The sequence below is a fragment of the Eucalyptus grandis genome, chromosome 8 (genome assembly GCF_016545825.1).
Source record: "Eucalyptus grandis isolate ANBG69807.140 chromosome 8, ASM1654582v1, whole genome shotgun sequence".
Taxonomy (NCBI): domain Eukaryota; kingdom Viridiplantae; phylum Streptophyta; class Magnoliopsida; order Myrtales; family Myrtaceae; genus Eucalyptus; species Eucalyptus grandis.
In genome coordinates, this window is record NC_052619.1 from 23,032,972 (window position 1) to 23,102,265 (window position 69,294).

The following is a 69,294-nucleotide window of genomic DNA, read 5'->3' on the forward strand; positions in this document are numbered from 1 at the left end:
TTCACTGATTGAGACTTATCATGCAATAGATAAATATAACCATAACGTGAAAAATCATCAATAAATGTTATGAAATAGCTTTCCTTACCAAAAGATGGAACATCAAAAGGACCACATATGTCAGTATGTATAATTTCAAGAAGCTCTGTGCTTATTGTGGCACCTTTCTTAGTGTGCTTTGTTTGTTTACCTTTAATACAATCAATACACACTCCAAGGTCAGTAAAATCCAAATTTGGAAGAATTTCATTCTTCACTAATCTTTGCATTCTTTCTTTGGATATATGACCCAACCGTTTATGCCACAAGTAAGCAGAATTTTCATTAACCAAACTTCGTTTAGTGCCAACTTTATGATGCAGGGTCATTAATGTCTCAACAAAAGTATTATCAAGTCTAAATTTATAAAGACCATCACATAAAATTCCAGTTCCAATAAGAGTATCACTCTTAAATAGACTGAAAGATTCAGATCCAAACTTACAATAAAATCCCGCCACATCAAGTCTTGGCAAAGAAACTAAATTGCGAGAAAATGTAGGTACATAAAGGGTTCGAAACAAATCCAAATAATGCCCAGTATTTAAGATCAAACGATAAGTGCCAATGCCTTCAACTAGAGCTTTGTCTCTGTTCCCCGTAATCACATAACTTTCATTTAGCTTTATAGTTTGGATCGTAAGAAATCCCCGCATCGTATTTGACACATGAGTGGTGGCACTGTAATCAATCCACCAAGTATTATAAGGAACTTCAGAAAGTTTGATTCAAAACATACCAAAGCACAAGGCTTACATTTCTTTTCGAACCAAGCCTTACATTTCAGACAATCTTTCTTCAAGTGTCCAATTTTGTTGCAAAAATGACACTTAATAAGATTGCGTTCCTTCTTGTGGATTTGAGAAGCCTTTGAAGAGTCATTCAGACGTGTAGTCCTTTCTTCTTGCTCCTTCCACCTTTCCTCTTAAAATTCTTTCGAACTTCTTGATGACTTGAGAGATAAACAGAATGAGCCTTTTGATTCTTTATCCTTGTTTCCTCTTGAACTAGCATACTGGCCAATTCGTTTACATTCCACTTGTCCTTTATAGAGTTGTAATTCATTTGAAATGACCCATATTGCTCATGAGGTAAGGAATTAAGTATAAATTGTACTAAAAAGTACTCATCCACATTCATTCCCAAAGTCCTTAACTTTGCTGCTAAATTGGTCATCTCAAGTATATGTCCATGCATGGTACGCAAACCATCATATTTCATGGTGGTCAGTGTACTCATCAATGTACCAGCAAGTGACTTATCAGCAGTTTGAGAACGCTCTTCCACAAATTTCATAAATTCCTTAGCATTGTTAGTCTTAGGAAGAGAAGTCTTTAAATTGTTTGCAACTGTCATTCGCATAAACATTAAGCTCACTGTTCGATCTTTCCCAAGCTTTATGGAAAGACTTTTCATCATTGCTACTTTCATCGTAATAGCAGCTGGTTTTTCAGCTTGAAGTGCTAAATCAAGATCCAGGACACCTAAGTGAAACGGACTTGTTCACTCCAATCAGGAAAATTTATCCCATTGAATAAGGGAACAGATGAGGCGTGCGAATAGAGTGAAACAGGTACGAATACTGCAAATGTGCAAGAAAATACTCATACATTAATGCTTTGAGAATATCACCTAATCGATTCAAACTAAACTACACATGCACATCATAGTTCTCCTTTGGGCGATCCTATGATATACAAATATATATAAACCATAATGATGCTAATAACTTTTATTTGATAATTGTAAATATATCTTATTAAAATTTATTTGTTATCTTTGGATATACAAACAAATTTAACAAATCATATTAATTATCAACCATCATGTTCATGAATTATAAGAAAATAATTAACCTTTGGGTTAATCCCTAAGTTCTTATAATAAATGAACTTCAATATACCCATAAGTCCAAAACATATCAATTTCATACATAGCATCAATTAATCATGGGTAATTGAATAAAATAATTTACAATATTAAAAAATTCAAAAGACTTCAAGGTTCGGCCACTTTGGTGACTAACAAACCTTTCATAATATGAATTTTTAATATTGTAAAATACAAATATTTACCAAATTGCACACAAGGAAAAAAAACTTAATCAAAGCATAAGGGTAAAATTGTAAAATCCTAATTCCATAAGGGCAGAATCATAAAGTTATAATCCAGGGGCAAAATGGTAAATAATCAGCAATGGCAGAACTGTAATTATTAATTAAACAACGGCAGATCAGTAAATATATTGTGAGAAGGACAAAATTGGAATTTTTAAAAAATGGCTAGAGGTAAAAACGTAAATAAGGCCGCGCGGGGACGTCGGCGCGTGCCTCGCACGCGCGTCCAACGCGCGGGCGCGTGCGTTGCACGCGCGCCGCAACCGCGCGGGAAGCCCGCGCGCGTGAAGGCGCGTGGCACGTGGGTTCCACGCGCCTGCAACCGCAGCGCGCGTGGAGCCCACGCGCTTCTTCCTCGCGCACGACGCGATTCTTCGCCGTTTTCTGCCGTTCCGCCGCGGTTTCGCCGGCCGTTTCTTCTCCGGCAGCCCATCCCAGACACAAATAATTAATGGGTTTTGAAGAGCATGCCGGCACGACCACATGGGTCCAAGTTTCGGAGAAAATGACCAAAATTTGGCCCCAAATCAAACCAAAGTTTCCCCAAAACGCAAACCTTCCACCACCGCCGCTTCCGCCGCTCGATTAGCCTTCGGCGAACACCGATATGCCGGAAAAACTCATGGCTAATGTTCCTCATGGCAGTGCGACGGTTTGGGTCCGAAATCAAGCGGTGGGTCGCCGGATTTTACCCGGAACCGGCGAGTTTCTTCATTGCCCTCAAAATTCCGAATTCCTCCATTTTTGTCCTTAAAATTCCAGATTACTCCATTTTTGTCCTTTTCCACTCGTGCACAGTAACTTTTCTTCACAATTTTCATCCATGAAGAACGTCCATCATTCGGATTTTCTTTAACAGAAACTTCCAAAACATTTCAACAACAACAAATGCTACGAACAGGATCATTCAACAAATCATCATACATAAACTATAATATTTCTTTAAACGGAAAAATCATGAGATCATAAACCAAACGCTCTGATACCAACTGTTAGATTATAATTCATATAATACTTTGATGCGGAAATTCAAAGTAAAAACAAGGATCTTTGATCTTCATGATTCTCACAATTAGATGAAGACATACCTTTATCCATAGCGCTACGCTTGATGATGATCGTTGTAGAAAACCCAATGATCTTGAATCAAAAGGAGAAATCCGATTTCTCTCCCTTAACCCACTAAACCTTAATGTATTCAATTGATGGAGGAGAGAATACGTTCTTTTTCTTGTTGTTCGTATGTGGGTGGAGAGAGGACCGGACTCTATTTATACGTTCGTTGAAAAGGTGCCTTCCATCAAAGCGATATACCCTTTGGTTTTATTAGAGTCGTACCTTCTCATAACCAATATTATTTATAGCATTTCAATCATTATTAAACCATATAATAAATCACATAATATGGGCCACAATAATTCTTACAGCTAGAACTTGTTGAGGGTTGCTTTCGCCAAAGGTTGATCCAAAGTTGAAAGTCCGGGGGACGGGGCCTCGTTGCGACGAAAGGATCAGATTGATTTTAAGCCTTTCCTTCGCCGCCTTCAAGTCCTGGTAATCTGAAATTCCACCGTTATGGCTTCACTAAAATCATTTGCTTAGTTCTCCGAGATTGGATTCTCTTATGCGCTTCACTGGTGCTGGGAGTAATACCAGTTTTGTAGGTTACGACTTTGTGTATACATTGTTTTTTTGTCTTTTAACATCGTAAATATGAGTGACCGTGACTTTGTATTTGTTGAAAAGTTCCGATAATATGGGTTTACATTAATTAATTAATTTTTTATTTTTAAATAATCGAGTTAATAGATATTCCAATCTTTATTAAACCTTAAAGTTCCTATAATATGGGTTTACATTAATTAATTAATTTTCTATTTTTAAATAATCGAGTTAATAGATATTCCAATCTTTATTAAACCTTAGAGTGATCTTATTGAATTGGGTATTGGCATCTAGAGTTCCATTAAGAACGTTTTATCATATGATCTCTATAATAATAAAAATATAACCTCATTTAGTAAAATTTCAAATCCCTTGTATTTTAAGAATAATTTTTGTAAGAATATTTAATAAGATATTAATTTATTCATAGATTTCTTGTACTCATAGTAATCTAAATCTTGTTCCAAAATTTTGAGACAGATACAATTTTCAAATTTTCATATTTCATTTTTTTCTTAATTAAATTTAGTTCAAATTGTAAATTAGGAAATCAAAATAGCAGGAATATCAACCAATACGATTCTAAATGAGGTTCAACTTTTACTATTATAAGATCATAAGCAAAAATATGCTCAAATTATAGAATAATTATCTAATAAGTCATAAACATATTGTATGGATATCAATTCAATAAAAAACTTTTTTATGTTGCTAATTTAGTCCTAAAATTTTGTACAAAATTGCAATATAATCTTTTCGATCAATTTTTCACCGACTAAGGTCATGTGACTAGGCCTTGCCTAAGGTCACCAATTGCTAGGTTTGGCCTCACCGATGCAAATCGTGCTTGCCAACAATTAGTCTAGCCTCACTGACGGCTAGTCAGGCCTTGCCGGCGATGTCAAGTGACAATGGCATTTCCGCAATTTTGAAATTTTAGCGATGACGAAGTGGAAAGGATAAAAAAAAAATGCATTAGCATTTTGGAAATATTCAAAATCCAAAGCACCTGCAATCTTGTGTTAAGCTAAAGGCCATTAAAAACTTTCGGAATGAATCAATCCTAATCAAGCGAGATCGATCATGGTCGAGAGCCTCGGCCGTGTGGATCGATCCCATGCATTGTACAGATCCATCGTGGATCGATCTATGTACCGTGCGAAACGATCTCAATCGAGTCGGGATCGATCCCTACATAGTCCATGCACCATGTGGATCGATCCCATGCACCATGCAGATCGATCCCAATCGAGCGAGGATCGATCCTTGCACAGTGCGAATCGATTATGTTTGAGGCCCTCGGCCATGTGGATCAATCCATGCATCGTGCTGATTGATCGTGGATCAATCCATACACCATGTGCATTAATCATGGATCGATCTCGGTCGAGTGGGATTGATAGTGGTCGAGGGCCTCGATCATGTAGATCGATCCCATGCACCGTGCAAATTTGAAGGTTTTATCGAGATCATGACATTAAAGTATTCAGAAAAATTGATTTGTGGATGAGTTTTGGTCACTTTATTGGATTAATTACCTTTTCTATGAAAGATATAATTATATTTCTTATCACTAAAAAGACTAATTAGCAATCTCTTAACATCATAGGGCATCTGGGGGCTCTTTTAGGACCCGTTTGGTAATACTCTCAGGGAACAACCGATTTTGTTCTTTTATTTCGGGAGTAAACACGTAACAAAAATCCATTTGGTAAATTTTTTATTCTCGGGAAAAAAAAATCACTTTTTTTTTTTCTGTTCTCAAGAATAAATTTGGAATAAAATCAAGAAAAAAAAAAAAAAAAAAATTTGCTTCTTACTCTCAGAACAATTTAGAATCAATTTTAATTTCTCTTTTATTCTCTTTCATTTTCTTCTTCTTCCTTTGGGCCAGTTGTTAGCCTTGGCCATGGTTGACCATTGGCTAGATGAGGGCCGACAACCTCACTAGAGCATCGCCAACCCGAGTCTCACCATGGTTGGGCAAGGTCGGCATCACCCAGCCAAGCGAGGCCAAGCCTCGCACAACCACAGCAAGGCTTGGCCTCACCAGGTCAGGGCAAGGCCAACCTCTCGCCATCTGGATGAGGTCGCATCTCACCGGTGGCCATAGCGGTGGCCAACAACCGGCTACAAAGAAGGAGGAAGAAGAAGAGAAAAAGAAAAAGAGAAAAATTAGAAAATATGATAAAAGTATTAAAAATTAAAAGAAACAAAAAAAAAAAATTAAGAATCCTAACAAATGCAATAGAAATTTTAGATAGTTACTAAACGCATTCTTTTTCTCAGAAATTGTTCTAAAAAATAGAATAAAAAAATTATTTCTGATAAAAAATTATTTCCGATAATATAATCATTACTAAACACACCTTTAGCATCCAACGAAGATAAAATTGTAAATTGAATATATATATATACATATATATATATATATTATGTTAGTCTATTACCCACATATAAAACATTATTATATAAAGTAGACCTCTAATCAAGTGTACTTTGCGTCGATTTAAGTGTTGAGCGTCTACTATGTCCAAGGGTTTTACACTGTCTCATATGGACTCGGAATCTAATTCTTGAACTCGTTGATTGGGTTGCTTTCGCTAAAGGTTGATCCGAGGTTCAAAGTCCAGGACGGGGCTTTGTTGTGACGAAAGGATCGGGTTGATTTTAAGCCTTTCATTCGCCACCTTCCTGAATTCAAGTCCCAGTAGTCTGAAATTCCGCTGTTATGGCTTACGAAAATCATTTGCTTAGTTCTTGAGAGATTAAAGTCTTTTCTGCACTTCACTGGTGCTGAGAGTGATACTAGTTTTGTAGCTTATGACTTTGTGTATGGATTGTCTTTTTGTATTTCATCATCATCGTACATATGAGCGACCGTGATTTCGTATTCATCCTTTGTAAGGGATTGTTTTGGGGATTAAGGAGCAAGATCAAATATCTGTGACTGTTAGGTAATCAGATTGGCTATTGCATTCAGCAGATAATTGTAAAGTCTCATTGCTTACCATTTACCACTATTCATTGTCAGACAACACGTTAGCCACATGTACTTGACTGTTCATATGGTTTGATTATAACTCGATGGGATGGGAAGGCGCCCTAATCCGTAGCGACAGCAAATTGTGGTGCATCTCCCTTTCCCCAAAAAGTAGGTACTAAACTTGTATTTGTTTAATGGCTTTCCTTTCAGCTTAAGCTACAAGCGGTTGACCTAAGGAAAATCCAACCGTGAAAAGGATTGCAATTATTTCTGTTTATCGTTCATTGACATTTCCGATCCATCACGTTCGTGGGTGATTGTTCAAGAGTCAAACTCCACCATAGGAAACAGATAATAAATCAGATGTACTTGGGATGTAGTAAAATTGTTAAATGCGTCTCTTCGAACTAACTTAATCTAATAACAGAAACTCTCGAGATAAAAAAGCGATTCATCAACTTAGTTAGGTGCAAACAATTCTTGAACTTTGGCCCTTGTTAGCAGAGGAAAAAGAAATAATAAAAACAAGACAGTCAATTAAAATTCAAGGATTCATTAGAAAGATAAGGGCATATACATGTTGTCTTTCAATTTCTTATGGCAAATGGTTATGTAAATTGTCCAACTGATGGTCCCTAATCAAAAGTAGAAAGGGCGATACTCGTGAGATCGTCCATTAATGTTTAAACTATTATCTAAATTACATATGGACGAGCATGGTAGATCTGCGCAATATTCTGAGATTGATAAAACGACAAAATAATCACTAACCCAACCACTGCTAATTGACCGGAACTGCTTCAGGACAAAATGCACCTTCATTCCTTTAGACGTGATTTCATCTATATGAACGTCCCACCAATTGAATGCCTTTTTTGGGGCCGAGAAATGTGCCTCGCAGTAGCTGGACTCAACTGGGTAGCGACTGGGCATATAATATAAAATTAATCAATAAGCAGACAACACCTTATCAAGATACCAATGTCAATTGAATGTACTCCTCAAATTATATGAAATTATTTAATATTATATTTAAATTTAAATTAATGAAATGATAACATTGAACATTTTCATATAATTTAAGAAGTACTTTCACCAAAAAAAAAAAAAAAAACTTGAACATAAACCAAAAATTTATGGGCTATATTGAATAAATTAAAAATTTAAGAACTGTATTGAACAAATTAAAAATTTACGGATCACATTATATGTTAAATCAAAGTCCATGGATTATTTGCGTTATTATCCCGAATTAAATATTAGCCAAATTCATCCATCAACAGCAGAGGCTTCCAAGAATTAAACCATCCACATGAATCGCTATGAATTTGGTTGCGAATTTGTTCTGGGCATTTCATTACCATCCAGATCGATCAACTTCACCGCCCGCTCTCTCCCCCCCGCCGGTAGGGGTGTAGCCGCGGCTGGGAGCTCTTGCTGCTACGTCGAGTGAGGGGTTGAGGGTCTACTATGTTCGAGGGTTTTACGCTGTCTCATATGGACTTGGAATCCAAATCTTGAACTTGTTGATTTGGTTCCTTTCGCCTATGGTTGATTCATGGTTGAAAGTCCAGGACGGGGCTTCGTTGCGGCAAAAGGATCAGATTGATTTTAAGCCTTTCATTGGTGGCCTTCCTGAATTCAAGTCCTGGTAATCTGAATATCCACTGTTATGGCTTTACTAAATCATTTGCTTAGTTCTCAGAGATTAAATTCTCTTCTGCACTTCACTGGTGCTGGGAGTAGTACTAGTTTTTGTAGGTTACAACTTTGTGTATACATTGTTTTTTTGTCTTTTAACATCGTACATCTGAGTGACCGTGACTTTAAGGGACTGTTCGGGGATAAAGGATCAAGATCAAAGCTTAAGTCTGTGATTATTAAATAATCAGATCGGCTACTTCATTCAGCAGATAGGTATGAAGCCTCATTGCTCATCGCTGTCGGACAAAACAAAAATACTCGTGGTTTTAAGCTGTGTTCACAATATGTAGGTCCTAGATGTCTCACAATTTGTTCTCATCTCAATTTCTGAATTAAATGAGCCATGGAAACTGATGCAGGTAAATTCCGAACTTAATATATGTATCTTAGGATGTGTTTGTTTGGAAGAAAATTTCATAAAAATAAGAAAATGCTTTTTGGGAAATTACTTTGTAAGGAAAATGATTAAATTTCCTTTGTTTAGTAGTATGTGATCAAAAATGTTATTTTGGTGTTTTGATCATATTTAGAAAAGCAATTCAATAGGATGACTATATCTCAAGTAAAAAAGAAATCTTTTTTTTTTTTAATTCTTTTTTCTATCTTTTGTTTTCTTTTTCCTTTTCATTCTTCCTCCTCACCGGCCGTTGTCGAGGCCAACCTCTCTAAGCAAGCTTGACCTCTGCAATGCGGTGGCTCTTGTCGCCTATCGTGATTGAAGATAGATGATTTAAAAAGAGACATTGTACGTGCAATCGGATCTCCTTATGATCGTGATAATTGACCATGTCATACTTAAAGCCAAAAAGAGAAAAAAAGTGCGCCAACTTTATAAGTACTCGTCATGTCTATCTAAGGGGGCAGTCCCGGGGTGGGTGGGGACAAAACACCTCGACAACTAGCGCTATCCCTTAATTCAATCAACAAAAACCGTGGAATTTGTGGTGGTTGAGAATTTCGAGGCGCGCACGGCAATTTGACTACCCACGACCAACAGGAATCAATCAGAATCGCTCGGGTCGCTGTCTTGCCGATCTATTGAAGGTACCGAACATTAATGGGTTGCAACGACTACTAGCACTATCCCTTAATCAAAATTTTCTGTGAGAAACTTTTCCATTCTTGCAACGCACCCAAGGTATATATTTCTTCTTATTCCTGGAGAAGTGTTAGTTCATTCATTGATTAAAATCAACTTACAGCATCAAAGAAACCATAATTATCAAGACTGATATCTCCAATTTATCACTTAATTTGCAGCTTCGTATTGGGCCAATAAATCAGGAAGTCCTTCTAACCCGATTGGATCTAATCATGGATACCTTTGTGTGCTAGAGTTTTATGTCTTTTTTTTATGTCTTTGATGATACTACCTACCTTCTAGCTGCCAACTTTTGTACCATCAATGGTATCTATAATCATCTTCAACACAATTTCTCTCCAATACAGTAGCAAAACCATGAGAGCAGCAACATCAGGTGATCATGGTTGAATTAGCTTAGTTCCTTTCTTCAATGGCTTCCCTGTGTTGTCTCTGTCCACAAAAGCCTGTACAAGTTTGTCTCAATGGTTCTCAAGGATAACATGTAATCTGATGAAGGACAAGCAGATACTAATTTGATCTCACAATTGTGAACGTGATTGTGTGGCAAGAAATCATATATGCTTGCAACTTACTGCGAGTAAAATTAAAACCCTGATATATGAGCATCTAATGAGACCTATTATTGGGAACGGTCTTGATGATCTCCAATTATGATTGTGAAAAGATTGTAATACAGAAATAATTCTCTCTCTCTAATGTTCCGAATAGTGTAATCTTGTCTACCCCACTCTTGTTGTTGTTGCTTTTTTTTTTTTTTTTTGGTTGCATTCTCAAAGGTATTTTAGGGTAGAGGTGAGTGGTTTTAGGTTCCGTCAGATTCAACCTTGAACTTGAAACCTACCAATCATAACAAGTTTTCTAATATTTGGAAGTTGGAATTTATCATGCATATCGAGGAACCTAGAACTTACCAACTTGAGTTTGAATAGTGTCCAACGGTTGAGACTCAGCGAATGAGGTGGCATCCGACAATTGTTCATGGCGAAATTGTCATAATTAGCTAGTTTGAGACCGACAAGCCTAATGGTGGTCTTGCCTCTTGAAATGACATGCAAAACGTCGAGAATTGGAGGGACAACAACAAACGGCTGATGCGGTTGGCCTGTAAAATAGTAACTGAGTGAACAGCCTATATGGTTGGCATTATAGTGTCAAGTGGCCTATGCGACTGGTTTGAGAAAATAGTTATTGAGTGATGCGGCTTACAATACTAGGTGATGCAATCGTTGTGATTGGCACCGAAACACAACTATGATGAAATGGATTTGACTAAGCGTTTCCTCATATGAGAGGGCTCTAGAGACTATGCGACATAAGTTTGTTGGCTATCAGATGAGATGAAAAATGTTAAATCAATGTTGATTGACGAATATTAAGACTTATTGGAAAAAAAAAGAAGACGCAAAATTAACTCTGGATGGGTACTTGGGTGTGCACCAAGTGCGAGCACATCCAGTGCACTCAGGATGACTAGCTTAGATACCAAGTTTAGAAAATAAGAAAAATATGCAAAAGAAAGTAATTATATATATATTTCGATATGTTATAATGAAGATTACATCAGCCTATTGATGGACTTCATGTAATGAATCAATAAGATAATATATTAATAAAGATATATACAATTAAGTAGAGATATTTACGTAATCATGAGAGATATAGAAAACTATCAGAATTATACTAAAAATCTCTAACATATACACTAGAGGCTCATTATCTATCATGTATTAACCTCTCGAAATACATTTAAGCGAGTCATGACTTATTTATATGTTTAACTAAGCATGTCTAAAGTCTGCAATGATAGTAACTTGTGTAATACACGCTGGTAGATTCCTAGTAGTGCCGGCAACTTTGTGCCAATAACTCCGACTATTGAATTAGGAAGTTTCCGTGTTCAAAAAAAAATAAAAAAAAAAATTAGGAAGTTTCCAAAAGCATAGAAGCCAAGCGCCTGATGTTGTCCGAGATGGATTCCTTCCATGCGCTGGGCTCATTAGGACCATCAATCACAGACCTCAGGATGTGCTGGAACTTGCGATGAGGATTGCTTTACTTTAATCATGTGGGGGCTCGATGTAAACAAAGATTTATCTTCGTCGACGTTCCATTGATGTCAAATTCAACGATATCAAGTCAAAAGATGTTTTACAGCGAAAATGATATTTTACGCAACATACAGCATAAATGATATTTTACGCAACATACAGCGTAAATGATATTTTACGCAACCCATCTCGAAAATGTTGTTTATTCATGCAAGCATCAAGTTTCTCCAATTTGTATGAATATCCAAAATACTAAGATACATTGGCAAAAATACTTGTCAAGAAACCGCGTTCTTCTTTTACTCTCCAGAGTATTCTTATTTTTGTTTTTATGTGAGATAACTTCAGGTTTAGCGATAATAGTATTAAGATATACGACTTTTGAAAATAAATTCAAAATCATGAGATAATACTGATACATTACTTTCTTGCCAATTCATGTTGATCTTTTGACTATTCAAATTCGTTTTGTTCCTCTTAATAAGAGGTTCTTTTTTCTTTTTTCTTTTTTCGTGAGGTGAAAGTGCGGATAGGTCTCACACGTCATTCATTTTGATAACAAGTATTGGACATTCATGTAACTTTTTTGCTAAAGACTTAGATTTTGATCATGTTTATGTTTTTTTTTTTTTTCTCGTAATTGAATTTCAGGAAGACTTCAAGCCATTTATTTAGAAATGCGTAGCTGTCCATGGCTAAGATCGGAACAAAGGGGACATCAATCAAATCAATCAATCTTTTGAAAGAAATGTACGAGCAAGACACACATGTAAATGGTGAAAACAATAAGAAGAGATAAAGCGCGTCAAAGATCCTGACCGGTGCTATTATCTCCATCTGGCTGAACAACACTTGTGAATAGAGATTCTAACACCAAAAGGGGAATCGAGGAAGAGCAAATTTACCTCTTACGACGAAACAACAAGATGATACGAGTGAACTGTCGTTTAAAACACGACCTCCTAGTGACCCCGTGGTGCCCAAGAGTTTGAAAGAAGTAACATTCACTACGATTTTCATTGGTTCAAATAAGATGCCTAACTTGCATGAAAATATTCATTACTCTGGAGTCTAATGACCGTATTGGGAATGTCATTTCCTATCACAAATTAACATTACAAGCCTATGCCCTGGAGATACTCTAGTATATATTCTGGTTATACCATTACTTAACGATTAGTCCGCATCCTTTTCTTTTCTTCTTCTTTTTTTGTCATTTTCCTGGAAAATGACTTCTCGAAAAATATGACATATTTTGCTGACATGTTATATTTTTCGAGACATGTCATATTTTTCGAGAAATAAATGGAGCTTTAGCTTCGAGAAATGATTAAAATGACAATAACTAGGGTGGGTGATTAAACGGCGAGCCATGGAGACGGAATTCTAAACAAGAAAGCAATTTGTTTGAACCGACATGAGGCTCATAGGGTTAACGGAAGAGTCTGAAAACAAGAAGAGACAGGAGATATTGTAATGAATGGTTGATAGGACTCCTTAGAACTTAGCTGTAACTATGTAGGTATTAGACTTTTCTTGGGAAGCAATGTTTTGCATATGAGTATTCATCTCTCGGCACCTAATGGTCCGATCAACTTTCACTTTTGTCCGTTTCTCACCCCGAGATAAGAGCTCTATGATTAAATTGTAGCTTTTTAATCACAGGTAAGAAGCAAATGCAAGATCAAGCAAAATGGTCCTAATTGTTCATAGTTCGACCCTACCGTAGTCTCATTTTGTAATTGAATCTTTATGTTTTTCACGCAATTATCATATCTTGCAACGTGAAATACCAAGCTAAAGGTGCGCCATTTTTTCAATACGGGAAGACAACGGGCCAATTCCTTTTATCAAATGTCCAATCTGTTACCTGGGTTCACTCATATGTGGAGGAGGCCCAATGAGTTGTAAGCCTAAAAAGGGCTTGAGCCCATATGATAAGTTATATGAGGAAATAGGGTTTCTCATTATCTATATAAAGTGATAGCCGCAAAAGGAAATAGTAATAAGAGAAAAAGAGAAAGCAGAAAATTTGGGATTTTTGGCAATATCTGATTTACATCAAGCTGGCATCGAAGGTCGATTCGTGGTCTAATTGAGCTGAAATTTCGTCAGCATGTTCGTGGTGCAATTTTTTCGAATTTGAACGGTTTGATTTTTTGTTTGAAACTGCCTCCATCATGTTTTTGGTGGATTGATCAAAACTTGCGTTTTTTGTCAGATTTATCATTGATCTCTTGTGAAGTTTATGTGTATTGTCAAGAATTATATTCTTGAGGTGTTTGCTATTATGTACCTCTAGTATTTGCTAGAGAAGAACATTGTTCACCCAATTTTGTTGATAGTGAAGATTTTCGGATGGACTCCGGTCCCGTGGTTTTTGATCTCCTCACATCGATGAGGTTTTCCACGTAAAAAAATTGTCTTGTGTTCGCGTGCTTAGTATTTATTTTACTCTATTATATCGATTCCTATTAGGTTTACACAAGAGGGGAGATTATTTTATTCCGCTGCGTTAATTCGATATTGTTCGAATTGTTACTGTTCTCCCATCAGAGTGATATCAGAGCATCTAGTTATTGCTTGATTTTTCTGCCTTGTGTTAAACAATGGAAACGAATACGAGTAGAATAGTTATACTAAATGGTTCGAATTATCATATTTGGAAAGGGAAGATAGAAGATCTTTTATATGTGAAGGAAGACACAAGGATCGTCCTCTTCACATTCTGATGCATTGGTTGTCGAGAAAAGGGGGAGAAGTGAGTCTCGAGGTCCGAGAAATAGAGATAAAAGTCGAGATAAAAGCAGAGATAAGTATAATAAATTTGCTAATGTTGAGTGTCATTATTGTCATCAGAAGGGACATATTCAGAGGTTTTGTCGCCAGTTAAAAAGGGAAAAACAAAAGGAGAAAGGTAAAGAAATGAAAAGTGATAATGACATTAATGACAATCGTATTACTGCACTTAAAGAAGACTTTCTCACTATTTTTTATGGTGATGTGGTGAATTTTGTATCTCATGAGACCAGTTGGGTAATTGATAATGGTGCATCCGTTCATGTTACATCTCGTAGGGATTTCTTTACATCATACAGGTCAGGTAACTTCGGATCTGTGAAGATGAGAAACAATGGACTAGCTCAAGCTATAGGCATCGATGATGTGTGCCTAGAAACCAGCAATGGCACAAGGTTAGTATTAAATAATGTTAAACATATACTTGATATCCGCTTGAATTTGATTTCTACAGGCAAGTTGGATGATGAGGGGATATTGCAGCACCTTCAGTAATGGTCAATGGAAGCTCGCCAAAGGTTCTCTTGTTGTGGCTAGAGGTGAAAAATATTCTTCGTTGTACATTATGCAGGCAAAGTTGTCCACGGACAAAATTAATGCATTAGACAGCGAAGATGCAGCTGAATTATGGCATAAGAGGCTCAGTCACATCAATGAGAAGGGTTTGTCAATATTGGCCAAGAAGAAGCTCATTTCAGGATTGAAAAGTTCAGCGCTAAAGAAGTGTGCTCACTGTTTAGCAGAAAACAGAACGAGTTGCATTTAAAAGCTCCCTCCTTCAAGAAAGTCAAGTATACTAGATTTAGTGCATTCTGATGTTTGCGGTCTTATGAAAACAAAATCACTTGGTGGCTCTCTTTACTTTGTTACCTTCATAGATGATTTTTCAAGGAAAATTTGGATTGATACCTTGAAAACAAAAGATCAAGTGTTAAATGCTTTTAAGCAATTTCAGGCTTCAGTTGAGAGACAAACTGGAAAGAAATTGAAATGCATCAGAACTGATAATGGGGGAGAGTATATTGGACCTTTTGATGAATAATTGCAGACAACAAGGTATTCGACATCAAAAGACACCTCCCAAGACGCCTCAGTTAAATGGCTTAGCTAAGAGAATGAAAAAAACACTAGTTGAAAGGGTAAAATGCTTACTTTCACAGTCAAAGCTACCTGGATCCTTTTGGAGTGAGGCTTTAAGTACAGTTATGCATGTATTAAATCTCACTCCATGCGTTCCTTTAGAGTTTGATGTTCCTAATAGAGTTTGGACAGGTAAAGATGTTTCTTATGATTATTTGCGTGTCTTTGGATGTAAAGCATTTGTGCATATTCTCAAAGATGAGAGGTCTAAACTTGATGTGAAAACACGACAGTGCATATTTATTGGTTATGGACAGGATATGCTTGGCTACAAATTTTATGATCGGGTTGAAAAGAAAATTGTAAGAAGTAGAGACGTTGTGTTTATGGAAGATCAAACTATAGAGGATATTGAGAAATTGAAGATGATTTCAGCACCACAGGTTAGTGATAATTTGGTTGATTTGGATCCAGTTTCTCTTACAAATATTCCTACACAGGTTGATGAAGAGCAGCAGTAAATCAATGTTCCAAATAACGCACATGTTCCTGAACATGTTGAAATAGATAATACTATTCCTAAACCAGAGGCTCAATTAGATGTTCCACTGGATGTTCTAGTCCGGAGATCCGTTAGAGGCCGACGACCTTCCACTGGTGAACCAGAGTGCTATGCAGAAACAATAGAAGATAAGTACAAAAGCAATTGGTTCGATGCTATGCGAGATGAGATGCAATCACTTTATGATAATCATACTTTTGAGTTGGTGAAGTTACCTAAAGGTAAAAGAGCTTTGAAGAACAAGTGGGTATATAGGTTGAAGCAAGATGAACATACTTCACAATCGCAGTACAAAGCTAGATTGGTTGTTAAGGGATTCGGTTAGAAAAAGAGTATTGATTTTGATGATATATTTTCTCCGGTAGTGAAAATGTCTTCTATCCATGTGATACTAGGCTTAGCAGCTACCCTAGATTTGGAAATTGAACAAATGGATGTTAAAACAGCATTCCTACATGGTGACTTGGAAGAAGAGATATAATAGAACAACCTGAGGATTTCAAAGTGAAAGGGAAAGAGGATTATGTGTGCAAATTGAAGAAAAGTCTCTATGGCCTAAAACAAGCACCGAGGCAGTGGTACAAAAAGTTTGCGTCAGTTATGATAGAACAGGGCTATAGGAAGACTTCCTCGGATAACTGTGTGTTTGTTCAAAAAATTTATGATTGTGACTTTATTATTCTCTTGCTTTTTGTTGATGATATGTTGATTGTTGGCAAGAATGCTTCAAGAATTGAGTTATTGAAGAAACAGTTGAGTAAGTCTTTTGCCATGAAAGACTTGGGCTCGGCAAAGCAAATTCTTAGCATTAGAATTACCCGAAATAGAGATGCTAAGAAGTTATTTTTGTCGCAAAAGAAATATATCGAGAAGGTCTTTCAGAAATTTTACATGGACAAGGCTAAAGTGGTTAGTACTCCTCTTGCTGCCCACTTTAAATTAAATATGAAGCAAAGTCCTACGACTGATAAAGAGAAGAAAGATATGGAAAGTGTTCCATATGCCTCAGCTATAGGAAGCTTAATGTATGCGATGGTATGTATACGCCCAGACTTGGCACACGCAGTTGGCGTTGTTAGTCGCTATTTATCAAATCCAGGCAGAGAGCACTGGAATGCAATGAAGTGGATTATGAGGTATCTTTGGGGAACTTCAAATTTGAAACTCAGTTTCGGGACCGGGAAACTTGAGTTAGTAAGATACACAGATTCTGACTTAGCAGGAGATATTGATACTTATGCGTAAGACACCACAAGTGCCATAACAAGACGCGACACTTAAGTGCCATAACTTCAAAACGGACACTTAAGTCGCCACTTTTTTTTTCGAATGGGACACTTATGCCACCTCCTGGGCGACCCTTGCCGGAAATCCTACGCAATATTTTATTATTATTATTTGCCTACGTGGCTCGTGAGCCCAAATCGCATAAAAATTAAAAAAAAATTAAAAAAATTAAAAAAAAAAATTAAAAAGTTTTAATTTTAAAAATTTCAATTTCAAAAATTTTAAAAATTAAAAAAAAAGAAAATTTTAAAAATTTTAATTTTAAAAAATTTTAAAAATTTTAAAAAAGAAATTTTAAAAATTTTAATTTTAAAAATTTTAAAAATTATAAAAAAAAAAAAGAAAATTATAAAATTTTAATTTTAAAAATTTAAAAAAATTAAAAAATAAGAAAATTTTAAAAATTTTAATTTAAAAAATTTTAAAAATTAAAAAAAAATAAAATTATGAAAATTTTAATTTTAAAAATTAAAAAAATTTAAGAAAATAAGAAAATTTTAAAAAATTTTAAAAAAAAAAAAAAATTAATTTTAAAAATTTAAAAAAAAATTTAAAAATTTAATTTAAAAAAATTTTAAAAAAATAAAAATAAGAAAATTTTAAAAATTTTAATTTTAAAAACTTTAATTTTAAAAATTAAAAAAATTAAAATAAGAAAATTTTAAAATTTTAATTTTTTTAAAAATTAAAAATTTAAAAAAATTAAAAAATTTTAAAAATTAAAAAATTTAAAAAAAATTAAAAAATTTTAAAAAATTAAAAAATTAAAAAAAGGGGGGGGAGGCAGGCGGCGGTGGAGGTGGTGGCGATGGCGGCGGTGAGGGAGCGCCGGCGGCGCAAGGGAGCCGCCCGTTCGGCCTCCCACCCCCCCCTTTTTATAACTTTTTTATAATTTTATTTTTTTTATTTTTCTTAATTTTTAAAAAATTTAAAATTTTCTTAATTTAAAAAAATTAAAATGTTCTTAATTTTTTTAAATTTTTTTAAAATTTTTCTTAATTTTTCTTAATTTTTCTTAATTTTTTTAAATTTTCTTAATTTTTAAAATTTTCTTAATTTTTAAATTTTTTTTTTAAATTTTCTTATTTTTTAAATTTTTTAAATTTTCTAATTTTTAATAATTTTAAAAATTTTTAAATTTTTCTTAATTTTAAAAAATTTTTAAATTTTCTTAATTTTTTAAATTTTTCTTAATTTTTAAAAATTTTTAAAAATTTTTCTTATTTTTTTAAAATTTTTGAATATTTTAAATCTAATTTAATTAATTTATATACTATTATTTACACGTAGACGCGAAACGGCGTCGTTTTTGCATTTTCTCCGCCATGTCAAAGCATGCAAAACGACGCCGTTTTGGACCTTTCGCCGGAAAGTCGCCACGTCAGCCATTTGGCCGGATTTTCGGAGTGGCACTTAAGTGTCCCATTTTACTCCGATGATGGCACTTAAGTGTACCATTTTAAAGTTATAAGACTTAAGTGTCATTCCGCTGCAAAGTTATGGCACCTGGGTGTCCCGCACTCCTTGTAAATCTACTTCTGGTTAGTTGATTTCTTTTGCGGGTGGAGTTGTGTCATGGAAGTCAAGATTGCAGAAGTGTGTTGCACTCTCTACAACCGAAGCTGAATTTATTGCAGTGACTGAAGCTAGTAAAGAGATGTTATGGATGAAGAAGTTCTTAGAAGAACTTGGGTTCAAGCAAAAGAGGTATGTGCTATTTTGTGATAATCAAAGCGCAATTCATCTTGGTAAGAATTCATCTTTTCATTCTAGATCGAAACATATTAATGTTAAATATCACTGGATAAGATATGTTCTAGATGAAAAGTTGTTGGAACTTAAGAAAATTCATACGAATCATAATGGCTCCGATATGATGACGAAGACTCTACCAAGAGAGAAGCTTGAACATTGCCAATTGATAGCAGTGATGATGAATCCCTCCACATTGTCGTGATGTGGAGATTTGTTAGTTGGGTTCACTCTTATGTGGAGGAGGCCCAATGAGTTGCAAGCCGAAAAAGGGCTTAAGCCCATATGATAAGTTATATGAGGAAATAGGATTTCTCACTATCTATATAAAGTGATAGCCACAAAAGGAAATAGTAACAAGAGAAAAAGAGAAAGTAAAAAATCTAGGGTTTTGGGCAATATCTGATTTACATCAAGCTGGCATCGGAGGTCGATTCGTGGTCCGATTAAGCTGAAATTTTGTCAGCATGTTCATGGCGCAATTTTCTCAAATCTGAATGGTTTGATTTTCATTTGAAGCTGTCTCCATCAAGTTTTTCGTGGATTGATCAAAACCTGCATTTTTTGTCAGATTTATCCTTGATCTCTTGTGAAGTTTATGTGTATTGAAAAGAATTATGTTCTTGAGGTGTTTGCTGCTATGTAACTCTAGTATTTGCTAGAGAAGAACATTGTTCACCCAATTTTTTTGATAGTGAAGATTTTCGGGTGGACTCCGGTCCCGTGGTTTTTTATCTCCTCACATCAAGGAGGTTTTCCACATAAAAAAATCATCTTGTGTTCGCATGCTTGGTATTTATTTTACTCTACTATATCGATTCCTATTAGGTTTACACAAGAGGGAAGATAATTTTATTCTGCTGCGTTGATTCGATATTGTTCGAATTGTTACTATTCTCCCATCACAATCCACTGTCAAATAACGTTTGCACCACCATTTCTGTCACGCCCCGTTCCTCCGAGCGCGCTAACATCCCACTCTGGTCGATACAAATGCGACTTCCCAGGACACGTCGCCGACCCATTCATTTTTATTACGCATGCGGAAGCGAAACAAATCCCCTGACAACATTTAACTTGGGATAGAAAAGCAGGCAATCAATCACAACCAAACAAGCTTCAATATAAACACATAGGTTTATATACAACACTGGATTGTCTACAAAATAGACAGGCTCAACAACTAGGGAACTGTCCTATGACCAACTTGTCAGACACGTTCGCCGATTCTTCAACCTCCACCTTCCGAACTCCAGGACTTCCGGTCCTCCACGACCGTCATCTAGGGACCTGAAATATTATCCCACAACTGGGATGAGACTACGTCTCAGCAAGTCCTACCCTCTAAAACTCAATTAGGAAGAAAATACGTCTCAGGGCGCTCTAGCCACACAAATAGGATAGAGGACTTACCTCGCCTCAATTCCTTCCTGCACGTCAGTTTAATCGATAAATATTGACAACCACATCATCCAAACAATTCAATTACTCATATCGATTCAGCGATCAATCGACTCAGTCGATTACATGTCATCAAAACCACCCTTTGACCATCTCAAGCGTTCCAATTCCAATTTCACTCCCGGCTCAACGAGCCGAACTTAATCAATCCTCCGATATAAACCACGGTCCAAAGGACACGACCTATCTTTAAGTAGCAAATTACGGCCCAATGGGCGTGACCTTTATCAGGTGGCGGATTACGGCCTTATCAGGCGCGACCCGTATCGGGTGGCAGATTACGGCCTTCTCAGGCGCGACCCGTATCGGGTGGCAATTTACGGCCCAACGGGCGCGACCTCTATCAGGTGGCAGTTTACGGCCCAACGGGCATGACCGATTCCCAATTCGGTAGCATATCACGATCCAACAGGGCACAGCCGAGCTTCGATGATTTTCTAGATCCATCACAACCTTTCACGATTAAAAATCCAATCGAATACCAACACTAAGCAGATTTGGGATGAATCCCCACATAAACATCCATTCAATCAATCGATACAAACTGGTCATACAAACCAATTACGGTGCTAAAAGCCAACACCGGTATTTTCAAGTTAAATACCACAACTTCATCAATATTACTCAATTCCACACTTTTGGAATTATTAACCATAATCATCAATCACTCAATTTCTCAATTTAAGCATACAATTAGCACAAACCGACCGCACTATCGCGATCGCGCGAAATTCTAACTACCGCCATCTCGGCATAATTTTCGAAATTATTAAATAATTAAATTTAATTCCGAAAATTAAATAATTAAATATTATTTTATAATAATATAATTTAATAAAATAATATTTATAAATTGAAATAATTATTTAATTAAAAATAATTCATTATGGCTTAAACTAGATTACACTAATTTAACCATACAATTAGCCCTAATTAAACATCCATTAAACTAATCATACAACTAATCTAAATTACATTAAAATAATCTAATTTAATCACATAAACCTAATTAGACTAATCTAAACGCCCCTTAAGCGTCATTAACTCACTAAGCAAGAATTAGAGGATAAACTCACCGGTTTTGCGTGCCGGTGAGTTCACGGCGACCACGACGCCAAGGCGGTCGATAAACCCCAAAGCGGCGACACCAACGGAGGCCGGGAAGGGGCTTGAAAACGGGCCACAAAGTCTCCAAAACCTTGCTGTCTTTCGCCGATCTTGGCTGAACTGCAGAGAAGAAACCAAGAGCTTCAATGGCGAAAAAACGGGCCGATCGGAGCTCCGGCAAGCAGGTGGTTGGCAACCGGTGGCTCCCGGAGGTCTTGGGGATCTTGTAGGAGGTTGGGATGGACAAAGGAACGGTCGGAATAGGGCGAAACAGCAAGAAAACCCGAAACAATGCAGGCTGCAGGCGGACCGACGGACGAGCGACCGGTTCCTTCACGGCGGTACCCAGGCCGGCCGGAGGCTCCGTTCGGGACGAAATCGGGCTCGTTGGAACGGTATGTCTCTCCCGGTCACGGTGATATGTGGCTCGTTGGCTGATTCATCGGGGAAGACCACTTTTGACTCGATTCTTTGACGAAGGGTCAGCTGGAGCAGAACCGAAGGAGAGGGAAAACGAGGAAGAGAGGAGCTCATCCGGTTTGGAGGCCGAATGGGGAGAGAGAGAGTGAAGTGAGGGCTGTCAAGACCCCCATAAATGCTTGCTTCAAGTCCCCATGCCAAGCCATCATCATTTCTCTCTTCTCTAGCCTTTTCTCCCTACCACTAGGGGGTATTTTGGTCATTTCACCTTGCACAAATTACAAATCTGACCTTGGGCTGAAATTGGTGGATGGGCCTAAGAAATGGGCTTGGCCATGAATAAGAGTGGGCTTGGAAATTGGTTGGGCTTGATTGGGCTCAAAGTTGGACCATGGGCTCGAAGATAAATAGTAGGTTTGGCCCAATGGGCTTATTTGCTTGACTTAGGCCCATTAAGGTGGCTGTCCAACTTTGGGCCTAGGGCCCACACTGGCTTGTCCAGCCCACGATCTCACGGGCTCACTTCCTCGGTCCGAAAATCCCTTTTCCAATTGCTCGCTTAACTCGGCTCGTCGATTGTTTGATGTAGCTTCATCCAAAGTCCGTCCCGACATTCCCGATAATTCGAAGTCCAATAATAAGTTCTCTTGCCATGTCAATTTCGCCAAATGCCATTTCGGTTACAACTCAAACTGACGGGTGGCTTTGAGGATTCACGCGTGACCGACTCGTATCAAATCACGTTCAAGACATCTCGACGCATGGACGTCCTTGACTGCATGAAATTACGGGGGATAGATTCTTATTTCAAAGTACACGACACGAGGATCGACATAGGGTCGTTCGTGGATTCGATAACAGCAAACGGAATCACCCGTCGTTCCATTATGTTCTGTCCGCGAATCGACTTTTAATCGTCCTTAGAATCGGCCTACCTATCTACAGGATCGTCCTCACGTAAATCTCACGGTCAAGTCATTTTCCCAGGTCGAGTCCTTTAGTCGTACGAGTTCTGTCCTCATTAGCCTTTCCCCTCAAGGTCAGTATCTCAGGAGTGATCAATTCCGAGTGAGATCAACCAACAATGCATTGATGAAATTCACATCCATTCATTCCTCAGAGGACTCAAATTTCAGGATGTCACAATTTCCCTTGTCTTGGCTTCATCAATACCCGCAATGCAGCTTGACTTCTCGTATCAAAAAAGAAGGAAGAAAGATTTCTGGAGCCATAGCAATCGATTTGTGCCTTGAAAATGAGACGCTTTCACTGAAAACGCCCGCGACAACCACTTCACACCTAATCTTTGTTTTTCTTGCGTGTGTGGGGTCGAAAAAAGAGAAGGATCTTTTTCGGTGGATCCCTCTTGTTCCTGTTTAGTCCCCTGGGGGCTCTAAACGATCTCGTTCAAAGGATCAAGACCATAAAGAGGATATTAGTTTTGCCCAAACGGTAGGTACTAAAGTTGCATTTAACCAGCTATGACAGCTGGACCACTCGAAGCATTCGTCTAATGGTTATGTATTTAGCTTGACCTGCAAGCGGCACATCTAAGGAAAATCCCACCACGAGAAAGATTGCGACTTGCAAGTGTTACTGTTTGTTCTAGAGTCAAACTCGACCGTAGAAAATAGGGATTAACGTTTAAATCAGATGTTCTCAGGATGCAGTAAAATTGGCAAATGCGTCTCTTAAAATTAAATTAATCTAATAACAGAAACTTTCCAGGTAAAAAAGTGATTCATCAACTTAATTATATGCACAAGATTCTTGAACTTTGGCACCCGTTAGCAAAGGAAAAGAAACAATGGAAAAAATGATATTGTTGATGAGAACCTGCGGACTCGCCAGAAAGATAAGTGCAACTACATGTAGTCTTTCAGTTCCTTACGGCAAATAATGACATTTTGTTATCTATCTGCATGTGGAAACCATTGATGGACCCTAGAGGTCTCTCAAACATTTAAAAAATGAAGCTCAAATCAAAAGCAAAAGGGATGATACTGGTGAAGTCGTCCATTAATGTTTATTTAAACTGTTATCTATATCACATATTGTTAAACATGCATCCTATAGATCCGTCCATTGTTTTGATAATTGATAAAAAGACCAAATTAATCACTAACCTAACCCCTTACAACTAATCGGCACTTCTTCAGGAAAAATGCACCATCGTTCCTTCAGACTTGAATTCATCAATATGAATTTTCAACCCATTAAAATCTCTGTTGGATGTTCCGTGCCTTTGAAATAATTAAGGCCAAAAGAAAGCACCGCGCACTTAATTCAATTGGGACGGCAATCTTAGCCTTACTAAATCTGATGGTCGAATGACTGAATTACCTTCATGTGTCTTTGAAAGATGTTTCAGTGAAAGACGTTTCTGTTATAATTTTTAAATATTAAACTACATCTTTCTCTAATAGCTTAAGTTTTTAGAACAGTTGGTTATAATCCGACAAAATATCACATGGTATCAGAACTAGAGTTCAAATCTTTCTAGGATTAGTAAAAAAGACCAGACAAATACATACCTTGTATTGCGCCATTTTTTGTGATTAAATTTGTCCAATGTGGCGGATTCTTTTAAAGTTAAACTACTACGAGATTGACATCAATACCATATGTACTTAAATCGTAAATCTCCCTTTCCGTAGGTCCTGAAGTTGCATTTAACCGGCTATGACATTGACAACTTGACCAATTGAAGTATTCGTTTCATGTTTTTCTTTCTAGCTTAAGAAAAATCCGACCATGAAAAGGATTGCAATTATTACTGTTTGTCGTTCATTGACATTTCGAATCAATCATGTTGGTGGATGGATGTGGGTGATCGTTGTAGAGTTAATTTCCAACTCAGAAAATAAAGATTAACATCTAAATCAGATGTACTTAGGATGTAGTAAAATTTTAAATGCGTCTCTTCAAACTAAATTAATCTAATAACAGAAACTTTCGATTCATCAACTTAATCTAATGATGAGCATATATTAATGCAACTATTGTAATGTGTCTCACGTGAAAATGATCCTAAGCATGCAATGATTAAATGACGTGCAAGGGATGACCTAATTTTACGTGACACGTGTATGATATTTTTTATGTTTTATTTTTTAAGTGAAATTCGAAATTAAAATTACCTAATAATTAAACATGCAATTTAATTAAGGAAATCTAACATCCTAATGCAATTATTTTATATTTTGCTTTTAAAAAATTTGGAACAAATAAATAACCTAATCTAAACATGCAATCTAGCCAAAAACAAACAATATTCTAGCAAGAATCAAGTCTAATTCAAAGATATTTTTTGGGTTTTCTTCTTTTAAAGAAAGCAATCAAACAATGGATAGATATTTAATTAAATAATGCAATCCACAAGTTTATGTTATCTATCTCAATAAGGACATGAAATAAACCAACGATCATATCCAAGTGGTTATGGATATTGATGGAAGACTTATCGTTCAATTTTGGAAATGGGTAAATCAATTATCGTATCCAAATGGTTATGGATAGGATGGAAGATTTTCCGTACCCCGATCATCGTATCTCGTAGTTAGAGATTGGATGGCCATCCAGGTACGTTGTTAAGTTAGGAAAGTTTCCTAACTTGAAGGGCATATTTTAGGATTTTGTGGATTATATTATTTAAGTAAATATCTAATATAATATTCTAATATCCAACAGAATATCTCTAATATCTAACAGGATATATTAGAACATACTAAAACACTCAAATAAGGCAGTAAAATATGTGGAATATATTGAAGATGAGCATCTTACCTAATTCGAGGATTTATTTCCAAATTTGAACCACACGCTCGGGATCACAACTAGGGGCCAACACGGTGGTGGATGGCGGCGGGCAGCGAGTGGCAATGTCGACGACAGCAAACAGCGGCCGTGTCAACGACAACCAAAGGACCTACAAAACACAAATTTCGATGGTGGTTCTCGACCAAGTGGACGAGTAGGCTCGATGGAGACTTCAACTTGGTTGGAGCAAAAAGAGAAAAGGGCCGCAATGAATTTGTGGACTATCCCTCTTGTGATGCTTTCTCTCTCCTTCAAGATCTCCACTTGACTTTCATCTTCTTGGATCCAGATCACACTTTCTTCGTCCCGACTCCCACCACTTTCACAATTTTTTTTTTATTTTCCTTTTTTTACCGTTGCAGACTCTCCACCGAGTGGGCTTTCTTTCAAGGTTTTTTTTTTTTTTGAACAGTCTTTCAAGGTTGATTGAGAGCAAACTTCGTCTAGCGGCAAATCGTCTAGCGGCAAAAGTGAAGCGCGGCCCAAATGCTTGCTGGAAGTTATCGGGACCGCTTAAAACGTTGCGGAGCAGTCTCCGAGCAAGCTTGGATCATCGCTAGTTTTGGACGGAAATTTCAAAGATGCTCTTTGGTTGAGCGTCGGTGCTGGTGGCACGTTTGGACAGCAGCTTCATCATCGAGGTTGGAGCTCGCGGCGGCAGGTGCTCAATGTTGCTGGGCTCCGCGGCGGAGGGATAGCACGAGCGGTGTTTCGACCAAGGCTTGGCCGAAGGACCACTCTTCTCTCTCTCACATGTTTTGCTCAATGTGTTCTGAGAACTCTGAATAGCCGACCACCCCTAACTGTGAATATGCGTCCCTTTTTATAAGCGAGAACATTAGGTTTCAAGAAAGGGACACAATCTTCTATTTTCCATATGTGAGTGGTCATAGGCCCTATTTGGTTCAGCATTAGGAAGGGACTTTGGAGCTCTGAAGGGGTTTGGGCAAATGCAAGTAGTGTTTGGTTCAATTTTTTGAGGACTTTGGAAAGATGCAATTGCATTTTCAAAGGGTTTCAAAGGCCTTTGGGGGAATGGAAGGGTAGAGGTCCATTGGCAACTTGCATTTTCAAAATGCAAGTTCATCACTGTTCATCTTCTTCGATGGAGAAGCCGATCGAAGGCCAACGAGCGTCGGCCAAGGGGTAGCGCATGCCGGCGACCACCGCCCGAGGGTTGCCCGACCCCGGCGATCGTTGTCGGACCTCAGCGACCGATGACCTGAATCGCACAACCTAGGTGGCCGCCGCCTGGGGTCACCCGACCCTAGCGACAGTCCGGGGGCCAGATCTGGCCATCCGGCTGCCAAATCCGGTGGTTCGACCGCCAGTCCAGCGGTTCGGTGGCCGACTCCAAAAACAATATATATATTTTTTAATTTAATAAAAGTCATTTACAAATGCAAATTTTACTAAACGGTATTTTGGCAAAAGTTGTTTCTCAATGCAAATTTTACCAAACGTTATTTGCATTTAGGAAAACCCCTTCACCCAAAAAATATTTGCATTTTTGCAAATGCATTCCCCAAAAGCCAACCAAACAGGCCCATAATATCCTCTCCGCCTTAGTTTCTTTTCTTTAATGAATATTATCCCTTTATTTCTTTCCTTCTTTCATTCAACCACGTGAACGTATATGTCGCGACCTAAATTTTCAGGGCCAATCCTAGAAGTTTAGGTTAATGGATTACTAAGTCTCGAAGACTTGGCGCGGACCCTCCCAAGTCCTACCAATCGCGACTTGAAATTAATATATTTAAACATGCAATTTATTCAATTTGGAGCCGCCACTAATCAATTAGGGTTGATTAGAAACCCAAATAAAGTATGGGAGAATACTTTATTTTTGCGAACCAGAGATTCAATAAGTCCGGGGACATGATTACGCTAGATTAGTCTAACGCCCTTTCGGTACCTTTTATTTCAATTTCAAAAATATTTAGCAGCAATGTTGATTAATTTAAACCTAAACTACTAACATGCAAATGGTGATCATGCGGGTGCACAATCAATAAAATAACATTCAATAAAAAATGTTAATAAAAATGCATGCCCTAAACATGATTTTCTAAATGACATGACACCTAATTTTTCTTTTTCTTTTTTAAATGTTAATTATATGCAATCTTAATCTAAATTTGATATGCATGGATTTTACTTTAATGATATGTGAGATGCAATTCATATGGTATGACTTAAACTTATTACTATATGTATGCAATCTAATTTTTATAATCCTAAATATGCATGTGCTTCATGACATGAGATGAATGACATAATAATTCTATATGCATGTTCTTTTTGTGATTTTTTTTATGATTTTTTTTATTACACATATGCAACCTATATTAAACAATGATGACATGACATTGGATTAATTATGAACTAACCTGTTAATTAACCGGGTAAAAGACTTTTGTGTTTTCTTTTTTTATTTGAAATGACCTAGTAATTTTCATTAAAAAAAGGTGACATAATGATGCAATGCTAATTTTTGGCATTTTTTATTTTTATTATAAAAAAATACTACATGATGAGAATGTTAAAACATTAACCTATAACCTTCTAATTAAAACGCAACATGTAATATGTGCATTATAAAATCTATATAACCTAAATAACATTTTTTGTTTTTGTTTTTTTAATATTTTTTTTGTGTTTTGGTTTTATTAAAGGAAAATCATCCTAATTCTACATGAATCTTAAAAAGAAACTAAAATACGTTGCTTCAAATGTGAAATGAGTATAAACCTAAATATCTAATATGATGCATGATATGTGATGAGCAAATAATAACACGCAAAATAAAAATCCATCCATGTAAATCAATGGCATTTTAATATGAATCAATGATGCAAAGAAATTCATGAATTTTGCCATAAAAAGTTGAAATAATAAAAAATCTAACCCGACGTCTCATGGTCAATATTTTTTATTATCATAACTTAATATGACAAATTTCCTAACGATAAAATAAATCAAAACAAATCAAGTTAGAATAAAAAAAACATGAAATCAAATATCTAGAAAATCACCTAGTCCAACTCACGGTTGGCTTGAGGAATGGCGAGGAGCAGCTGGTTGAACTGCGATGGTGGCTCGCCGTTCGGAACCGGGCTATCCGTCGGAGCTCCGGCGAGGTTCGGAAGTAACCAGACCTGCAGCAAAACAGAGGAGGCAGCAAATGGTCCTGTTCGGGCGTGGAGCCGCAAGCAGAGGAGCAGCAACGTCGGGCTACTGGGACTGATTCGGGGGTTGAGGCAGAGCACCAGTGGAGAGCTCCCGGAGGTACGGTGATGGTCCGGCATTCGGGTAGGGGTGCCGCTGGTGCTCGAGCAAATCTGGGCAGAGGATCTGAGGGATCGGCAGGGAGGCGCTGCAGGTGTCGAAGCAGAGCAGCAAGGGCAAGCGGGACCGGCTTCTCTGGCGTTGGTGGTGGAGTCCGGCAACTTGATCGGCGTCTGGACGGGTGATGGAGTGGCGAGGGCTGGCGTCGGCCTCCTGGGTCGCAAACAGCAGCGACTTCGCGGGCCGGCGCGGGCTTTCAGATGCGATGGCGCTCGGAGAAGGGACGTCGATCGCTGGTCTTCGGGCTGAGGCGGACCAGCAGCGAAACAAGGAAATCCGGCGTCGCGGGGCTGAAGGCGGTCACCGATCTGCTGGTGACGAGCTGCGGTGGTACTTCAGAGACGGCAAGCGGGCGGTCGAAGGCGTGGTGGTCGCTCGAGGTCGTCGTGCCGTTCGGCGGCGTCAGTGCAACACGGGCCGCCGGATCAGAGGGCTTTCCATCGGGTTCCGGTATTGAACTCGAGCATCGCCGGATTGAAACAGAAATGGAGCCGGCAAGAGGAGGGCCGAGACGGAATTCAGCAGAGGGAAGAGGGTGATGAACAGTAAATGTCCAATCACCTTCTTTCCTTCTGCTCCCTTTTCACTTTTCTCCCTTTCTGCCTTTTTAACTTTTCTCCCTTTCTCTTCTCTTTTTCTGCAGAAGCGAAAGCTTCTCTTGACTTTTCCTTTTTTTGTGTTTTCTTTTCCTTCAAAACTGAAACTCTTTTCTCTGTTTTCTCTGTTTTCCCTTTTCAATTTCTTTGACCACCTATTTTTTGGACGAACAATGAAGAGAAGCCCCCCCGAAAGGTGAAGAAGAACCCCTCTATTTATAAAGCGAAAATTCGAGTTTGTTTCGCCGGTGGAGATTTTTGCTCAACTCTCGCCGGTGGAGATTTTCGCTCAACTTCTCCAACAAAGAAATGGCTCCAAAATCATTGTTGAATTATTTTGAATTCAAAATTTCTTTTCAAAATTTCCTCTAATCTTTTATTTTCTAAAAATTGAATCTAAATTAGGTGTCAACAATGCCCTCTTTGAAGGGAAGCTCGTAGAGGTTTCCTTCAAAGATAAATGACACCTAAATTTAAACCATGCAAAATGAATATGCAAATGCTAATTGTAATGACCTTTTTTTTTTTTTTTTTGAAAGAAATGGACTCAAATAAATGCGATGTCATGCAATAAAGAATGCCATGTAAATGCAATGATTTGGTCAAGAACATATATTTCAATGTGTCTATGCTCAATGAAATGCAAAATGCAAAATGAATGCAAAATGAATATGGAATGCATATGCAAATGTTAATGACCTCTTTTTCAAATAAATTTAATTCTTTTTGAAATGCAAGGTCATGTAATAATGCAATGTAAATGCAATGATTTGGTCAAGAACGTAAATCTCAATGTGTCTATGCTCAATGAAATGCAAATGCAAAGAAGAACACGTACCTATCATACTTATCTGGAGATTCAAAAAGTATTATCGGGTGTGAAATGATTCCTACGAGACCCGACAAACATCCGGAAATCTTTTCAGATAATTGAAAGGCTTAAAGTCTTTAGAGATCCGGGAACTCTCATCGATCCCAAGCACCTAGAATAACCTACCTTCAAGAAGGATAGAGTAGTTCTAGGCAATGGGTGTTACATGTCCAGACCCGTACCATTTCTACGGTCGCCTAAAATAGTAACATAACTTTACAAAGAAACTCGTTTTCCAGACCCGTACCATTCTACGGCCACCAGTTGTGACAAGTGTTTGGTTGTGTCTAGGACTCGCACCATTCTACGGTCGCCTAAACGGGGATTTACCTTCCAGACCCGTACCATTCTACGGTCGCCCGAACGGGATTCACTTTCTAGGACCCGTACCATTCTACGGTCGCCAAAATAGGGAATAGGTGTTGTCGAGGACCCGTACCACTCTACGGTCGCCTTGACGGAGAATTGATTTTTCAGACCCGTACCATTCTACGGTCGCTCGAATGGGGAAACCGCTTTTCCAGACCCATACCATTCTACTACGCTCGTTAGAGCAATAAATGTTGTTTTAGGACCCGTACTATTCTACGGCCGCCTAAATCAAACCGAATCAAGAAAAATCTTGGGGGATTTGGGACTCTCATCAAATCCCAAGCACCTGGAAATTGCATCAAGTACTTAAAAATTCAGAACATCTGGAAATCACATCGACGCCGAAAAGACAAATACTTGGAAGTCACATCAAGCATTTTAAAGGTTCAAATATCTCGAGTTCACACTAGACATTTGAAAATATTTTACTAAACATCCGGAAGTCACATCGACATTTGGAAAGACAAACACTTGGAAGTCACATCAAGCATTTAAGGGTTCAAATATCTGAAGTTCACACTAGACATTTGAAAATATTTTATAAATGGGTACTTGGAATTCTCATCAAGCACCAAGATGATTGAACAAACTCGTGGTTTCAAAGCCAATTTTTGGTCTTTGAGGAAAAAATTCAATGATGGCTTTATTAAGCTTTTACTGGAAAAATTATCACAAGGACAATTTTCAGTTATAATGTGAATCTCTTGAACATGCTAAATGAGACACTTTTGGTGTGAAATTGCTTTTTCACTCGCTCTCATTTAGGAGGGGTTATTTGTCCCGACCATTGATGCGAGAATATATCACTCAATCTTATCATCATCTTGTCGACAAGAGTTCAAATTTTCTTGCAATCAGTACGACCTTACCAATCCGAGAGGTCTTTGACAAGGATTGTAATGTGGGCTTGGTCAATGGCTTAACAAAGGGATTCTTTGAGTCAAAGCAATTGAAAGAACAATTCTCAGAATCATCTCCGGGTTTACAAGTCAAGAACCCCGCAAAATGAGAAAGAAATAATCTTGCTCGCACTTCTTCGAGCAATGCTTAAACATATGAATTCCTATGTTAATTCAAGTGCCCTAATCTGAAGAGACTTTGTAAGGGACGTAACATAGGCTTGGTTCTTGGGTTTGAGAAACGAAAGGATCGTTAGGCTCAAAGATGTGTGTAATGGGTAAGAGTTGGTGATCATCTTGACATTACCACCAGTTTTCTTCGCCACGGATTGTCTTTTTGACAAATTTCTTTATTGGCTCAAGAGTTTATCATTGATGCCAATGATTGTTCAACTAGAGATCTTTTCTAAAAATCACTTTCTTTGATGATAGGCATCGATCAGGCACACTGCTTTTTATATGCCCCTCAATTCACCAGTCATTTCTCTCTTCTTTTCACGGGCATTGGCCTTGCTTTTACCAGGCACACTGCTTTTTCTTGCCCCTTATTTTTTGCATTTATTTTCTCTGGACTCCCACAGTTTTCTTTCATCAGCATTTTAGACCATGCTATTCGAATGATTCTCTTTCATCTTGCCCCAAAGTGTGGGGGATGATCACCAACCGGGTTTGACATGAAATGAATTCATAGGCTCAAGTGGGCTATGCAAAGGATATAAGTGTGTAGGATAAAGAAAGAACTGCTCTTCGTCATCCTAAGGCACTTAAATTATCACATGAATTCAATGTAATAGCACAACTTGAAGATTGATGCAAGTGAAAGCAAGAAAATTTCAACTCATTTTCCTTCTCCTTCAATGTCAATTTACCTCCATTTGCCCCGATGTGGGGTGGTTCTTGACAGGGGTAGTATGAAAGAAATTCTTCAAGTATTTGGGCTCAAAGAGGGGTTAAACAAGGGTTCATTGATAGAGAAATGAACTGCCCTCGTCATTTTAGTTGTCGTACTTTTCGCAAGAAAACTCTTCACCTTGAAGTACAAGACGTTTCATACTCACCTCACAATGTATAAACAAGGGACTGTGTATGGGATAAAGCTTGCCTTTCACACCTCATTTAGCATGTTCAAGTAATTCGACATCTTTCACTGAATTATCCATTTTGATAAATTTCAAGTGGAATTGACAAATTGCACAATATCATGTGGAAGCATTCTATAATGACAAAAAGGCCATGCTCTATCAAATCATAAAGTCAAAGCTGTTATGTCTATGTCTTGCCCCTCTTTGCAAAGGAGCTCATAGAGATTCCTTAAATGTGCGCAGAGCTGCACCCGAAACATAAAGCAAATAATTAAATGAAACAAACAGGGTAAATTAGATGCATGCTGGAAGATGATTTTATTTTGAAATTTTTTTTCAAGGGAACATGAAGAAGCCTAGCCTTCGTAATTAGCTCCTTGCCGTTTTCTTTTGGTAGGATTTCATCACAGGCTAGTTTGGTATACTTCAACATGCCCTTAAAACATGAAAAATCTCCATGCATTTTATTGATGAAAAGCAAATTACATTATTGAAATAAGGGAAATCCTAGAATTGAAAATGCAAATATGCAAATATGGAAAGCAATAAAGACTCCCGCACAGAGGAGTGTGCAAATAATTAAAATTTTCCTACTCTCGAGCTTTGTCGATGGCAAACAATTCAGTCATTCCTTCGAATGCGTCATCGAGCTCTCAATCTTTGGAGGTGCGGGATCATCTATGCCACCCCATCCATCTAGGATGATATCCCGTGGGTCGAAATAGGAGCGGGAGGAGCCGAATACTTTACATAGTAATCGAATTTGCCACTTGGTTGCCCTGTGGTGTCCATCACTTCTTTATCTCTCAAATCGGCCACAGGAGTATGTTGTGGTAACACCACTTCAACTTGCGGAGCTTGTGGGGCAATGTTTGCTTGGAGAGAGTCGATTTGCTTAGAGAGCTGCTCAAGAACATTCAGGACTTGCTTCATCTCTCGATTCAAGAGCAACACGAGCTTGTTCAAGAACACGTGTTTGTTCGGTGTTGCCAGCCATTGTTGTCCTAGAACGAGTACGGATTGGTGATCTTGGATTAGCCGTGTTGTCACCTGTCAATGTAAAAATAATACAGTAAGTATCATAACAAATGAGATTGGTCCATGACAACGGTCAATCGCTTATTTTATTAAGTGAAATCAAATTCCAAAGACATCAACTTAAAATGCTAACATAACTCCCTAGGAAATTAAATTCCTAAAACATCAATCTAAGAAATTGAAATAACATCATAAAGCTCGAATTAAACTCTTAAATCTAGCGACTCTTTTCTATATACAATTGGGAGATCACGTCTTTCGAAGCTTCTTGTTCTACGTCGAACCAACTCAGAAATACGAGCTTCTTTCCTTTCCACCGTTTCTTCAAGATTTTCAATTTGTGCTTTACGAGTGGGCTTCATGGTCACTGGGTATCACGGGAAGTAGAGCTTGAGGGATCTCGTGATGATGGATATAATAATCCGAGGCATGAAAAATCTTCTCATTTCCTTTCAATCTTCTAGGCACCACTATCTTTCCGGATGGCATTCCTTCCATGCATTTTCAAGATGCTCGATCTCGTCGAGGCATTTGTGATCCTTGTGCACGAAGCGGGCTTGAAACAGATCCACTGGGAGAGGAGGTGGGATATCTTGAAGCACTCGACATCGGCGGGCCACTCTATAAGGATAGTAAGATGTTGCACCAGTAATTCCCATCGTGGAATTGGATTATCTGTCTTGTGAGAGAAACGAGCCACGCTAACATGGAACCATTTAGCATACCATAGGAAGCCCTTGAGATCTGGATTTTTAAGAAAAGTCACCCAATCGGAAAATGATTTTCCGGTATACTTTTTTCTAAGATTGAAAATCTCTTTATTGGGTAACTAGAATCATCAATTTCACCTCGACGCATGAAATGACCAAACTCCTTCATGTGAGAAAGAAACCAAATCTGTAAAAGCTCAGGGAGAGGCATTCATGACTTTTTTTCTCCATTTTGTTTAAAACGGTTGAGGGATAAAAATGTCTCAGCTAAGATCATGTTTATAAAATTCATGCCAGACATGCTTGTTCGACCACCCATGCAATCGAAGGATTAATAGCATTTCTTCGATGAGGAAATATTATAAGTCCAAAGAATGCTAAGATGAATATCCTACCCTTTTGGCGCATTGAAGACTGATTTAAAAATGATTAGCCAAAAGGAGAAAGGGCATGCATTACAATTAGCTTTCAAAACTTTCTTAACCTCATCGGTTTTAATTCTTAAAAATTGAGATAAAATTGATGTGGGTTCCATACCAAGAGGTGGCCAAACAAGTTCAGTCTCAAGGGGCATTCCTATGATGACGCTATACTCTTCCAATGTTGGAGTTAGCTCATTCTTACCGAAAATAAATGTAGCCGTCTCGGGACACCAAAAGTGCGATATAGCTTGCAAAACACCACTATGGACTCCGATATCCAAAAGGGGGATGAGCCGTCCCAAAGATCGACTCCACATAATCTTGACCTTCTTTACTTAAATTGTTCCACCACCCTTTGAGCTCAATCTTGGGAGTTGGAATGAATTGAACATCGGATCTCCCCATTGCATATAAAATAAGACCGACGACGAAACCTAATGTCATGGACCAACGAAATTGCAAGTAAGTAAATTGCAGTAGTGAGAATTTAAACAACTTACTTTCACGGTAATGGATGACAATCACATAGACACACGCATGAAATGTTGGGCTCGATTTCTATCTAGATGGCTTAACAAAATGGAGCTAAGAGGATGATCTGACCGTTGCAGTCTCGCATTAACGTGTCAGGTCCTCCTAACCCGGCCGCCGAATGGAATGTCTAATATCACGCAATCTCGCGGATATGGACAAACACATTCGACACCATGAAGAACTTTCGGGAAGAGAAGGTCAACCTCTATATAGCAAGTCTCGCTTAAAGGAAGTATCCTTCTCAACACCATCCTAAGAATCCTATCGCAGCCCAGTCCCAAGGGCAGGTTGTGTGTGCAATAGTGTAGTGCTAAAAACAATAAAACATGCACAACAGTTTAATTGCAAACAACACTTCTATAGTTCAACCATTCATTCTTAACTCCAACCTGCAAAATAAGGGTTAGCGAAGACTACTCCCTTTATACATCCCATCTGCAAAAACATTTAACACTTCATGTTAGGAGCGTACCTTGTTTCCATGCTGCCAAACAAAATATTTTTTAAAAAAAAAATAAAACAGGCCTATGTCCACTATGAGTTTTAACTCGTCCCTGGTGAGTCGCTGTTCTGCCGCGACCTAAATTTTCGGGCCAATCCTAGAAGTTTAGGTTAATGGATTACTAAGTCTCTGAAGACTGGGCGCGGACCCTCCTGTGTCCTACCAATCGCGACTTGAAATTAATATATTTAAACATGCAATTCTATTCAATTTGGAGCCGCCACTAATCAATTAGGTTGATTAGAAACCCAAATAAAGTATGGGAGAATACTTTATTTTTTGCGAACCGTAGATTCAATAAGTCCGGGACATGATTACGCTAGATTAGTCTAACGCCCTTTCGGTACCTTTTATTTCAATTTCAAAAAAATATTTAGGTGCAATGTTGATTAATTTAAACCTAAACTACTAACATGCAAATGGTGATCATGCGGGTGCACAATCAATAAAATAACATTCAATAAAAATGTTAATAAAAATGCATGCCCTAAACATGATTTTCTAAATGACATGACACCTAATTTTTCTTTTTCTTTTTTAAATGTTAATTATATGCAATCTTAATCTAAATTTGATATGCATGGATTTTACTTTAATGATATGTGAGATGCAATTCATATGGTATGACTTAAACTTATTACTATATGTATGCAATCTAATTTTTATAATCCTAAATATGCATGTGCTTCATGACATGAGATGAATGACATAATAATTCTATATGCATGTTCTTTTTGTGATTTTTTTTATGATTTTTTTATTACACATATGCAACCTATATTAAACAATGATGACATGACATTGGATTAATTATGAACTAACCTGTTAATTAACCGGGTAAAAGACTTTTGTGTTTTCTTTTTTTTTATTTGAAATGACCTAGTAATTTTCATTAAAAAAGGTGACATAATGATGCAATGCTAATTTTTGGCATTTTTTATTTTTATTATAAAAAATACTACATGATGAGAATGTTAAAACATTAACCTATAACCTTTCTAATTAAAACGCAACATGTAATATGTGCATTATAAAATCTATATAACCTAAATAACATTTTTTGTTTTTGTTTTTTAATATTCTTTTTGTGTTTTGGTTTTATTAAAGGAAAATCATCCTAATTCTACATGAATCTTAAAAAAGAAACTAAAATACGTTGCTTCAAATGTGAAATGAGTATAAACCTAAATATCTAATATGATGCATGATATGTGATGAGCAAATAATAACACGCTAAAATAAAAATCCATCCATGTAAATCAATGGCATTTAATATGAATCAATGATGCAAAGAAATTCATGAATTTTGCCATAAAAAGTTGAAATAATCAAAATCTAACCCGACGTCTGGTCAATATTTTTTATTATCATAACTTAATATGACAAATTTCCTAACGATAAAATAAATCAAAACAAATCAAGTTAGAATATAAAAAACATGAAATCAAATATCTAGAAAATCACCTAGTCCAACTCACGGTTGGCTTGAGGAATGGCGAGGAGCAGCTGGTTGAACTGCGATGGTGGCTCGCCGTTCGGAACAAGGGCTATCCGTCGGAGCTCCGGCGAGGTTCGGAAGTAACCAGACCTGCAGCAAAACAGAGGAGGCAGCAAATGGTCCTGTTCGGGCGTGGAGCCGCAAGCAGAGGAGCAGCAACGTCGGGCTACTGGGACTGATTCGGGTTGAGGCAGAGCACCAGTGGAGAGCTCCCGGAGGTACGGTGATGGTCCGGCATTGGAGGGGGGTGCCGCTGGTGCTCGAGCAAATCTGGGCAGAGGATCTGAGCGGATCGGACTCCAGTGGAGGCGCTGCAGGTGTCGGGGCAGAGCAGCAAGGGCAAGCGGGACCGGCTTCTCTGGCGTTGGTGGTGGAGTCCGGCAGCTTGATCGGCGTCTGGACGGGTGATGGAGTGGCGAGGGCTGGCGTCGGCCTCCTGGGTCGCAAACAGCAGCGACTTCGCGGGCCGGCGCGGGCTTTCAGATGCGATGGCGCTCGGAGAAGGGACTTCGATCGCTGGTCTTCGGGTTGAGGCGGACCAGCAGCGAAACAAGGAAATCCGGCGTCGCGGGGGCTGTAGGCGGTCACCGATCTGCTGGTGACGAGCTGCGGTGGTACTTCAGAGACGGCAAGCGGGCGGTCGAAGGCGTGGTGGTCGCTCGGGTCGTCGTGCCGTTCGGCGGCGTCAGTGCAACACGGGCCGCCGGATCAGAGGGCTTTCCATCGGGTTCCGGTATTGAACTCGAGCATCGCCGGATTGAAACAGAAATGGAGCCGGCAAGAGGAGGGCCGAGACGGAACCAGCAGAGGGAAGAGGGTGATGAACAGTAAATGTCCAATCACCTTCTTTCCTTCTGCTCCCTTTTTCACTTTTCTCCCTTTCTGCCTTTTTAACTTTTCTCCCTTTCTCTTCTCTTTCTCTCTGCAGAAGCGAAAGCTTCTCTTGACTTTTCCTTTTTGTGTTTTCTTTTTCCTTCAAAAACTGAAACTCTTTTCTCTGTTTTCTCTGTTTTCCCTTTTCAATTTCTTTGACCACCTATTTTTTGGACGAACAATGAAGAGAAGCCCCCCCGAAAGGTGAAGAAGAACCCCTCTATTTATAAAGCGAAAATTCGAGTTTGTTTCGCCGGTGGAGATTTTTGCTCAACCTCTCGCCGGTGGAGATTTTCGCCTCAACTTCTCCAACAAAGAAATGGCTCCAAAATCCATTTGTTGAATTATTTTGAATTCAAAATTTCTTTTCAAAATTTCCTCTAATCTTTTATTTTCTAAAAATTGAATCTAAATTAGGTGTCAACAGTATATTTTATTCATTGCAAGCTGCACTTGGCCGAATATATGTATACCCAGGATGTTGCTCTTTCGTGATTGAATTCTCAAGATTATGATATTACTCCCTATATTTCCTAACTTGAAGTTTTGCATGTGCAAAGCATTTGTCAATTTTTGTCTCATTAAAGGAATGATGGGCTTATATAAATGAGGAGTTCAGCCAAATTTTCGTAACTGCGGGCTTAGTCCAGCTAGCTAACTGAGTCCATGACTACCCATTCAAGCTCCTACGCCGCCGGTTTGACTACCCATTCAACATTCCTCGGTTTGAAGTTGATTTTCATACGGCTTTTTATGGTTATTTAATTCCAAAAAGGTACCGATTGTTGTCTTCATACATTGCATGTGGTCTCCAGTTTTGATAATTCTCATTAAATATATAAACAAAATGGGACAGCTGCAGTGCTCTGCCGACGGTGTACTTCACGACAAGTCTTATTTTCCTTACTTTGTCCTAGTCATCGTCCTATTTTGATTTCCAAAAAGAATTCCTCTTTCGAATCAATTTCGGAAGTCTGACATTCACCATATTTCAACATCGAGAAGTCGACGGTCACTCATCTTTTATGTGTTCTTTGACCCCGAAGTTAAATAGATTGTGTTCTCCTTCTCATCGTGCTACCATATGCACTATCTGCATATGGACATGAATGAATCAAGTAGTCTGATAATCATGAGAGCAGAGATCAATAATTTCTCGAGTTTACCACCACCCGCGGTGACCGCGTTGGTTAGAGCCACGATCCCTCATCGAGAGGAGAGGGGTTCAAAACCCCAGGTCTCCATTACGCGACTCATCTACGACTAAGTCTGAGGTGGTGGCTCAGTCGTCCCTGGTTTACACTGTCGGTTGCCGGCTATACGGTAGCTTCCGGATTATCACAAAAAATAATAATAATAATAATTTCTCAAGTTTTTCTTTACCAGCAAAAATACTTTTTGGATAAGAGAAGCAAATTGAAAAATGTCAGACAAGACCTAATGAATTTTCTTTTGATTGTCTACGTGCATATCGAAAGATCAAGAGAGAAAGAGAGAAATGTTGAACAAATGGCAAATTTGTAAAAACCGTCCACCTACAGTTACTTAGAAAATCGACAGGCTTGAACAATTAATAGACCAAATTTTACGTTCCGATTACCAATGGTACTCTGAAAGTTCAGCAGAGCTGCTCTTTCTTTCTCTAAAACTATCAAGTATTTTAACAAATTTAGTAGTCCAGTAACATCAACAAGGTGGTTTCATTACCAGAAGATAATAGATATTTAAACTTCACCAACGATCTGGACTATGCACAAAGAGCGAACAGAAACTCTGCACGTCCTGAAATTCAGGCGCGTCATTATGTGAGAGGGAGAGACCATCTGGCAAAAAGTGCCTTACAGCTGCAGAAAAATATTTTTTTCATTTGAAGCAGGCACTCCTCTTCCGAGGTCTACGACTGCAATGGGATTAAACTTTGGAGGACCACCTGCTTTATCGAGTCAGTGGCCTTATCATCCTGATCGGAGAAAATATTAAGTGGTCCTGAGCACCAGGTCAGCGTACTCCAGACCAATCAGAAAGTGCCATGTGGCTCCGCGTCGGTGAGTGGTCCCATTGTTGTCCCGCATAGAAAATATAAAATTTATTTTTCTTATTTAAAATTTTTTCCCTAATTATAGGCCTGCCCAAATTAATTGCTGCGTACTTACTGCGAGATGGAGATATTTCCCTTTTCTCTCTCCTCCTTTTTCTCCTTTCGAAGGAGGAGACCTTTCTCTTTCGTGAATTCAAAATTTCAGGTTCGCTTATCTTTGCTCTTTCCGGCGCTCGCTCTCTCGTTGGGAGTCACTTCTTCGCTCTCTGCTCCGGTGCTCGTGCTCTTTGGGTCTCACTCTACAAAAATCCAACGAGACTTCATCATCCTCTCAGTCTCCATCAAGAAAAAAACCCAACAGCAAGTTGCGATCGTTTTTTGCGTAGGGGAAGAGAGGGAAAAGAGCTCGACTCGGCAAAGTTCATATCCGCGCTCGCCACGGGAAACACCGCGCAGCTCATGGTGCCGGTGTCGTATCCCCTCCAGGCCGCGGCCGCCACCGCCACCGCCACCGCCGCTGAGGACACCTCCATGGCGCTCGCGCTTGTTGCGGCCGCGCACCAGACGGGCAGGCGGGTCGTCCACGTCTCGCCGAGGCCGGACGAGTCGAGAGCCTCCAAGGACGCGCTGGGGGCTCACTCATTCTTTTTCTTCTTTTTTTGCGCCTTAGACTTAAAAATAGAAAATAGTTCATTCTTTTCCTCCATAATGTATGGCTGGCAATCTAGTTCTCCAGATTCTGCCTTAGATTTTGAGGATTCATGTTTTAGTCATTGCCATCCATTTTTCTTTGTAAATTTCCTCTCACTGGTCTTTGCCCAAAGAGAAGAGAAGGGTCATCCCAGGAAGAAGAAAAGGAAGCGTGGAAGGACGCTCTGCGTCGGACGACCATTCTCAGAAAGAAAATGGGGCACCTGAACAAGGGCATAATAATTCATAGACAGGGGCACCCGAGCAAGGTGTAAGAAAGGAGGACAAAAATTTCTGGACCAAGTGTTGCTTCGAATATGCTTAATGACGTCGTTCATCTGATGAACAATAGAGATGGCGGTAAAGTTCGCCCTCTTTGCGACGACGCGAGTTACATATGTGAAGAGAGATTTGATGCATTGTAGAAAATAGATGGTTAGCTGTTGCTTGGTATTTCGCGGTAAACTTCAACGATGCTTTCATCGACCGAGAGCGATCTTAGCGGTCGTGTTCTCTCTCCTCACCACGACCTTGATTATTTCCTATCATCTCTGCACGACGCGCACGGATTGATGTCTAGTTATGGGTTCTCACAGTGAGATTTATGGATCGCAATGAGATAACAAAAGACTAAACTTCTGTTGCGACTCGAGTAGGCATGAGTCTCCTTATTTTCTTAGCCAAAAAACGAAGACAGAACTGATAGTTCTAATACTTATGCTTGAATACGCTTGTGGCTCTCTGCAACTGAAGCAACAACCCTTAGAGTATTTATTTACATTCGCAGATGTATAAGATCATAAGATATATTGTTCAAACATACATGACTAATGATAGATCATAATCCTCGTCTCTCCTAATTAAAAGCGTCTAACTTCTTCAATCGAAGATGAAGCTTGTATATATGGACTGATGCGATATATAGATCCGTTCGAGGCCTACTATCATTAATTCACTATGCTTTCAGACTCATCGATGATGAACCTAATCTACACGAGTATTCGGCCTGCTTCAATTGACTGTCGTTCTGTCGTAGTTGGTGTCTCTCGTGATTGCCGGAATGCAGCTCAAGCTACTCGCGATGGCGCTTTCTTCGGTCCGCCTTTGTCTCTAGGGTTGATGGACTTAGCCCTCGAACAGCCGCCAGTCGAGCTCTTCTTCAAGATGGCTCTCACGGCCTCCGTTTGGTAGAGCACCGGGTACGCCCACCCAATCCGGTTGAACAGCATGCACTCGCTCATGTGCGCGTCGAGCGCGTCCTCCCAGCTCCTCCCGCCGTTTCTCTCCATCTCCATGTGCAACGCCTCCGCGCAAAGCCCGCACACCATCTTCCCTGAGAACTTCTCCCGAACGCGCCTCGCGTACTCCGGCGTGTACTCCTCGGACATCCCGCAACACTCGCACTTTGCATCCTCCAACTCATAGATCAGCGGCAGCAGCCTCCCCTCGCCGTCGGGTTGGCGGGTAGCTTCTTTGCTATGCTCGGAGGTGATGTCGGAGACGGTTCTCTGAAGGGTCTCCATGGAAAGTCTCGAAGGATTGTCCCGGATGTTGTTGCCGGCTCTAGGGTACGGTCCGACGGGATTTGGCGCCATTGAAGTTGAACGTTGTAGCAAGCATTGTTATCAAGGTTGAAGCAAACACAGCAAGCTGAGCTCAACGCAAGAAATGAAATAAGAAGGGAAGGGACTACGCATGCGAATATATAGGCAGATGACTAACTTTTTCTCAAGGGGAAAACAGGAGAGTGAACTGTATGTGGACGTGCCGGCCGTGAGCCCCCAGCGTGTCCATGGAGGCTCTCGACTACGACTCGCCTGCCCATCTGGTGCACGGCCGCAACGAGCGCGAGCGCCATGGGGGCGTCCTCAACGGCGGCGGCGGTGGCTTGGCGGGGACACGACACCATCACCATGAGCTGCGCGGTGTTTCCCGCCGCGAGTGCGGATATGAACTCTGCCGAGTCAAGCTCTTTCCCTCTCTTCCCCCCTAAAAAACGATCGCGGCTTGCTGTTGGGTTTTTTTTTTTCTTGATGGAGACCGAGAGGACGATGAAGTCTTATTGGATTTTTGTAGAGTGAGACCTAATGAGCACGAGCGCCGGAGCAACGAGCAAAGAAGTGACACCCAACCCAACGAGAGAGCGAGAAAGCGAGTGAGCGAGCGCCGGAGAAGAAAGTGAGCAAGCGAGCGCCGGAGAGAGCGAAGACGAGGGAACCTGAAATTTTGAATTCAGAGAGAGGAAGGAGAGAGGAAGGAGAGAGGAAGCATCGGTCTTCCTCCTTTAGAAGGAGAAAAAGGAGGAGAGAGAAATGAAATATCTCCTCTCTCTAGAGAAAGTGCGTAGCAATCAATGTGCGCTGACCTATGATTAGAGGAAAATTTTAAATAAAACAAAGAAATTTTATATTTTCTGTGCAAAAACAACAGTGGAGATCACTCGCTGACACAGAGCCACATGGAGCTTTCTGATTGGTGGGGGAGCATGTTGACTTGGTGACCACCTAATATTTTCTCACCTGATCAGCTGTTCATGGAGATCCAAAGTTATCTCCAATTGTGCAGCCTTGAAATAAATAACTATCAAAACATTGTAGAAAAATATTAAATTACATCCACATTTAATTCAATCCATGGCAAACTCATATACCGCTGTAATTCAATTTAAGTTTTTCATGTGAATATGTTACTTGAACAATTTTATATAAATTTAATAAAGTAAATTAACCAAATAAAAAAATGATAGAAAAGAAAGTAAAAAATGTAATAAAACTTAAAGATTAAAATAATTATAACAAAGTAGAAAAATATGCAAGTGCCGTGAGGATATATGCTTTGAATGTACGTGTCCTACGAGACGGACAAAAGGACCCGAATCAGTGTTGAGAACCACACCGAAAACACCATGCCCTCCGTGATTGGACATTCATGTCTTTTGAGACTCATTCTTGAGCTTGTTTTCTAAATTTATGTAGAAGCGTCTGCTTGGTTTGATGGCTTGGCTGGTTGGCTCGAGGTCCCATGTGCATCTTCGCACTCTTGTTCTATTCTACCCCCGGGGGATGCGCCCTTATCCTCTCGGCTCTGCCTCTGGTTAGATGTTTTATCTCTTTTTCTAATTTCTTTTTTAATCATACCATTATTTCTTGACAATAAGCAATCGCTAGATTTAAGAATCCAAGACATGTACCTGCGTAAAAAAGACATTTGTATGACGGAAATATCTTGAGACGCTAATTATATGGACAGTATAATTGCTATATAAAATGCATTTACTTTGCAGAAGCGATCCAAATTTTTCTACGCACATATCGATCTAAACAAATTATTTAGCGGCAGGAGTTTTCGTATTGAAAAGGCAACGTTTTTGCTTGTTTGACACTTCGCATATGGGTTGTGGTTGGGGATGGGGGTTTTGGTGTTGGACCCTGGCATGTAGAGAGGAGTGGGGGAGGAGGACGACTTTTGCTGGTGCGGGGTGAAGAGTTGCACGGCGTCGATTTAGGCTCCACGTCAGAAATAGAAGATGTAGTAGGATTGTTAAATGCATCTTTTCAAACTAAATTAATCTAATAACAGAAACTTTCGAGGTAAGAAGTGGTTGATCAACTTAGTTATGTGCATAAGATTCTTGAACCTTGGCACCCGTTTAGCAAAGGAAAAGAGACAAGAAAAAACGAGACCGTCGATTAGAGCCCGAGAATTCGAAACGTAAGTGCATGTGCGTGTGCTCTTTCAGTTGCCATAAGCAAATAATGACATGTTATCCTTGTGTGTGTGGAAAATTTTCCATTGATGGATACTCGAGATCTCTAAAAAAAATTTAAATAGCGACGATCAAAACAAGGTAAAAAGGATGATGCACATGAGACAATCCGTCGATATTTTTATATATTACACATCGTCAAACATGCATGCTATAGATCTGTCCATCGTTTGAGATTTGATAAAATAACCAAATTAATCACTGAGCTTACCACTTACAATTGTCAAGACTCCCCAAGACAGAATGACTGCTCAATTTTTAGACTCGATTTCATAAAAAATGAATATCCAACCGGTGGATGTCTTTGCTGGTTGTTCCGTGCCTTTAAAATAAGTGACCCGGGCATTAGAATAATAGGACCTCCGGCAAATTGCTTGATATTACCCGGGCATTAGAATAATAGGGTCTCCACCTAATTGCTTGATTTTACCCGGGCATTAGAATAATGGGTCTCCACCTAATATTACCCTGGCATTAGGATAATAGGGCCTGTTCCAGGAAACATCCCAAAACTAGGGTTTAGGAAATGAACGAAGCAACACTTGAGGATCAAATTGCTCTTTTCCTCGAAGTATGAGGTCCCTCTCGCAGGTATTTATTACAGTAATGTGCCAAAACTTGTCAACTTTGATATCTGAATATCAATGTGCTGCTGCCTTTGATCAAACCATTCCCATCCCAGTTCGGTTTAACATAACTCTTCCTTCTCCTTCCACTTCCCTTAAAACAGCACAAAACGTTTGGCGATTAGAGGGGTCAGTTTTGGTGGCAGCGGCGGTGCTACTCTGTGCTACCTGCCGTTGGGTTGCGCCTTCATCGAAGGTAAGCTTTTGAAACTTGGACATATTCAATTGAAGTGCACAAACCTGTAGACATCGATACCTGAAAATTCTTATCACCCTTTCATTCTCTCATAAGGGCTTCTTGTTTCTTTCTCATAAGCGCTTCTTGTTTCTTTCTGGGTGCTTACGGAAAAAAATCATCCGAAAAAAAAAAAAAACCAGATGGTATGCTAACTGTCCTTTACATGGGTTCAGCTTCTCTGCTGTTCATAGCGCAACTCGTCATGGATGCAAACTGGATCTTTCGCTAAGCAAACCTCACTTTGTGAAGTCGAGAAAGATTGTAGGGTTTGTTCGTTTTGCTTAAGGTGGAAAAAAAACTGCTTTCTTTAACTCACTCGATTTCAGATGTCAGTTAAGTGTCCTTTACATGGCTTCATCTTCTCTTTGGTTCATTGCGCAACTCATCAATGATGAGAAGTCGATCTTTGGCTAAGCCAATCCTCGCTTTGTGAAGTCGACAAAGATTCTAGGGTTTGTTTGTTTCGATTCAGGGGGAAAAAACAGCTTCCTTTAACCCACTCAATTTCATATGTCTGCCACGTGTCCTTTGCATGGGTTCATCTTCTCTTTGGTTCATGGCGCAACAGATGTGAAGTCAGGTTCTTTCGCTACGCAAACCCTCGCTGTGAAGTTGACAAAGCTACGAATGTTTAACTCGTTTTAGCATCTCATTTAACAATTAATATCGTAAAAGCATTTCTATTTTGAAGTTTTTTTTATTTCAGCATTATATAAGTTGACAAATCCACACACGAGTGCAGCACAAGCCGTCACAGTCTCATGGGGGAGAGAGAGATGGAAGTCGATTAGTCATCTTTCCATGTCTTGGCGGAAACTTCTGAATTAGTTCACGAGGGACTGCTAAGTCTCTCTCCCACGGCTCAAACCCGACCGACCGAATTGCCGCAAATCTTCTGGAACAAAATACTGGAGATGCATGGCCAGGGAGTGATGCTGGTGCTAGAGAAGAGATTGTGTGCCACCGACTTGAAGCGATGCAATGGTTGGCTCTCCATACCCAGGGGGCAGATACGAGCAAATTTCTTGACCAGTGGAGAGATCCAAGCCCTAGACAACAAGGAGGCCATTGCAGTTTCCCTAATCGAGCCTTGTCTACAAGTCCGCCATGGGTTGCAGCTCCAGAAATGGAATAACGTGAGGAATCATTTTTCTTATGTATTGACCAAGGAATGGACTGCTGTCGCGCACCCGATTGCGCGGAACGGACTCAAAAAAGGTGGCCTTGTCCAGCTTTGGTCGTTTAGAGCGAATGGGGACCTTTGTTTCTGCCTTGTGAACGTTGAAGCACCCCCATCGGCAGAGGAAAATATGGCGACTTGTGAGTGATCGTCACTTGGTTTTGTGACGAAATTCAAGGAATATCTGGATCAAGCTTGGAAGTTGATCGCGGTCGTTTAGTTCATGGACTAACATCGATCGTTTGTGATGTTGTTGTTGTTTTCAAAAGTCGACTCTGTCGTGTTTCGTTTCAACCTTTAAATTGCATGTGCTGTTGTTTCTAATTATCTTTCCCTTGACTTTAACGATGTTATCGTAAGAAGATTCTTCCTCGTAGTTCGCTTACGAACCCTCCGCAGGCTCGTTTAGATTTATTATATTCAGATGTTGCGCAAACTTTGCTTTGGTTTTTTAATGAGATGCGCTACTTTTTCGACCAAAATAAAAACTTTAACGATGGTATATATATGTTGAGACGGCTAAAATAAATTGATAGTATTTATCTCCATGTGCTAGAAAAGGGCCACCGCATCTGTTTTTTCTCGTCTTTAAACTGCCTCAAAATTCTAATTAGTGCAGTTTCGAATTCATAGGATCCGCTTCTTTGGATAGCGTGCAAAGATGGTCATCCTTTGTTCACATTTGCCGTAGACAATGAATTCTGGGTTTTTTCGGGTTCGGCCGAGCTTCCGGGTTGTCGATTATGAAATGGCTCACAACATTTACACAATTATCTGGGGTTGGGGTTCTTCCCATTCAAGAGGTCGTAGCATCCGGTGATGAAAAAGAAAAAAAGAAACATATTAGGCTAGTTCCTAGTCAACTTTGAAACCAGACACTTCGGTTGGCTGGTTCTAGGGTCGATCGCATTAGTGCCAAAGTTCCAAAAAATATAAACTGACTCTAATAGAATAGATTTCAGATTTTTAGCTAGAAATTGCTCACTCCAGAACTGAAGTTGTGTGTTTTTTATTATTGCCCCTTTTCCCCTTTATTTTCAACTTGCGATGTAATAATTTAAAACCATTAGAAAGGGGATCGAATACTAATATAGGGTGTTTCCTGCCAAACCCTAATTATTCCTGTTTCTCCCCTTGCCACAAAAGATGTCCATATGGCCGATGCCCCGTTCAACGCCGAGAAAAACTACAGGCAGTCGCTTGCTTACTCTCATGTCGTATTCTCCATTTTTCTTTTCATTATTAAAGACTTCAAACACGAAATTTAACTTTGGAGTAAGCAAAGTTCTAAAATCAAGAAACACTAACCAGTGATTTCTTTTTCTTCTTCTTTCTTTTTTTATTTCCTCAGCTACGGGTCATTTCCTCTTCCTTCTTTCCGGGTACTATTCATCTCTCGGTCAGCGTGCGGACCCTGAGCCCAGAGGTCCCACAACTTTGAAATCGCCGGAAAATTCTCTTTGAACGCTGTAATTGACTCCAATATGATTTTTGCATGGGCCCTTTTTCTGATTCAGAGATCAAGAAAACTGACTCTATCCCAAGGTGGCGTCATGCCAGGCCTATTCCGACTTTGGAGCTCCGTTGAAGAGGTAGTGCAGCGCAATGTTGTTGCTCGATAACTTCAGAAGTCTGATCTTGAAGCCATGGACGCCTAGTCTCTTCAAGTGGGCAACTGCGAGCAGCGTCAAGGCTGAACTCGGGCTTGGCACGGAAGGGCAGAATTGAAGGAGGATGAGTTGTCAGGGCCCTAGGACATTCTGGTGAGTAACCTGTGTTGGATTGCTTGGAGAAGCTGCAAGTTCATGACGAACGGTAAAGGAAAACACCCGAAAATTCAAACAATTAATTATAAGAGGACATGATTAGGTAACTGAACCGTTAGCTTATTAAACTGCGAGCCCGCCACCACACAATTCCTATGCTTTATGCTCCGGTCGGCAAGTTACCACATGGTTGCGCTGGAGGAAGAAAACTTTGTGTGGAGTCCCTCCGTCATTTGTAATGGGCTTTATTTCTATTTTAGAACTATTTTCTATTATAAATTTATTTTTGAGTAAAAATTCATTTGGTAAAATTATTTCATTTTTTTATTTAAGGAATAGATTTTTATTTTAGAAATAAGTTCGGAACAGAAATTAGAAATAAAATTTTTACTTTTCTATTTCTAGAACAAAATGAGAAATAAAAATTATTTTTAATATTTGTTCTCTCTATTAGTCGGTTGCTTATCCATCGTCACCGACCGCCGTTCACCATCTATTGTTGCCACTTTCAACAATTAGTCGCCGCCACCAATCGTCGCCGCCACCGATTGTCGCCACCACCGCTATAAATAAGAATTTTGTGTCGTTATCAAACATGTACTTTTTACTTAAAAACTCATTTCCCTTTTAGAAATCAATTTCTGGTCATAATGGTTATCATTTGCACCCTATACGTTTCGTCATGCTAGAAGGACCCAATTATAAGCGATTTCATTTTATCTAGAATTCCAACACAATTATGTTTCCTTAATGGGAAATGATTAGCTAATGGTACCGTCGTTTTACAAAATGCACGGTACAACATCAGCCACACCTTTTCTACCGAGGAAACAAGGAGAATGGTTCTGCCAGTTTTTTTTTATTTTTATTTTTTTGACTTTCCAAGACTTCCTATTTTCTTGACTTAATTTAGCATTAGATCAGAGAATTTAAAAAAGAAAATGATTGGGAAACAGTATTGAAATCATAAATTAAAAAATCCCAGTAAGTGGATTTTTTCCAGTAAAAGAAAAGTTTAAGTAAACCGAAAAATTTTATATTGGAACTTTTAAAGGAGTGAATATCATTCTCCACCAAAGAAAATATTTGGGGACTAGTCCCCAAATAAAATAAACTTAGTTACTCAAATAAAATAAATAGGAATGTGACTATCTAATATACTTTGGACTTCCGATTCTTTAGTATTTTATAATTGACATGGTGACTGATTACGGAGGCAATTTACGCTTCCATATCACCTCCATGCATCTGTACAAGCAACATAAGTGAAACCTCTAGCCTCGCTCGCAAAACTAGTTCCTCACTGGTACGTATCATCCTACTCGTGCTCGTCTTCCCCTTCCGTCACCCTACTTATCTCAGCGGCCTAGTCGGGTTGTCGGAAAACGGTTTCATCAAATTGTCTGGTCCTAATAGCAAGATAAATACTGGTTTTTGAGTTTATAGTTGGGTTCGTGTTTGATCCAAAAAAATTGTGCAGGTCGTGCGTCGTTGAATTGCTCGCAATAAGTCATTAGAAAAGAAGGGAACAAAATGACCTGAACTTTTCTGGTTTGAAGGCTGAGAATCAAGCCTAAAAGAGAATCCCTTCTCGTGCTTTTAAGCAGCACTGAATCCTTTGCGCTATCAAAAGGACTGCAAGTTCATCAGAAACTCTGGAAATGGTTGCTGGTGCACTGCACGTTAGAGAATTCGGCACCTTCTTCCCACTTCTTCTTTGCTGAAAAGAGAAGATTAACGTAACAATGGACATCCCCCTCGTTGCAAGATAAAAATAGCGTCGATGCTTCGTTAACATATGCAATATTTGATCCACGCATTATTCTTTTATTCTCCAAAGCGTTCTTATTTTTTCAACCAAAAATAAAAGCGTTCTTATTTTTAATTTTACATAAAGTAACTTCAGGTTTGGCAATAATAGTATTAATACATACATCATTTGAGAATAAATTAAAGTCAGGAGAAAATACTCAAGAGAATACATTACTTTATTGCCAATTCATGTTGATCTCTTCACTATTCAAATTCGGTTTGTTCCTCTTAACAATAGGTTCATTTTTTGTTAAGTGAAAGCGTTGATGGATCTCCCATGTCATTCATTTTGATAGTGAATATTGGACGCTTATGAAACTTTTTTTAGCTAAAGACTTCGATTTCAAAAATGTTCCTATGGTTTTCTTTTTCCAGCTATCCTACTTGAATTTCGAGAAGACTTCAAGCCATTTATTTAAAATGCATTGCTGTCCAAGCTGAGATCGGAACAAGGGGCATCAATCGATCAAAGGGAAATCCAAAGTATGTGCATTTAGCTTAACCCGCACGAAAGGCAGGCCTTATCGACATAAGGTTGCTTTCACCTTCCCGAATTGCTTCCAAACATAATTGCGAGCATGTCACTATCAGATCGTACGAAAGTCAGAGAAATTTATTGAAATGACTGTGAAAAGAAACCCTTACCCGAGGACTTCCACAGCTGAAGCGGCTCAATATCTCTTTGCGCTAAGCTGACGGCTTGTGGGAAACGGTATTAATGTCTTGTGAAAGGAAAAGATGCTCGATCACGAATGGACTTTATATATAGACAAATTTCATCAGCCGACATATGCGGTCAGCAGCTTAAGGAATAAGCTTTTGAAAATATTAATAATGGTCGCAAAATTCAGTGGAACAATAAAGCTCGATACTCACGAAATTTGTTAAGGGACGCTTTTTTAAATAACAACGCAGTTAAACTCTATCCATCTGAATGAGATTAAAAAAAAAGTAAGCATTATATGTCTAAAATGTATAATGACAAACACCAATTTAAAATTTGATGTCAACAAATATTTCTTACTTTCTTAATCAATGAAGCAGATACTAATAAATTTGTTGGAGAAATCCCCGTGAAGTGTTTTGAAGTTGACAAAACGTTTCCATCAGTCTAGTCTGAATGTCTGCAGACTCTGTTATTTAAAATCTAAAGACTTCGGATAGCGGACTCAAGACTCAAAGTCATCCTCATTGAGTCTCAAATCCGTTGAAGAAAGGTTATCCGAAGCTGGATATTTTGTTCGGGATTTAACCTTATCATCCGGAGAAGATCTCGTGTTTGGAGAAGACGTAACAGAATCCTTTGATTGATCAAGATTGATTCAATGATTGAAGATTCGATGATTGTCTAAATATTATTGGAAGGTTCTACTTATGGAAACCGAGATCCTGATTGTATGGGTGAACAGGGTTGATGGGTTATCAACACATTCCTTTAATAGCTCGAACAATCTTCCTAATTGATTCCGTCCAACGGGTAGATTGGAGGAATTCCTTTGGTAAGTGCCAACGGGTATGATGGCATAAAGGAGTATATAAGGAAGACATTTTTAGTTGTTCGAGGTGTGTGCGATAGATGAATTCCAAAGTCTGAAACTCCTTTTTTGTTTAGACAATTCCTTTGAGCGAAAACTTGTACACAAAAGAGAGTCTATATTTGTGAGAAACCTTGAGGAGGTGTGGTAGAATATCTACGGCTGTGGAATCGAGGCAAAGCTGTCTTGTAACTTCTCTTTTGATCATAGTGAAATCCAGCCGATGGGGTACATCGGTGCGGAAAGAGTGGACGTAGGCTTAGAATAAGCGAACCACTATAAATCCTGTGTTCAATTCTCTCTCTCTCTCTACCTCGATCGTATTTCATTTTGTTAAGAATTGCTTCCGTATTTCGACAAATTGTTTATGTGCCTATTCACCTCCCCTCTAGGTGTTTATACTAGCTATCTCAAAATTTTCCTCCATTGTAATGCGTTCATCGATCACAAAATACTGAGGAATCAGAAGTTCAAAGTATATCAAATAGTCACTTTCCCCTATTTATTTTATTTGAACTTCTAGCCTCTAGCCTCGCTTGCAAAACTAGTTCCTCATTGTACGTATCATCCTGATCATGCTCGTCTTCCCCTTCTGTCACCCTATTGATCTCGGCAGGCTAGATGGGTTGTCGGAAAACGGTTTTATATCAACGCTTAAAGTAATACAAAACAGCGTCGATCAAATCGTTTGTCCCTAATAGCAAGATGCATACGTGGCTTTTGAGTTTATAGCTGGGTTCGTGTTTGATTAAAAAACTTTGTGCGGATCGTATATCGTTGAATTGCTCGCAAAAAGTCATTAAAAAGAAGGAAACAAAATAACCTGAACTTTTCTTGTTTGAAAGCTGAGGATCGAGCCTTAAAAAAGAATCCTTTCTCGTGCTTTTAAGCAGCACTGAATCCTTTGCGTGATCAAAAGGATTGCAAGTTCATCAGAAACCCTAGAAATGGTTGCCGGTGCACTGCACGTTAGAGAATTCGGCACCTTCTTCCCACTTCTTCTTTATTGAAAAGAGAAGAGAACGCAGCAATGGACATCCCACTCGGCGCAAGATAAAAATAGCGTCGATGCTTCTCTAACATCCACGATATTTGATTCACGCCGTGAGGCCCCGGCAGCTTCGGAGAGGCAAAGAGGAGGTGGAGAGAGCTCTTGCCGGAGCTGGAGGAGGTGCGGTGGTGCGAGGGAGAGTGTTGCGCAGTGGCAGTTTGGTGATTTTCGCGGTCGCAAAGGCCATTTTTTCCCCGGGTCGGAGCTTATTAGCGAAGCGACGTGTCTGCTAGCGCGTCTCCCATAGCCCGGATATTACTCAACGAGAGGTTGAAGAAGATATTTAATTCTTTTTCCTGGATAATTTGATATCATTCTTCCTTTTTATTTCAGGTGTCGAGAAGGATCGAGCCTGAGAAATGAAGTGGGCCGTGGGCCCGGAGCTTCAGTGAAGGGAGGTGGGCGAGGAGCGTGCTTCATCGTTTGGATATTAGAGAGAAGACGAAGACGACGAGGAGAAGATATTTGATTTTTTTTTTTTTGGGGATATTTTTTTATTATTATCGTTCGGAGGTGGTGAGATGGATCGGGCCTGAGAAATAATGTGGGCCGTGTCTTGGGCCATCACGCTCGTGAGCGTAATCAGTCGTTGGCCCATTTGCCTGACCTTGATGGCGTGTACACTAGATAACAATAATGCTATTGTTTGTGATAAAAGAAAATACTTTTCGGGAAATTACTTTTTAGAAAAATGAATAGCTTTTCTCTGTTTATTTATATGTGAGAGAATTTTTTTTTTTTTGATGTTCGGAACTCATTCAGAAAATGATTTCAATCTCATGACTTTATTTTAGGCCAAAAATAAATTAATTTATTTTTTAAAAACTTATTATTTTATTTTTCTTTTCTTCCTTTTTCTTTTTCCTTCTACATGTACCGATCATTAGGCCTCAGCAACACCTAGTGAAGACCATAGGTCAGCAGCTCGCCAAGATCGGGAAGCTACAACCTCACCGGCTTCGGCCAAGCTCAAGCTCACTTAGATTTGGCAAGCCTCGAGCTTACCGGCCTTAGTTGAGCCTAAGCTTGCTTGGATTCGGCAAGCCTCAAGCTTGTCAACCCTTATCATGGCCGAGTCATCGAGGCACGCTGCCGGCAAAGGAAGAAGAAGAAAGAGGGAAAAAAATTAAGAGATAGAAGAAAAAAAGAAAAATGGATTTTTAAATATAAAAACAATAAAAAATTAGATTTTTTAAAAACATTTGTACAAAAACAAACGTTTCATTAAACAAGGATATGAGCTCAAGCGTTGTAGACCAATGCAAGGTCTTTGTGAACTTAGGTCTAAGGATTGGGACCATAATTCCAACGTCGGGGACCTAAGCTTAGTTTTATGGAACCGAGTTCGAGTGCCCAAACATCGAGTTAGGGCACAATGGGTTCAAGCCGGCCTTGATGGACTTAGGCATGGGGGCCAAGGGCCCAAGCCCAAACACTTGGGTCCTAGACTCGGCCCCGGCTATAGGGAGACCTAGTCACGAATGTCGAGACCCACGAACTAACTTTGGGGTTTCTAAGTCTAAACGCGAATTATTGGTTATTTCGGAAAAACATTTCCGTGTTGTTTCAAGGGAGGAGGAAAAGTAACGGGGCCGGACGGGGTCCGAATTGTTTGAGCAAATGTAGGTGGCGGCTCATGATTATTTATAGTAAATGCACCAGGAGAGAGCCTGAGGAAATTTACCTTGATTTGCTAGTGTCAATATCTGTCCATGTTTGCCTTTTTGATATATGTCTCGATCGTCTTCTAAATACTTTAGTCCCATCCCATTTGAGACATCCTAACGTGTACCACCTATCATTCTAACTACCTTTTGTGGCCTTCAATATCACATGGTTCATTAGTCCTACGCAGGACTATAAAAGGCCTACTGGGAAACAAATGGGAGAACCCTCCTAGGGAGAGTGACCCATTATGCCCATGTTCCTAAAGGATGGGGCCCAAGTAAGACTTGGGTCAGCTGATAGGCGCCGGCCGCGGAATGTGGTGTCCCCCCAGCATAAAACTGAGGGGAATAGAGGTTCCCGCCTCGAAAAAAATATAGGGTTGGAAGTGAAATCCAAGCTCCTAGAAAATACATAAGAATCCAATCTTTGGTCCTAGGTAGGACCTTAAAAGACCTTGATAGCCTGGAAAGATGGGGCCAGGCTAATGGAGGGATAACCTCCCTAGGTTGGGAGTCCCTTCAGCCCCTGGCTAGAGTCTGGGAGAGAACTCGATAAATATGCTCTCCCCACTGGCCAGACCGCCACACCTCTCTCCGGGAGGTAACTTGACCCCTTTGGATCCAAGCGGGCTTCCCCTTTAAAACACGGGCGCGCAGCGCAGGAAATGAAGAAGGCCGGGGAAGAGACTCCTCGGGTGGCGGCGGGTCCCATCCCATTTGAGACATCCTAACGCGTACCACCTATCATTCTAACTACCTTTTGTGGCCGTCAATATCACACGGTTCATCGAAAATGGCGTCCCTCCACTGGAAAATTTTCCGCATGCACATAAATGACAGCAGGTGATGAAGCAGGAGAGTTGCCGTCCCTTCAAATCAATGGTTCGCTAACTTCCGTTTCTGAAAGGACCTCTTGGGATAATGCATTATTTCTTTCTGAAAAATCGATACTACTAATCGACAATATCAGTTTTAATTGTTTCTCTTTTTTGCCAACGGGTGTGGCTGCCCAAGTTCGAGAATTCTATGCACGTAATTCAATTTTTTTTTTTTTTTTTTTGGGTCTGAATGCACATAAGTAAGTTGATGAGTCACTTTTTACCTCAGAAAGTTTCTGTTATTAGATTAAATTAGTTTGAAGAGATGCATTTTAACAATTTTACTACATCCTATGTACATCTGATTTAGATGTTAATCTCTGTTTTCTATGGTGGAGTTTGACCCTAGAACAATAACAATCCAATGTGATGGAACGGAATGTCAATGAACGACAAACGGTAACAATTGCAACCCTTTTCATGGTCAGATTTTCCTCATATCAACCGCTTGCAGCTTAAGCTAAAAAAAAAAACCATTAAACAAATACAAATTTAGTACCTACCTTTTGGGGAATGGGAGGTGCACGTCAGTTCGCTGTAACCATGCACATGCACGTCACTTTCCGAGTCCAAGCGGGAATTACTAGTCAAATTTTGAAAAAAAATTCTGATTTTTTTAAATGAGAAATCATTTTCCTAAATTTAATTTTTGATAGGAAAATAGTTTTCATTGACTCATTTTCCTAAGCGAAATACCGAAAAATATTTTCTGCGATACAAACGCACCCTAAGCAAGTGAAAAAATAATACGAACATTCTCTAAATTTAGGTTAAATATGCAATTTTATACTTGAACTTTTAATTTATTCAATATGGTCTGGAAACTATTCCTAAATGTTTAATTGAATTTCTAAACTTTCAATTTGTTTGACTAGTTTCTCAACTTTTGACTACAATTTTAGGTCAATATTCGCAAGTTTTCATAATTACACTATTACCCATGTTTTAATTTTTTTTTTCATTTTAATCCATTTCCTAAATCAACAAAAAAAAGGCTATCTCGTTATTAACTTTTTACCTTTTTAGTCTTTATAAATATTACTAGAGAAAGGTTTAAATATGTTTTAGCATGTGATCTTTCTAATAGTGATAATATAACCTTATGTAAAGTTATATGGGATTCACATTCCTTTTATTTTGAGAATATTTTCTTCATAAGAACATTTGATAAGATATCAATTCATTTATAGATTTCTTGCACTTATATTAATCTAAATCTAGTTCCTAATTTTTGAGATGGATAAAATTTTCGGTTTTCTACATTTCATGTTTTCTTAATTAAATTTAGTTATATTTGTAAATTAGGAAACTAAAATAGCGGGATTATCAACTCTATATGAGGTTCTACGGATAATTCAATCCTAAACTTTTTAATTTTGTCAAATTATTATTATTATTATTTTTTGCATGAAATTGCAATAGAATCCTTTCATTTGATTTTTATTGACTGAGGTCCCACAACCAGGCTTTGCCTAAGGGCATCGACCACTAGATTTATCCTCGTCGATGCCAACTATGGCTTGTCGGCAGTCGGTCTAGCCAATGAGGTGGCTAGTTAGGCTTCACCAGTGAGGTCACGTGATGAGGGTACTTTTGTAATTTTGAAATTTTATCGATGACAAAGTTGGAAGGAAAAAAAAATGTATTAGCATTCTAAAAATATCTCAAAACCCAAATCACCTACGAACTTGTCTTGGGTTAAAGGTTTTTGGAAGACTTTGGAAATGCAATTGCGTCTCCCTAAAGATGGTACCTGCATTTGCTCAAAAACCTTTAAAGCCCCAGGCAAAAACGGTTATAATTGTGCATAGTTCGACCATACAATCGTCTTGTTTTATAAGTGAATCTTTATGTTTTTCATGCAAGATCATACCTTGCGATGTTGAGTACCAAGCTAAGGATGCGCCATTTTTTCCTTTTTAAAATACCGGAAGACAATTAGCCAATTCCTTTTATTATATGTCCAATCCGGTGCTGCATTCCCTTGCACCACCATCACACCTTTGTCTAGACTTATGTTTTCACGGTCGGCAAAGATATTTCATCGTTCATTTAGGGAAGGATCGAGAACAGAAGAAAGATGCTTCGTACCACAGCAATTCTAGGGTGCCGTGAAAACGTAAACCACCACCTCCCCGTCAACTTCGCCAACGTCTTTCAAATAATTGAGATCGAAAAAGGGGTGCGAATCGCTCACATGTGCCTCCCTCGGAACCCCATCTACCTGGCTCGTCTCCTTTTCGACATCGCTCTTCTTCTGACCACCTTAAAATCTCCTTTCTTGCCTCATGTCCGCCGGACTCCGTCTAGAATCGGGTCCAGGAGGGAGGGGAGGAGGGATGGGAGGGATTTGGGGATTAAGTTTGGCGGATGTGAGTGATTCTTCTAAAGTTAAACTCCACGAAATATTCTAGAGATTAACACCTAAACCATATGTACTTGAATGTGCATGTGTTTGATTGCAGCGAGCTGACGTGCATCTCCCTTCCCCAAAAGGTAGGTACTAAATTTACATTTGTTTAATGGTTTTCTTTTTAGCTTAAGCTACAAGCGGTTGATCTGAGGAAAACCCGACCGTGAAAAGGGTTGCAATTGTTACCGTTTGTCGTTCATTGACATTTTCGATCCATCACGTTGGTGGGTGATTGTTCTAGGGTCAAACTCCACCATAGAAAACAGACATTAACATCTAAATCAGATGTACTTAGGATGTAGTAAAATTGTTAAATGCGTCTCTTCGAATTAAGTTAATCTAATAACAGAAACTCTCGAGTTAAAAAAGTGATTCACCAACTTAGTTAGGTGCATAACAATTCTTGAACTTTGGCACTCATAAGCAAAGGAAAAAGAAACGACAAAAACGAGACTGTCGACTAAAACCCGAGGATTCATCAGAAAGATGAGGGCATATACATGTTGTTTTTCAATTCCTTACGGCAAATGGTTATGTATTTTTATCCATGTGCATGTGGAAAATTGTCCAATTGATGGACCCTAATCAAAAGTAGAAAGGATGATACACGTGAGATCGTCCATTAATGTTTAAACTATTATCTAAATTACATATTGTCGGACAAGCATGGTTGATCTGTGCATTTTTTTTTTTTTTTTTGACATTTGATCAAATGACCAAAATAATCAATAACCCAACTACTGCCAATTGATCAGGATTTCTTCTTCAGGACAAAATGCACTGTCATTCCTTTAGACTTGATTTCATCTATATGAACGTCTAACCAACTGAAACCTTTGCTTAAAACCAAGAAAGGCGCCGCACAGGGTCGTGGTTTGACTCAGCTGGATAGCGATCGTAGTGGCATCAGATTCCGTCGCAACATGTCTTCTAAGTGTGAAATGATGGCCGAGATTATTTGATGACAACGTATTTGGACCTCAACCGGATAACTTCCCAAAACATGGGTTTAGAATATAAAATAAATTGATAGCCAAGCAAACCCCCTATAAAGTGTCAGTGTCAATTGAATGTAAATATTTGATAATATTTTAATTCGAATTAATGAAATAAAAATATTAATCATTTTCATATAATTTAAGGGTATCTTAATTATGAACTCGGCCTAGGATCTCGCTGCTTAAGCCTAGGCCCCTAGCAACCACGGCTGGATCGATAAAGCCAAGCCTGAACGCCTAATTCCAGTACCCGAGCCCAAGACCTCGGTGCCAAATGAAGCCATAAAGCCGCCGCAATTGCTGTGCATGTTTCTCATCGTGAGGTTGTCTCATAACAGGAGGTTGTCATGGCTACTATGTAGGCTATGTGGCAGGGGTTGTTTTCACAAAATATTCATACGAGTCTAATTGTTCAAGACAAGAACAATGTGAAAACAACCCCTGCCACATAGCCTACATAGCATAGGGAAACATGATAAGAACAATGTGTCCCCATGGCTACTATCAAGACAAGAACAATGTGGAAAAGAGTAGTTTCTGAATATCTTTTGTAGAATATAATAAATAGTATACGAGTCTATTTATAAACTAATTGGATGACCATCATAATCAGGATATTAGTTATAATAAATTAAGGATGTGAACAATTAATGTAGATATTTATAATATTAAGAGATATGAAGAATCGAAAAAAAAAATTGTAATTGTTCATGGCATAGGGAAATATCCTAAAATATTTGTGACAGTAATTGCCCATGGGGCCGCCTCTGTCCCCACCATCTGTCACGTTACGCCCAAGGCCGCCTCTGCACGTGACTGTCACGAGCAAGGTTCATCGTCACTCTCTGTCTATAGTACGCGAGTTGATGTCGCAAATCTACGATCAGCGACAATTATCCGTTACACGGTCATCGATCTCCACCTCTCGTTCCTCGTAAGGCTCACGAATGTCAGAGCTCCTTTCGTTTTCAAAAGGCACGCTAAAAAAGAATTTGTTTCTCCTCTCTCCTCATTAATTACGCTGCGCTCTCTCCTCTCTGCATCTTTCTCCCCGCTCTCTCTCTCTCCTCCTTTATTTCAAATTTCGCTCCAGACCCTTCCCTCCTCTATCTCTCCTTTCCTCTCTGTCTCGCAAAATCGGACGACCATTTCCGGACGACTATCGCCAGACGCTCTCTTTTGAGCTGCTGGGAAACGACGGAGGCTTAGCGGCGTTGGAGTCGGACGGATCTATGGCACGAGCTTCCCTCTGAAGAATGGGGGTCGTCCGAGAGAAACAGACACGAAATGTTGGCATCCGTGCAGTTGTGGCGCTAGCCGGGCGACCCAGAAGAGAGGACGAAGTCGGACTCCTTGTTGACGTCGTCACCGTCCTCCGTATTGGCACTATCGTCTTCTTTGTTGCCTGCTCACCCTGCTTCCGTCTCTGCTACTCCTCCTCCTCCTCTGCGGACGCTGCCTTCGTCCATTGAGATATTACTTTGAGCATCACCCATCGGTAAGCCCTCTGCTATTGCCTAGTGCTAGAAATTTGTTGCTCTTACTTTTGGGACTATTAGTTGCCCTCGATTTTGTGCATCCTTAAGAGAGAGAAAAATGCTTGAGCAGAAAAAAGCAAACATTCCAGTTCCAAGTCCTTTATCCTCACCGCCGTCGAAGGTCGCTCGCTTTCACCGATTGCCATTAGCCATCGGGTCTAGGGAGGGTACAAAACCATCCCATTCTTCTTTGTTTTGTGTCCGGAAACCTTGAAGAGGCAATACTGTGCCTGATTACTATCCATATTTTGGATTAAAAAATTGCCTTATCTTTGAATATAAGACTTGTGTTGACGGTGCACATGACCTATTCGACGAATTGTTCATAAGATGTATCTGCAAAACGATACTTTCTGCCGTCCAATCCGAAGATTAATCGTTGTAGTTTGCATGTCATAAACCGATAAGTGGTCATTTGGAGAAATTTTCATGAAAATTTTTCTGTCATGAGATTCTCTTCTGCCTTTTTTTTTTTTTCCCATCTACTGTATTTTCCTTTTTCTTGATTTCAGAAACTCTTGTCATCGATCCTAGGGCCTGGCTGAATGGAGCGCTGGAGCAACAGCCAGCACAGCCACCAGAAACTGTTGTGGCGAGACATTGCCGATGAGTAGAACGGCATATCTAGGTGAATACCTAGAGCAGATGAGACTGTTTGATGAAGTACTTAAAGACATGCATAGTCCAGCAATGCCGGCATATATTCTTGACATAATGATGCTCTCAGCTTTGCCAAGAGACGGACACACTTCTATCTACAGCGGCAAACTGAGCCCAAAGTAAAGAGCTCGCCCAGATCGTTATGCTGACTGCAGCCATTGGCGCCTTCTGGCTTGCCTAATACTTGGAACCAACTTTTTTACAGGGCTTTGTTTTACTAATTTTCACTTTTTATAATGTAAACTTGCTGGCAATTGTAACAATTTACTTCTCTGCCTCCCCCTACAATTCTGTGGGGGAGTGTGAATATGAAAATGTCTCCTTTGTGATGTAGAGACAACTAAAAGCATATAGCTTTTGCTGGTAATTAAGGTGGCTCGTTTCTACATAGCATTTACCTATTTTTTTCATTTTTGCCATAGCATCTACCTAGTTAACTAGTTGGGTTATGCTGGCTTTTGGCAGATCATCCTTTTTTATGATGAAAGAATCATATATTCCGTTGCCCAATTTCATGATGTGATACTTTTGAGCCTGTTGATTTTGGTAGGACTTGAATTTACAAGCTGGAACTAGTTTCTTCTCTTAATTTTGCTTAACAGTAAAAACACACACACACTGGAAAAATCACAGAAGTAAAGATTGGAAAGCAAAGGGATATATGTAGTAGAAGTCTAAAACTTGTGCAGAAAGTGCAATTGAGTCCTAAAACTTACAAAGAGTTCAATTAAGTCCTAAAACTTGTCCAGAAAATGCAATTGAGTCACTAAAACTTACAAAGAGTTCAATTAAGTCCTAAAACTTGTCCAGAAAGTGCAATTGAGTTCTAAAGTTAACACCGTTAAGAAAGTTAACGGAAATTCTTTGACGTTTGACGTAATATTTTAAATGATTTTATTTATTTTTCAAATGGCTTTTTAAAATTATTTTTTTATTCAAAATCTTAAAAATTAGATTAAAAAATAAAAAGGAAAATATAAATTTATTTAAAAAGAAAAATCTAAATTTATTTAGAAAAAAAATTGTTCAAAAAAAAAAAAAGGGCGGTGGACTTCCGCCGCCGCCCATCGGAGGGGGGCGGCGGCCGTTGCCGGCCTTGGGCGGGGTGGCGGCCCTCACCGGGGCCGGCGGCCGTCGCCCGCCCTAGGCGAGCCTCGTCGGCCCTCGCTCGGGGCCGGCGAGGTTTGAGGCCTAGCCTAGGGCGGGCGCGGTCGCTCGGCCCCGGGCGAGGGCCGGCGGCCGTCGCCCGCCCTCGGCGCGGCCTCGTCGGCCCGGCGAGGGCCAACGAGGCCTCGCCCGGGCGGGCGACGGTCGCCGCCCCCGGTGAGGACGGCCACCCCGCCCAAGGCCGGCAACGGTCGCCCGGCCCCTCCGGCGATGGGCGGCGGCGGAATCCACCGCCCTTTTTTTTGAACAATTTTTTTTTTTTTCTAAATAAATTTAGATTTTTCTTTTTAAATAAATTTATATTTTCCTTTATTTTTAATCTAATTTTTAAAGATTTTGAATAAAAAAATAATTTTAAAAAGCCAAAAAAATAAAAAATCATTTAAAATATGACGTCGGCAGTCGTGTCACATTCGTTCATAGCGTGTTAGCGAGGACTCGATTGCGCTTTGCAGACAGCCCCAGGACTGATGGCTCTTTGTTTTAAGGACCAGAACTCTAGACAAGTTTTAGGACTAGTGAGCTTAAGTTTTAGGACTGATGCACCCTGTCTGATTTTAGAACTACGCTGAACATATCCCGAAAGCAAAACTTAAGCGTGGAATCATCATGCGAAACTACATGTTCAGGAGGGTAAGAACATTCTTGGCTGAGAAGAAAAAATGATTTGGCAAGCTAGTTGGCATAAACAGGAGCACATAGTTTATACTGAAGTTCAGATACATGTCGTCTCGAGTTTTGAGAATTCTTGATAAATAAATGAATCAATAGACCAAATTTTACGTTCCGATCACCAACAGTACTCTAAAAGTTCAGCTAAGCTGCTCTCTCTCTCTCTCTAAAACTGTCAACTATTTTAACAAATTTAGTAGTCCAGTAACATCAACGAGGTGGTTTCATTACCATAAGATAATAGATATCTAAACTTCACCAACGATCTGGACTATGCACAAAGAGCGAACAGAAACTATGCTCGTCCTCAAATTTAAGCACGTCATGAGGGGAGAGAGAGAGAGAGAGAGAGAGAGAGAGAGAGAGAGAGAGCATCTGGCATAAAGGTGTTACAGCTGTAGACAGATCTATTTTCATTTGAAGGAAGCCCTCCTCTTCCGATGTCTACAAGTGCAAATGGGGTCAAACGTTGGAGGACCACCTGCTTTCTCAATTCAATGGCCTTGTCAACTTTACCAGCTCTTCATGGGAATCCAAAGTCATCAATTGTGCGGCCTTGAAATAAATAACTATCAAAACATTGTAGAAAAATATTAAAATACATCCATATTTAATACAATCCATGAAAAACTCATATGCACCCCTTTAACCCACTTTAAGTTTTCATGTGAATATGTCACTTGAACAATTTTATATATATTTAATAAAGTAAATTAACCAAATAAAAAGGATGATAGTAAATAAAGTAAAAAAAGTAATAAACATAAAGATTAAAATGATAATAAGGAACTAGAAAAATATGTATATTTTGTGAGGATATACACTCTGAATGTATGTGTCGTACAAGACTGATAAGAAAATCCGAATCGCGTCGAGAACCATCCCGAAAACACCACACCCTCCATGAATGCCTATCTCAACGGTGGATGCAGAACTTTGATTAAATACAGGGATTACAAAGATAGTTATTTAGAAAATCATATGTAATTGGACATTCATATCTTTTGAAACTCAATCTTGAGCTTGTTTTTTAAGTTTAGGGTAACTCATTTATGACCCGATCTAAATATGGAAGAACTGTGTCTCGTTGGTTTGGTCGAGAGGATTGAATTGAATCAATTGATAGAGACAATGAAACTCAGCGTAGGTTTGATGCTTGGCAGTTGGTTCAAGGTCCCATGCGAATGTTAGCACTATTGTTCATATTCCACCTCCGGGGGAAGCGCCCTTATTTTCTCAGCTCTACCTCTGGTTAGATATTTTATCTCTTTGTCTAATTTCCTTTTTAATCGTACCATTCACAGAGCAGTATAGATTATTTCTTGACAATAAGCAATCGCTAGATTTAAGAATTTAAGACATGTATCCATGTAAAAAAGATATTTATATGACGAAAATATCCTGTGAGGCTAATTATATGGACGGTATAATTGCTATATAAAATGCATTTGCTATGCAGAAGCGATCCAAATTTTTGTACGCACATATCGATCTAAACGAATAATTTAGCAGCATGAGTTTTGTATTGAAGAGGCAACTTTTTCGCTTGTTTGACAGTTCGCATGTCGGTTGTGGTTGGGCATGGGCGTTTTCGTGAGGACACGTATTCACATCGCGGGGCGGGGCGCCGCGGGCGGTTTTCTTGGTACCGGGGAGGAATGGTATGGCGTCCATTGATTTAGCTACGGGAAATGATCAAAAATGACAAAAACTGGTGTGGTTGATCGTTCCAGAGCTAGGCTCTACCACAGAAATGGAGATTAACATCTAAATCAGATGTACTTAGGATGTAGTAGAATTGTTAAATGCATCTTTTCAAATTAAATTAATCTAATAACAGAAACTTTCAAGTTAAAAAGCAGTTGATCAACTTAGGTATGTACATAAGATTCTTGAACCTTGGCGCCCGTTTAGCTGAGGAAAAGAGACAAGAAAAAACGAGACCGTCGATTAGAGACCGAGAATTCGAAACGTAAATGCATATGCGTGTGCTCTTTCAGTTGCCTTAAGCAAATAATGACATGTTTTCCATGTGCGTGTGGAAAATTTTCCATTGATGGATACTCGAGATCTCTAAAAAAATTTTAAATAGTGACGATCAAAACAAGGTAAAAAGGATGATGCACATGAGATCATCCATCGATATTTAAACGTTTATATATTGCACATCGTCAAACATGCATGCTATAGATCTGTCCATCGTATGAGATTTGATAAAATAACCAAATTAATCACTGAGTTGACCACTTACAATTGTTGGGGACTCCTCAAGACAGAATTACTACTACACTGGATTGCATAAAATAACCAAATTAATCACTGAGCTGACCACTTACAACTGTTGGGGACTCCTCAAGACAGAATTACTACTACACTGGATTGCATAAAAAATGAATATCGAACCGGTGGATGTCTTTGCTGTTTATTCCGCGCCTTTGAAATAAGTGACCCGGGCATTAGAATAATAGGGCCTGTACCAGATGAGATCCCAAAACTAGGGTTTAGGAAATGAACGAAGCAACAGTTGGGGGTCAAAATGGACAAAGGGTATCAGATTGCTCTTTTCCTCGAAATCTGAGGTCCCTCTAGCAGCTATTCATTACAGTAATGTGCCAAAACTTGTCAACTTTGATATCAGAATATCAATGTGCTGCTGCCTTTGATCAAACCATTCCCATCCCAGTTCGGTTTAACATAACTCTTCCTTCTCCTTCCTCTTCCATTAAAACAGCACAAAACTTTTGGTGATTAAAGGGGTCAGTTTTGGTGGCAGCTGCGGTGCTACTCTGTGCTACCTGCTGTTGGGTTGCGCCTTCATCGAAGGTAAGCTTTCAAAACTTGGACATACTCAATTGAAGTGCACAAACTTGTAGACATTGATATCTGAATATTCTTATCACCCTTTCATTCTCTCATAAGCGCTTCTTATTTCTTTCTGGGTGCTTAAGGAAAAAAAATCATCCGACAAAAAAGAAGAAGAAAAAACGGATGGTCTGCTAAGTGTCCTTTACATGGGTTCAGCTTCTCTGCCGTTCATAGCGTAACTCGTCATGGATGCGAACTGGATCTTTCGCTAAGCAAACCTCACTTTTGTGAAGTTGAGAAAGATTGTAGGGTTTTTTTTTTTTTGGTAAGAAGGATTGTAGGGTTTGTTTGTTTCGCTTAAGGGGAAAAAAATGCTTTCTTTTACCCACTCGATTTCAGATGTCAGCTAAGTGTCCTTTACATGGGTTCATCTTCTCTTCAGTTCATTGCGCAACTCATCATTGATGTGAAGTCGATCTTTGGCTAAGCCAATCCTCGCTTTGTGAATCGGCAAAAATTCTAGGGTTTGTTTGTTTCGATTCAAGGGAAAAAGACAGCTTCCTTTAACCCACTCAACTTCAGATGTCTGCCAAGTGTCCTTTACATGGTTTATCTTTTCTTTGGTTCATGGCGCAACAGATGTGAAGTCAGATTCTTTCGCTACGCAAATCCTCACTGTGAAGTTGACAAACCTACGAATGTTTAACTCGTTTTTTTAGCATCTCATTTAACAATTAATATCGTAAAAGCATTTCTATTTTGAAGTTTTTTATATGTCAGTATTAAATAAGTTAACAAATCCTCACACGAGTGCAGCCCAAGCCCTCACAGTCACATGGGGGAGAGAGAGATGGAAGTCGATTGGTCATCTTTCCATGTCTTGGCGGAAACTTCTGAATTAGTTCGAGGACTGCTAAGTCTCTCTCCACGGCTCAAACCCGATCGACCGAATTGCCGCAAATCTTCTGGAACAAAATACTGGAGATGCATGGCCAGGGAGTGATGCTCGTGCTAGAGAAGAGATTGTGTGCCACCGACTTGAAGCGATGCCATGGTTGGCTCTCCATACCCAGGGGGCAGATACGAGCAAATTTTTTGACCAGTGGAGAGATCCGAGCCCTAGACAACAAAGAGGCCATTGCAGTTTCCCTAATCGAGCCTTGTCTACAAGTCCGCCATGGGTTGCAGCTCCAGAAATGGAATAACGTGAGGAATCAATTTTCTTATATATTGACCAAGGAGTGGACTGCTGTTGCGCACCCAATTGCGCGGAACGGACTCAAAAAGGGTAGCCTTGTCCAGCTTTGGTCGTTTAGAGCGAATGGGGACCTTTGTTTCTGCCTTGTGAACGTTGAAGAACCCCCGTCGGCAGAGGAAAATATGGCTACTCGTGAGTGATCGTCACTTGGTTTCGAGACAAAATTCAAGGAATATCTGGATCAAGCTTGGAAGTTGATCGCAGTCGTTTAGTTCATGGACTAACATCGATCGTTTGTGATGTTGTTGTTGTTTGCAATAGACGATTCTGCTGTGTTTCGTTTCAACCTTTAAATTGCATGTGCTGTTGTTTCTTCTTATCTTTCCCTTGACTTTAACGATGGTATCGTAAGAAGATTCTTCCTTGTAGTTGGCTTACGAACCCTCCGCAGGCTCGTTTAGATTTATTATGTTCAGATGTTGCGCAAACCTTGCTTTGGTTTCTAATGAAATGCCCTACTTTTTTGATAAAAACTTTAACGATGGTATATATATGTTGAGACGGCTAAAACAAATTGATAGTATTTATCTCCATGTGCTAGAAAAGGGCCACCGCATCTGTTTTTTCTCGTCTTTAAACTGCCTCAAAATTCTGATTAGTGCAGTTTCGATTTGGATAGCGTGCAAAGATGGCCATCCTTTGTTCACATTTGCCGTAGACAATGAATTCTGGGTTTTTTGGGGTTCGGTCGAGCTTCCGGGTTGTCGATTATGAAATGGCTCACCACATTTACACAATTATCTGGGGTTGGGGTTCTTCCCATTCAAGAGGTCGTAGCATCCGGTGATGAAAAAAAAAAAGAAACATATTAGGCTAGTTCTAGTCAACTTTGAAACCAGACACTTCAGTAGGCTGGTTCTAGGGTCGATCGCATTAGTGCCAAAGTTCCAAAAAATATAAACTGACTCTAATAGAATAGATTTCAGATTTTTAGCTAGAAATTGCTCACTCCAGAACTGAAGTTGTGTCTTTTTATTATTGCCCCTTTTCCCCTTTATTTTCAACTTGCGATGTAATAATTTAAAACCATTAGAAAGGGGATCGAATACTAATATAGGGTGTTTCCTGCCAAACCCTAATTATTCCTGTTTCTCCCCTTGCCACAAAAGATGTCCATATGGCCGACGCCCCCCGTTCAACGCCGAGAAAGTCGCTTGCTTACTCTCATGTCGTATTCTCCATTTTCTTTTCACTATTAAAGACTTCAAACACGAAATTTAACTTTTGAGTAAGCAAAGTTCTAAAATCGAAACACTAACCAGTGATTTCTTTTCTTCTTCTTTCTTTTTTATTTCCTTAGGTACGGGTCATTTTCCTCTTCCTTCTTTCCCGGTACTATTCATCTCTCGGTCAGCGTGCGGACCCTGAGCCCAGAGGCCCCACAACTTTGAAATCGCCGGAAAATTCTCTTTCAACGCTGTAGGGGAGACCGTTGCGGGGATCGGTCCACGTGGCGCACCCGCTGGGGTTTCAGGTCGGCCGGAGGAGGCAGATTTGGCGGGAAAGAATTTGGCTGGGGCCCCCGAGGCACAAGGTTTTCCTCTTCTTTCCTTTATTTTAGTTTTTATTTCCTGAATTTAGTGATCAGATTGCATGAGTTTGCCTGGGGATGAAAAATGTTATGAGCGTAACCAAAATCTTTTGAGAAAGATAAATGACCGAAAGGGTGCCTTTTCTCTTCCTCGTTAGTGTCTTTTCAAAGAAACAAAGAGGTATAAAAAAAAAAATATAGATTACGATCAATAATCTTTTTACATAAAAAAATTGGTTATAAACGTGTTAGGGATTAGGAAATTACCATATTTTTGTCGTTAACTTGGCTTTAGAAAGTATAATTTTC

General features: G+C 39.3%; 2 protein-coding genes across 2 annotated transcripts; one reads left to right on the top strand and one right to left on the bottom strand.

Moving 5' to 3' along the window:
• Positions 1–42,491: 42,491 nt before the first annotated feature.
• On the bottom strand, positions 42,492–43,019 carry LOC104427387. Its single transcript, XM_010040485.3, has one exon. The coding sequence runs from the start codon at positions 43,017–43,019 to the stop codon at positions 42,492–42,494; it is 528 nt and encodes a 175-aa protein (XP_010038787.2).
• Positions 43,020–46,968: 3,949 nt separating this feature from the next.
• On the top strand, positions 46,969–47,382 carry LOC120287070 (B3 domain-containing protein At1g05920-like). Its single transcript, XM_039299743.1, has one exon. It carries the CDS (start codon positions 46,969–46,971, stop codon positions 47,380–47,382), a length of 414 nt encoding a protein of 137 aa, XP_039155677.1.
• The last annotated feature ends 21,912 nt before the right edge of the window (positions 47,383–69,294 follow it).

What these genes read in the sequence shown, in the direction of transcription:
- LOC104427387 (XM_010040485.3), bottom strand. Translation starts at nt 43,019, where the DNA reads ATGGCGCCAAATCCCGTCGGACCGTACCCTAGAGCCGGCAACAACATC.
- LOC120287070 (XM_039299743.1), top strand. Translation starts at nt 46,969, where the DNA reads ATGCATGGCCAGGGAGTGATGCTGGTGCTAGAGAAGAGATTGTGTGCC.